The sequence below is a fragment of the Bidens hawaiensis genome, unplaced genomic scaffold (genome assembly GCF_021521415.1).
Source record: "Bidens hawaiensis isolate Kalapana, Puna unplaced genomic scaffold, B.hawaiensis_p1.1 tig00019456_1, whole genome shotgun sequence".
NCBI classification, from domain to species: domain Eukaryota; kingdom Viridiplantae; phylum Streptophyta; class Magnoliopsida; order Asterales; family Asteraceae; genus Bidens; species Bidens hawaiensis.
In genome coordinates, this window is record NW_027492958.1 from 88,263 (window position 1) to 160,351 (window position 72,089).

The 72,089-nt window shown below is 34.0% G+C and overlaps 2 protein-coding genes and 1 pseudogene across 2 annotated transcripts; all 3 read right to left on the reverse strand.

Annotated features, from left to right (window-relative positions):
- Positions 1–10,949: 10,949 nt before the first annotated feature.
- On the reverse strand, positions 10,950–12,063 carry LOC143558431 (F-box protein At5g18160-like; annotated as a pseudogene).
- Positions 12,064–19,530: 7,467 nt separating this feature from the next.
- Positions 19,531–23,197, reverse strand: LOC143558425 (putative protein phosphatase 2C 42). Its single transcript, XM_077047264.1, has 4 exons — positions 22,730–23,197; positions 21,189–21,559; positions 20,417–20,653; positions 19,531–19,769 (listed from the first exon to the last, which is right to left on the reverse strand). The coding sequence occupies exons 1-4, from the start codon at positions 23,061–23,063 to the stop codon at positions 19,557–19,559; spliced, it is 1,155 nt and encodes a 384-aa protein (XP_076903379.1). The 5' UTR covers positions 23,064–23,197; the 3' UTR covers positions 19,531–19,556.
- Positions 23,198–28,359: 5,162 nt separating this feature from the next.
- Positions 28,360–36,189, reverse strand: LOC143558426 (uncharacterized). Its single transcript, XM_077047265.1, has 14 exons — positions 36,004–36,189; positions 34,779–35,205; positions 34,417–34,598; positions 32,931–33,315; positions 31,563–32,202; positions 31,433–31,473; positions 30,937–31,106; positions 30,755–30,833; positions 30,584–30,682; positions 30,139–30,207; positions 29,985–30,034; positions 29,804–29,885; positions 29,442–29,536; positions 28,360–28,775 (listed from the first exon to the last, which is right to left on the reverse strand). Exons 2-14 carry the CDS (start codon positions 35,112–35,114, stop codon positions 28,628–28,630), a joined length of 2,376 nt encoding a protein of 791 aa, XP_076903380.1. The 5' UTR covers positions 35,115–35,205; positions 36,004–36,189; the 3' UTR covers positions 28,360–28,627.
- Between the last annotated feature and the right edge of the window lie 35,900 nt (positions 36,190–72,089).

The window sequence follows — 72,089 nt, forward strand, 5'->3', positions numbered from 1 at the left end:
TTGTAGAAGAGCTTGATAAGATGCAGGAAGAGCAAATAGTTACATTGTGCCTGCTGGAGAAGTACTTTCCGCCATCATTTTTTGATGTCATGGTTCACTTAAACGTGCACCTTGTAAGAGAGATAAAATTATGTGGGCCACCATGTTTTCGTTGGATGTATCCCTTTGAAAGGTGTATGAAGGTTATCAAAGGGCATGTGCGAAACAAAACTTATCCAGAAGGGTGCATTGCTGAGGAGAACATTGCGGAAGAAACAATCGAGTTTCTAAGCGAATACTAAAAAAACATCAAGAGTACTGTTGGTATTCCACATGATAAGCATGAAGATAATGGGGAGACAATTCCTGTCACAGGCGCTAAATCAATTGAAGTTTCTCCTGATCTCTTCAAGAGAGCACATTTCTATGTGCTGCATAATACGCCTGAAATAGCGTCGTATATCGAGTAAGTAATACTAACATATATACTCTAAATTATATATATATATATGGTGCAGTTACTGTATATAGAAAACTTAAACGCTCAGCAAACGCACCCATATATTAAATCAGAATATACCGTACGTTAAGGCATCAGCGTACAGTAACTGCACCCATATATATACATATATATATATATACTAGGTTAGCTACCCGTGTATAACACGGGTTTAACAAATTTAATTTTATAAGTTCAATTATTCGAAATATCAATAATAAAAACTCATGATAAGAAAATTTGGGTATTAAATATAAAAAGTAGAAACATGCATTACTGTTACATAATATAATTTGTTTTACTAATACATTGATCATAATAAGACAGGTAAACTATTATATTATCAAACATATATAATATATAATACAAATTATTCATGTCATGAGTTAAAATAAAGAAAAAATACGTGAACTTATAATTCAGTTTGTCTAGTTGAACAGAATGTGTATAGTATTTAGGTGATCTTAAAATTGAAATTGTGATTAATAATATGTAAATCGTTATTAATTATAAATATCTTGTGTTCGTGGATCTAAATTGGAATATATAATCCATCACATGTGGCCTAGTGATAAGAAGGTTTGGGTTTTTCAGTGAATACTCAAGTTCTAACTTTACTTGTGTTACTTTGGGTGGATATTGGCAATGAAGGATTTGAGGTAGGCCTTGCGATATTGTCTGTTTGGATCCCAAGCGTACTCGGGTTTTCGTCTCATTATGGGTTACGTTAGAGAGTTCTGCTCTTATGACGACACAACGACTGTCAAGTGGCATCTGGTGGTATAGTTTCCCTGGGGAATGCCAAACCAAACTCTGAAGTCATCATAGACCCGGTTAAGACAACATAGTTTGTGAGAAGTGGGGCAATGGGGCTCTTCAAATTAGAGAGCGCAATGACTTAAACACAAAAATGAAAGTCATCATTCAAAAAAATCCGAAAAATAATTATAGCATGTTTATATATTAATCCAAAATTTAAGGATTCTAAAGTTAAAATTTTTAATATATATTTGAATAACACTCCTTTATCATTCAAAATCCATAAATGTGTGTATGCATAAAAATTTTGTAAAGAAACATAATATAATATGAGCAAACAGTGAAAAATGATAATAAAAAAAGAAATTGTTTGTATACATTAAAAAACTTCTACTCTCTATATTTGGAATCAACCATTTGTTAATCCAAGTTGCATCGAACACATCCTTTGAGTGAATCTTCGTTTATTAAGTTGACGATAGAGCAAATGAGTCGTCAATGTTGAATACATCTTCAAAGTTATGTTTCATATCAACATTGATGCATTCTAACAGTAATGTATGCATAAATAAATAAGCTACATTGTATGTTTAAATTAGTTTACTGTAACTAAGGTGTAGAATGATAAGATACTAAAAATAGTCAACATGATGATTAAGTGATTTTCAGAAGTGGTGAAAGTCATAGTAAGGTATCCACCGGCTCACTATCTATCCTCTCTTTTTATTTTTATCTCCAAGTGTTGGAGATCATATAATGGTAATACCAATCTTTGCATGTATAAATTAGATATAATCAATTCTTGGTTCATGATCACCCAAATTAGTTGTAATAAATATGCATTTATTGATGTAAGAGTGATTTTAATCATTCATGTTGATAATAAAAATACTATGTGATAATTGTTCGCATAAAAGTATAGATCTAAATAGGTGAAGTTAGATACCATATCTTTAGCTATACATATTTTCACATTTAATTAGAAATTAGTTTAATTTACACTACCTGCTACTACCATATTCTATAACATATAATAATAATAATAATAATAATAATAAAGTTACACTACATGCTCCTACTAATTACATATGACAATTAACAACTATATTTAATATGTAACCAATCTTTAAATTTATAACTTATTTTAATTATTTTTACAGTTTATTTTATTAATACATCTATCAATAATCAACAATTATAATAATTGGTTTCAAATTTCGAATCCAAAATATACCATCTATAAATAGATGTTTTCTTACAGGGTTTGTAAAAGGAATGTGGTGGGAGGCGGGGATTTAAGAGGAATAATGGGCTAAAAAGACGACATGTGGCGTAAGTAAACCTTTATTTATTAATTAGTATAGATATATATTAATTCACAATATGTTATACTCCTACTTGCAGACAACACAAGACCTCTTCGAAAAACCAAATGCCTAGTAAACGACAAGCATTGCTGGAAAATGAGCATACTTTAAAGTTTGGTGACTGGTTACGCGACAAGGTAGATCAATTTATTAAGTCTTCTATAATTTTTAAAATTCTTTTATAGTTTCTGCAATGTAGGTGAAGAATCTAATCCTTGTAATGAAATTCAGGTTGAAAGAGAGCTAGTGGGCTCCCCAGGTTCTGTATCGGAAATCGTAAAGTGGATTGCACACGGAGCACACCGCAACGTTTACAAATACGACTCATACGACTTCAACGGTTTTGAATTTCGTACAAAATCTCATGATGGTAGAGTTTACCAGAACAGCGGGGTTGGTGTAGAGACGGATGACATGCACATCAAAAAAGACGTGGTGACCTATGCACAAAACTTTTATTTTGGGGTTTTGCAAGAGGTATGGGTCCTAGATTATCATACTAAAAGAATTCCGGTCTTCATGTGCCAATGGGTTGACCGTAAACATGTCAAACATGATATTCTTTGTTACGCGTCGGTCGACCTAAACAAATTTGGCCACAAGGATGATCCGTTCATATTGGCCTCGCAATCACGCCAGGTGTTTTATGTTCAAGATCAGCTGGATAGAAAAAATCATGTTGTCCTCATGACTCCACCCAAGAATTATAGGCATTCGTATGACGAGGTCAATGAGGAATTTAGTACGGTAACTTTCCTTCATGAGGGTAATGCATTGCCACTTGTACAACCAAATCAACTGCTTCGTAATGAGTCCCCGGATGATTACTGGAGGCCCGGGAAAAAGCATACAACTATTCGTAATGGAGATTGACACAGATGTCGGGGTTGTCGACCCAGCAGTTGTGTTCGTTCGGCTAGTTAGATGTAAATAATGTTTAAATTTAGTTGTGATACACGATATCACCATTCTTTACTTTGTACTTATTAATTCAAACTAAAGAAATATTGGTTGTTTTTAATACTATTACTACTTATACAGGCCGGTTTGTTGAATTTATTTCATCTTCTGGCTATTTTGGTCAATTGGTGTCAATTGGTGTCAAGTTCAAACATACATCATGTTACATCGATAAAAGTCACAATTGACTTGTAGTGTATCATAGTAAGATCAATAAAGTCATTACACTCATAACTGACTTGTGCTATATCAAAGTTACATTAATACAAAGAAAGCCCAAAAATGCATCATGTTGTCTAGGGTGTTCATGGTTCGGTTGGAAACAGCGAAACCGCCCAAACCGGACATCGGTGACAGTCATCATTTCTCGTCTGATGGTTTTGTTTCTTGCACAACCTCTATTTGGTTATGTTTCAACATACTTTTTAACAGCTGGTTTCCTGCAAAACATTATCAACTCATTTTATAAAAAAGACCATTATGCCCTTCTTTTCACTAACCTGCATACCAAAATTGTACCCTCCATAATCAGATCTTTGACCAAAGCATATGTGGGTCTTAGACTTTAAAGAAGCCTTTGAAAAAATAAAATTCAGTTTTGAAAAACCCCTTCCAAACTCAATGCCATCACCAGTAACCTTAGATTTGGTGATGGCATTGAGTTTTGGAAGGGATTTTATCAAAATTTAAGATCTTTGGGAAGTTTAAGATCTGTGGAAACCTTAGATTTTTTCTGCTTGGCCAAGTTTGGAATTCACATAACATATATATATTAAAGCCTAATAAATTTCAGCCACCAGTTTTATTGCAGACATTAAAGTCTGTTGTTTTATAGTTGGTTTATTGCAGTCATTAAATTTCAGCCACCAGTTATATATATCACACATTGGAAACGCTCCACGCTTTACAGTTAATAATAACATTTACAATAATAACATTCACATAATATAAGTGATTATGTATTAAAAAAAAGCAGTCATTAAATTTCAGCCACCAGTTATATATATCACGCTTTGGAAACGTTCCACGCTTTACAGTTAATAATAACATTTACAATAATAACATTCACATAATATAAGTGATTATGTATTAAAATAAATAAATATGATTAATCAATTCACATAACATATTAATACCAAAATATAATAACATTTACAATAATAACATTTACATTAATATAGAAAACCAAATTACATAAAACTAACTAGCTCCTAGCATCCGACTCCATATCAGAATCTACATCGACATCCATCGTAGACCTCCCTGTAGATTCTGTATCTGAATCTACATCCAGATTCTCTTCTGGAGTATGAGAGGGCATGATCCTCTCGTACATGCCATCCGAGGTATAGGTGGAATCCCTAAGCCTTTGGAGGCGAAGGTTCACCTGAATACGGAATGCCCCATAAACGGACACCGCCTTGAAGTGCTCCAAGTCGTTCAACTCGATGTACGCCACCTCGATTCCCAGCACTACCATATCAATGATGAAATAATCAGCAGTCGTGTACCCAAGCCACCTAACCATTCGGTTAAGTTGTTGGTACGTGAAGGTGTGAGGGTGGACATAGTCCACATACCTCACCCTTTGATTCCTCCGGACAGCGCCGGAAGAAAAGTGGAATCATATGGTGAAAAATGTGGGGTCGTAGTAGATGGGGGCATGAGCACCCGGTGCGCGTTCGACGCATGTTGAAGCCATTATCGGAAATTATAATCGGAAGAAAGGTGGATTGTGATTGTGATTGTGGATTGTGATTATGGATTGTGATTGTGATTTGTGGATTGTGATTGTGATTGTGACTGGTATTTAAACACCATCGGAACCCGGCGGTACATCTCCCTGACAATTTGAATTCGGCGGCACAAGAAACTGTAAAGGCAATGATGACGTCGCCACTCGTCAAATCAACGTGTGGCCATTAATTACGTTTTTGACACGCTTAAACATATTTTAGTGTGACCATTTATCACTTATAGCCACACATAATAAGTGTATCTGTGACAATAAAAAACTTAGAAAAAATAAAACTCACATACTCTTTGGTCACACAACCTCGTATAAGTGGCCATTAATTACATTTGGACACACTTAAAAATATTTAAGTGTGACCATTTCTCACTTATAGCCACACATAATAAGTGTATCTGTGACAATAAAAAACTTATAAAAAATAAAACTAAGATAATCTTTGGTCACACAACCTCGTATAAGTGGCCATTAATTACATTTGGACACACTTAAAAATATTTAAGTGTGACAATTTCTCACATATAGCCACACATAATAAGTGTGTCCGTGACAATAAAAAACTTAGGAAAAATAAAAGTAAATTACTCTTTGGTCACACAACCTCGTATAAGTGGCCATTAATTACATTTGGACACACTTAAAAATATTTAAGTGTGACAATTTATCACTTATAACCACACATAATAAGTGTATCCGTGACAATAAAAAACTTAGGAAAAATAAAAGTAAACTACTCTTTGGTCACACAACCTCGTATAAGTGGCCATATATTTTAAACGTTTTAGCCACATTACTAATAAATACAATGGTTGTTCGTCATATATCGCCACTTTATTAAAAATGGCTAAAAAATGTGACATTAGGTCACACAATGTAATATAAGTGGCTATATCTTTTACCTTTTAGACATATCTCTTATCAATACAGTAGCCATTTGTCACATTTGATCACATTATTAAAACATGTGGCTAGTTAAATGTCACAGTTTGTGGCTAATACATGTGTTTTTGGTCTCATGTATCAAAGATCAAACAAACTATGACTGTAGGTCACATTTCGCCACACGTTTTTATAATGTGGCTAGTTTTGTCACCGTTTTTTTCAAAGTGTGGCGAAAAGTACCTGAGTAGGTATAGAATGGTCACATGAAGAATAATATGTGTGGCCAAAACATTCTGGAAGGTTTTCAAACATGGTCAAAGACCTTTTAGCCACACATTTAAGCCGAATTGTGGCAAATCGCCTAGACCACATGTGTGGCCGAAGGTCGATATTCACGTAGTGTTTTATAAGATTTTCACATCAATAATTTGGTGAGAAAAATTTTTAATTTAATGAGATGTTATAACTCGTTTAAGGAATATATGGGTTAGGTAAGGCTCATACCCATGAATTTGGGTCAATGCATGAGAAGCCTCTATTTAAAAATCAAGCAAAATCTGGTAACTCCAAAAAAAGGGGAAAGACCACATCGCGACACATAGGATTTTTATGGTTTCGTTTATATATATTATAGATTATATTTTAATTTGTTACGCATGTAATACACGTCACTTCCGGAGTTCAACTCATCTCCGTTTAAATTATCCCTGAATTTACTACTACCAACAACGTACCGCTTTCTAATAATTCAGAACAGACGGGTTGATACATTTGAAGGTAAACATTCTCAGCTTCATTATCACAGTGGCGAGTACATTTGTGTGCTTTCATACACAAAAAAGAGTTATAATCAACCAAAACAACATGGGTAATACAAACACGACAAGCCAGAGAAAGATGAAGGGACTAATATGGAAGTTTAAATCTAAGCAAGCTTCCATACAAAAAAGAAAATTGAAAGCAACCAAAATAAATTAAAGTAATCGAAGCAACCCTCTAATACAAACCCGTGTAATACAACGTGCGTACAAAAGATTAAATTAAATTCAACCGATATAAATAATTAATAATAAAAATAAAACATGTAATAAACGCCCGTTTAATAAAAAGATTGACGGCTTCTCAAAAATTGTTCTAATGTAAATATAGACGCGATACTCAAACGACATTGATATCGTTTTTCAACTATTCTTCAATTAAAATAATTTAAACAAATAATGAAAATTAACCAAAATTATAAATTGAAATAAATATCTAGGTAAGAAGTTTAACTATATAAACACTAATAAAAATAATAATACACAAAGAAATTACTAGTATGCAACTCATTTAAACAAGTTCATTATGACGTGTAATCTCAAAACTTTCCTTTACAAAATTCTAAAACTTGATACAATCAACAACACATAATTTAGTTGCTATGATCATGTAAACTTTAATTTTAATACAAAACAATTTAAAGTTTATGTTAAACTTGAAACCTACACACATAAAATTCAATAAAAATTAAAAATTATCAACGAATAAAAAATAACAAAGATTAAGAACATCAACTATGGATAGCATGAAAAGCGCATCAACAAAACAATATAGCACCTCGACAACAGTTTGTTTTTTGGCGCCCCCACCCCTCTATTGAGCCACCAGCTTGCTTGATTTATAAAATGAAAAGCTCTAATTGATTTAGCCAGCTTTTGACATGTTTATGCTAGCAATTACACCATGGGCCATAACAAAATTCCATGCATCCTTTCTTCTTTTCTTAAACCCTAACCTATCTCAAACCCTGACCATCGCACACTGCCTCTCCTTCACTCCATTTTTTTTTTCAGAAGTCCAAATCAAGAAACTTAATCAAAGATTCATCTCCTCCTACTTCCCCATTATCATCTTCCTTTTACAAGTATTGTGTATTAATTCTCCAAATAAGACGGTTATTGCAATCCCAAAAAATGTAACGAAACCGCACATGACAACAAAAAACTACAAACATGTTAAAAAGTATTACGTACTACGTAATTCTTAGATGATAACAATTATAACAATACCATTAGCCCAAAAACTATACCTAAACTCTAACCTAACTATAAACCCATGTATGTCCAAAACAAGCACATACACATACTAAAAACCACAAACTATTCTTAAACTTCATCTATAAATAGAAACATAATTTATTGATTCTCGTAACCTTTGATTTGAATACAAAATCTCCACCTTAAAGTTTTTATTTATAATAAAACCTAAACACATTATAATTGAAAATTATATATTCACAATAATATAAAAATTCTAAATAAACCTGTATAACCCGCGGGCTAATATATATATATATATATATATATATATATATATATATATATATATATATATATATATATATTAACGAAAATATAAAAATCCTATGTGTCGCTATGTGGTCGTTCCCCCTTTTTTTGGAGTCACCAGATTTGCTTGATTTTTGAATGGAGGTTTCTCATGCATTTGACCAGAATTCACATGTATGGATCCCATCAAACCAAATATTTCTTAAATGGATGGGTTATAGCATCTCACTAAATTAAAAACTTTAACCAAATATTTGATATAAAAATCCTATAAAGTAGTGATATACTAAAAAGTAATATATTTGCCCTTTACTTATGTATTATATATAGTATATAGATATGAATATTATATTAACTATATTATGCTTTAAATGTAAACATATATTAGTAATTGTTGTTATAACAAGATATACAAGATATAATTGTTATACGTAAACTATGAAAACCAATATTGTATAAATTACTTGCAAATTCATACAATTTCATCATAGAATATTTTAATTTATAATTTAGCTTTTATGTTTTTTTATGTGTGTCAATTTATTTTTCTTTGTTCACTGTTGAATTTTGACACTACAATAGACATATAATTTAATTAATTAATATTTACATATACCGAACATTTGAATATATAAAGATTATTAATCTATCCATCTATAATATATATAAACGAAACTTTTAAAAGTTCTCTGGTTGCTCCCTAAATTCTCTCAAGTCATCAGATTGCATTATTTGAAAATTGAGGTTTCTCATGCATTTGACCTGAATTCATGGGTATGGGTCTCACCAAACCCAGATATTCCTTAAACGGATTGTAGCATCTCATTAAATTAAAAATTAATCTCACCAAATATTTGATATGAAAATCATATAAAATAGGGATATACTACAAAATAATATTTGATCTATTTAAAAAAAGATATATATTATTTATAATTAAAAAACAATTTTATAGTTAAAAAAAGTGGGTCATGGGTCTCACCAAACCCAAATAGCTTTTAAACCGGGTTATAACATCTTATTTATTTGTGAAACCCTTGTATCATAAGTATATTATTAACTTCTGTACAATAAATAAAATTAAAATCTAAAAAATATATAAATATTATAAACGAATAATGAAAAACAACCCCCGTAATATGGGGGATAAAAACTAGTATATATACTCCCTCCGTCCCAATTTAAATGTCCTAGTTTGACTTTTCAAGTCTTTCTTTTACAACTTTGACCGTAAATTTTTTGGTTTGTGTCATATAATTCTTGATGAAAATTATATGAATGGATTGAGTTTTAAATGTATTTTACATTAATATAATTTTCATCAAGTATTATATGACACGAACAAAAATATTTACGGTCAAAGTTGCAAAAAAAAGACTTGAAAAGTCAAAATAGGACATTTAAATTGGGACTGAGGGAGTTTATAATAGAACATAATACTAACATCAGCAGTTATCAATTTGGATATTTACCTATGCATGTAGATCTTAAGTTCTCAAATGATCTCCGTTCATGCGCTAACTTTGAAGTCAACCACGCCCACACCAATTATGCAAGCTTGAGTATAAGTAAGGGTGCAAACAAGCCGAGCCCGAGCCATGCACTGTTTGAGCTCAGCTTGTTAAGATTTTCTAAAGCCCGAACTTGTGTTTTTAGAATCGAGCTTGGCTTGTATGGACAACTTAGAGCTCGGGATCGGCTCGAAAAAAATCTTTAAACAGCCTAGGATCAGATTGAGCTCGCAATAGCTCGGCTCGATAAGCTCGAAAAAAAATCTTTATACTAGTACAATGATAAAAGAGAAGCATGTGATTTAAAAGTCTCTAGATAAAAGTTAATGTACAAAAATCCTACCATAAAAACCATCAAAAAGAAGTCCAAATAACCATATCAACTTACAAAACCAACCAAAATAACCATAAAAAGTAGCAAGACCAAGTTAATGTTTTTCAACCAAAACGAACATACAAATTTCCCGTATTCTCACACTTTCATAGCCAATATTCCACCAAAGTCCCGAGCCACTATAGTATTAAACCTGAAACAATAAATCAACAGTGCTAAATGCCATTAAAAATATGTGTCAAGAAAGGTGTCACTAAATACTTAAGTTTTAGTGACACAACATGCCACTAAAAGCGAGTGCCAGGCAATTATGTCATATGCAAAGTGCCATTAAAACCTAATTTTTAGTGGTACAAAAGCAAAATGTCATTACGTATGTGTGCCAAGTAAATGTGGCGTATACACGTAACGTGCCATTAAAACCTAAAATAGTGGCACAAAAGCTAAATGTCACTAAAAAAGTGTGAAGGGGAATGACTTTTTTTTGTTTGTAATTAGTAATAAAATTTTCTTCTAAAAACAATAAAATAGATAAGCACAAAAAACTGTAAATATGATTAACAAAAGAGCAAACAAAATCATATAAAAAATAGGATTGTACTTGATGACACATGATGAAATACGGCAGTCATCGAGTGAATCACAGAATTGGGGTGATTAAGCAGAAGCAGTGATTCTGAATAAGAGGTCATCCTGAAAAACGCAGCATATGATCTACCAATCCCAAGATCATTGATGTTTTTTGAGTAGGGATCATAAACTTTAAGTGTTGATGATACTTTATAGCTAGGTTCTTGGTATAATTGTTCCGTTATTGGCTCTCCCTTTTTTGTAAATCCAATTACTTTAGAAGCAAATGAACCATCTGACAGTCCATTAATACTAAAAGTGAATAGTTTTGTATACAAGGGATTTAGATCACCGTCTTTCTTCATCATCCAAACATCACACATCCGGGCATCATTTTCACGGCATCTAGCCACAACAAGCGACTCTTTAAGCTTAGAGACTGACACGCGCAATACTTGTCCAAATTCTTCACTTATCCAATCAAATGAAATAATCAGACCTTGAGGTGTGGAATTCACAGCAAGCCAATAAACAACCCCATCTATGACTAATGAATTACACATAAAATGAGTTATTTTATAAGGCATTGGTACACTTCTCCAAGCCCAGGAACTTAATGTAAAAACCTCAGCATGCCAATCCATAGAAGAAGAAGTTATACGCGTAATCTTGACAATCTTAGGGTCATTAGTTGTAGGACAAACCAACAACACTTTTCAAGGGCAATAGCATACCAACAGATTTCCTAAGAACAATCAGATTTTTGCTCTGAAAATGTCGATGAGAACCATACAAACACACCAATCCGTGAGAGGAATCGAGCATTAAGGCATGGGTAACTAGCTTAACGGTTGGAGGAACATAAGGGGAAAACTTGTGCTGCGGGAAACTATCATCATCAGCAATTGAAACAAATTGGTTCTCAGAATCTACTTTTTTCATTACCAGCAGATGACGCGGCTGCTGAGTCTGGTTGACGCTGTGATCAGTGATAAATTCAGAGCTATCGACCAGCGACTTCCATTGTTTCGAAACCGATCTGAACCGAATCAAAGATTTGACAGGAAGAAGACGTTTGATGATTTCAACTTGGATTTCGTAAGCAATGTAGTAGTCAGACATAATTTGGAGTCGGTTAGGGTTTACGAATGACTCCACGACTCCATAAGATTAAGATTGGTCGTTTTATAAAGGGTTTCTTTTTTTAACTGTTGGTGGGAATAAAGAAATACTTAGCCTTTAGATTAGAATGTTATCTTTTGATTTTTGAATATATAGGAAAAGGTGATTCTTTTTGTTTAAAAAAACAATCGAAGGAGTCTCATCAATGAGAGTTTCTTGGTCTAAATATTGACATTACGGTTTAACAAGCGTACATGCATGTTAGGCCCATGTTAATGATGTTAAAGTTGTGTTGGCACGGTTAAAGAGTGGCATACCGCTCCCTTCATGGGTTAATGGGCGTTAAACGCAACATGGGTTAAAATGTTAATAGGATTTAAAATCCTCAGAAAACAATATACATTCGATACCCATACATATGGACTAATCCTAACTAACCATAAGAGTGATTAGACTCAAACCACACACTTAAAAACAAATTATACAACATACATAATTATTATAACTTCTTCCATAAATTACGATTTGGACTACTTCCATCTTGAGTCTGGGTGTGATGGATCATCTTCATATGGGCCGTAGTAGTCCTCGATTGAGTCAAGACTCGACATTAGAGAACCAATATTGCAAGGTTCCAATTTTCATGTTCTTCATATTCTTCTTTAGTAAAGTTGACAATATGGGTATTGATGTATTCTAAATGAGTCTTTTTCCATAACTTTATAAGAGGGTTTTACAACATTGATCATGAGTATGTTTCTTGGACGATTCTTTAGCTTTTTATGATGAAGGGTTGCTGGAAGAGGCACTTGTGGCTCTGGGTGGAGATCTTCTTTGAGGTCTGCTTCTTTGTTAGACCATAGGCTTAGCGATGGTAAATATTGTGTAAATGGAGCTAAGGCCAAATGTTGTGGGTAAAAGATGGGTCTTGAAAATGGTGAAGTTGGTAATCTACATGGATCATCAGCCATAGTTGAGACCTTTGTTGGTTATGTTGTCTTTTAAGGTATGCTGGTTAAGCCTTGAGAAACTTCATTTCTTACTCCTTTTGTGAGAGATTCATCGATTTTTGCATTCATGGAGTGTTTATGACCATTTCAAGTAGCGCATTGTGAAGGTTTAGAATCTTTGTTTTAACTTCATATGTAATGTTTTCTATACCTTGAAGTCTACTGACCAACACTTCTTGGTTCTGCTGAAGTTGTCTCGTTGAGCTATAATGGTTGTGAGAACTATATCATGGGTAACAACATTTTCACGTTTCCAATTTAAAGTTGCTTTTGCTAAAGTGGTTTGGTTTGAGGGGCCACTTGGTGTCATGATGGAAGATTTTTGGATCTTCCATATGCGTTTGGGTTTCTGGTCAGGTTTCTCAAACGGGCTTAACAATGGGAATTCTGTTTAGTTTGTTGGGAGGCATGCTTGGTGGAGATGTTAGTTTGCAAGATTCTGGTTTTGAATTTGGATTCTGCGTCGAGCTACCATAAACAACATAGTAATGGGCTGTAAAATCCTCTACACACAACTACAATAATTAAAAAAACAATTTTATGTTAAATAAAGAGAGATAAAGGGGAGTTAAACAATTTTCATATGGTGAGGTGGAGTAAAATGGGGTAAAGTAGGTGTTGTGGTGCCTACGTGGAGTTTAGAAGCTTGAATGTATGCCCCATGGGCTTATAGTATCCATAATGGATAAGACTTTTTATGGATAAGTCTAGCTAGTAGATAAGTTTCCTTATTTCAATAGGATAAGGATAAGGATTTACTAGATAAGTTTCCTTACGTCTTAAGTTTTTGTTTGCCTATATAAGGATTGTATGGTTTAGTTGTAAAAAATATCAAGTGTGTCTTGTATTGAGTATAAGTTTGTCTTGTAACTCTCTTTTCTTGTTTTCAAATAATAAGAAAACGCTCGTGTGTTTGAGCAAATATTGTTCGATCGTGTATTGGGTCTTGGATTTGTTTACTGTTTCACTTGTTTAAAACGTAACATATGGTACTAATCGAAGAGAGTAGTTTAATTTGATTGTTAAGGAATTTAATTCATCTTATTATATATGCCTATGTATTTTAGAGTTTAATTTGTTGAGTTGGCTCACGTGTGTTTTTAATGGAATTGATAACATTAGCTTGGAACATGTTTAAATAAAAGTTTCAAGCACACCAAATGTTCGATAAAATGCCACAATGAGTAAACTATGAGATTTAAATAGAAAATATGAAATTTAATGTGTAGAGATATATATGTATGAATGGAGAACCAAAACAGGTACGATTCGTTTATTACAATGAATTTGTTTTAAAAGGCGAGTCTTACTAATTGCTATGATAGTGTTTTAAAAATAACAATATGTGTTACCATAAAAGTCAACAACCGATTGACTTATAAAGGTCATATATTTTTTATTTTCAGTTTGACGGTCGTTTTAACAAATTTGAAGTTCAACACTCTCTCATTCATTATACATCCATATGTAATCATTTCTTACTTACAAACCTTTGTTTCTTGGATGACTTGACTTGGAACACACCATCGTGATTCGTGGAGATTGAAAGTTATGATATGTAAGCCTTAGACCTGGCAAACTTGGTCGGTCTTGTGGGTTCCGATCATGGGTCAGATTGGGTTCGGGTCAATATGTGATATAGGCAAAGTAACTTCATGTCAAATGGATCATTTTAAAAGCGTCAATATGGGTTATGAGCAAAATGAGTCCATGTCATTTTAAAAAAGCGTCAATTTGGTCTGGGTTAAAACGAGTGGCTTTAAAAAATCATCAATTTGGTTTGGGTCAAAAAGGTCCACCTTAAAAAAAATCAGTTTGGTTCCAGTCAAAACGGGATCTTCAATTCTCATTTGTGTTCGTTGCTGGACAGGCACGACGATGGTAACTAGTTCTTACATCCCCCTTCTTTTATTAAGATATTGTTTTCAAAAATTATTTTGTTCACATACCATTACCATTTTTTACAGTGAATGATGTCTTGACTTTAAGGCAGCATAAGATATGAAAGCGAATGAGACTTGATTGGATTGGGTGACCATTAATTAAATCCCTGTTATTCCTTTCGAGCCTTTTCTTTTTCATTACAATCATGAAGTTCTAAGTAAACTGAATGTCTTGAATTTTTAGGAATTCGAAAACTGGATTCAGTGTCATCCTCTTAACTCCATTCATGGTATTGATTTTGTTGCACTTATTTATGTTTTGTAAAAGGGTATTTTGGTCATATGTGCAACAATGAATCACAAAGATATTGCAAGAACATGGGATGCATGTGCTTCTTTTATGTTAGAGTATGCTTAGGCAAGGCCTAAGACGTGGTGGTAGATACCTTCAAATCTAAATATGTTATATAGGGGAAGTACTTAATTTCTAATTAGTTTTAATTTTGTTATTTTTATTTGAAATGTAAATGCTACGCTTGCAACATGTATGATTAACTGAGCGCAAACTTTTAGTTAACTGTCAAGTTGAAGCTTGATTCGAAAGTTTGTGCAGATCTCATTAGCATGTATATATATTTTCTATAATGTAATGTTGATAATATTAATTCGAATTAAAATAGATATATGATAGTATATTGATACACACAACGATCAAGTACCACATGTGAAAATTTTAACACACTTTATTCTTTTCAAAGGTTATAGTATTTTGATTTAAAGGAACGATATATACTTTTAAGATGATTCCTAATCCATAACACTTTATGAATTGCATTCAATATGTAATTTTTGATCAATTCGACTATATACAATACATCTTTATATTTATTTTTCAAATTCTTTCTAACTGTTTCATATTGTGTAATTTCCATTATAGTTTTTAACTAATCCGTATTATATATGAGTATCTAACATAATCCTGTAACTTTCTTTTTGTCTCAAGTAATTTCTAATTTATTAAACTTCATAATACATCTTTATATTTTATCAAACCCGTGTATCACACGGGCTACTAACCTAGTATAATTATATAATGATAATTAGTTTGGGGCCCGTGTATTACACGGGTAATTGATGAAAATTTTAACTTTAACCATTAAGTGAAATACAATCAACAACATGATCATATATTGTTAATAAAATTAAAATTTACATTAAAATTACATATTTTACATAAGTAAAACCTTCTTTGTACACTACATTTGTGATTGTATTGGCCGGTATACATTTTTATTAAAAATCAAAATCTTTAATACATGTCTGTTTGTAACTCTTGATAAGGTAACATATAGCTCTGCTTATAACTCTTCAGTGTGACAAGTAAGGTTCTTCAAGTACATACCAACCCTCCATGAAACTAACAAAAAAATATTCATACACATAAAATATCATATCTTCTAATCATTTAATATTATGTCATTTGAGATCAATAACTCATGTTTATCCAAAAATCATGATTATCCCAAAAGTCAGATTACCTGAACTTTGATGAGATAATCATTCTTAGAATCTTAAGAATTTGAAATTGATTGATCAGGATAAAATTGCTATTAAACAGTGGAATGAGATTGAAACAAATTTTTTGGTTTGACGTTTTAAATATTTTTTGTTAACTAATTTGTCTTATAAGACATATTAAATTAAATATATTAAAAAGTATTAACCAAGCCATAAAATATATATTTTTAAAGAATTTCGGTCTGAGTTATGGAAGAAAATATTAAAAACTAAATATTGATCTTGTTATCGCTAAAACCATTTATACTACATAAAAAAGTCATATAAATAAATGACATATGGTTCATATAGTTAATCTTTATACATATGGATTATAATTATAAAGATATATATATATATAATGGGTATTCTTCATGTTTGCGATATTTATACAAAATGTTCAGAGAAAATTAAGAAAAATACATATTTTCCTGAGTTCAAATACATATGAGAAAATTTTAAATCCAAATTAAAAACCAATCTTATATAACAAAAAATATGTACTACGGCTCGAATCTTAGTTTAAAAACAATTTGTAGTTTCCATAAAAATCTGAATTCTTCGACAATGATGCACCTTTATTTTATTTACTCTGCAACTACCTGTGACTTTAAAATTCTATTCTAATGGCTTGCAACTTCAATTTTAATATTTTCTTATTTCACAAGTAATGTTAATGAATGAATGAGTTATGATATACATTTAATAAAAGTTGAAATCATATATTGAAATGACTTTAAAGCTCAGGACTATATATTGAAATTGGTTGAAAAAAAGTAAGGATGACTAAGATTGACTTGGAAAACAATCCAATTAATTTGGATTGGAGCCGTAAAAAAGAGGGTTCATGTAAAAACAAAAAAGTTTATCACCTCTGTTAGTCACGACAGCAAACATATATCACCTCTGCAAGCCACCATCATTCGCCGCCACACTGCACCGCCTCCGCCCCGTTCATCAACCAACACTCATTCGTTGAACTTCGATATCTCAACCAGTTATTCATTAAGTGAGGTATCGGTTTTATTAGATAGATTATTTTTATTAACTATTATTTGAAAGATTTATTGAACCGGGCTTTAATTAATAATTTTTTGATGATCACCATCGGAACCTAACAGAAGATGCACTTATGCTTCAGCAGTGTGCTGTTAGGCAGTTTGAGCAGACCGTATATCAATCAGATTCTTCTACACTCTCTGCCACGCAAAACAAACTTTGTTATCTCCACCAAATCAATCACCAGACACTCAATTAAGCTTTCATATATGTTGATTTTGTTTCTGATTTCTTTGTGGGTATGAGTTTGGATGTATATAATTAGGGGTTTTGATGTTTTGAACTCGAATTGAGGCACCATTTGACTTGAAATCACTCTATAATCTTTTGTTCCAAAGTCAAGAAAGTACAATACAATCAAAAACATTAATCAGGTTCAGAGGTGGCAAATGAGTTGAGTTGGGTCGAACGAGTCATGAGTTGAAATGAGTCATGGGTCAAAGTATGAGTCAAAATGAGTTTGGGTCTAAACGAGTCAATTAAAAAAAGGTTGTTTTGGTTTGGGTCAAAATAGGTTAGGGTCAAACCGGGTTTTGAGTTTTTTTTTTTGTTTTTTTTTTGTGAACGAGAATAACGGCGGAAACATTTTAGTTTTTTTAGATTTTTCAGTTTTTTACTTATATTTTAAGTTATGATTTTTTTAATTATTTTTTTTGAGGGGTTTTCTATTAAGATCAAAAACCCTAAAAAATATTCAAAAATAATAATAAAAAAATTATAACTCAAAATATAAATCATAAACAAAAAAACTAAAAACACTAAAATGTTTCATACGTTGTCCTAGTTCCCAAAAAAAACCATCTAGAATCGAACCGAAACCGAAAGAATCGACGAAAATGAAACAAAGAAACAAAAAGCTAAAACCAGACCACATCAATCGAAATCGAAAAATCAATCAAAACGAAACTAAAAGAATTCAAACCGAACAAAAACAAAACTGAAAAAACGAACAAAAACGAGTCCGGAATCGACCAGAAAGAAACCAAAACCCAACACGTCACGGGTGAAAACTCGTGTTGACTTGAAACCTGAACCGAACCCGTTTCGTGCCGAAACCTGTCTTGTAGGAAAACCCGTTCCGATCTGAAACATGTCACATTTCCTTAGGACACTAACCCACATCGACCCATTTCTTTGAACTTGTCGACCCATTTTGACCCGAAAATAAAATGATGGAATTTCAAATGACTCATTTTGACCCATTTATTTAAAACTTTTTACCCAAACCAAGTCATTTAACTTTTAAAACTCAAATTGACTCATTTGAAAGGGTTTGGGTTAAGATTGCTACCCCTAATCAGGTTACAACCTCATGGAGATGAAACATCTTTTGGTACACGATCACCGCCTAATGGAGACGCACGTCATTTCGCCCTTGAAATTGATTAAGGTGAATGACCCAGAGAGAGCCAGATAAAGAAAGAAATTGTGTAGGGAGAGAGAAACAAGAGAGGGTGCGAATGTAAGTTGCAAACTACAAGGGTGTAATTGTCATGTCATACGAATTCTAACACTCCAACGGACATTTGACCGAACATTGACAAAAAGAATATGGTAAGCGTGCAAAAAATCCACCACAGGTGCTTAAACTGCAAATGGCATTAACCTACGGGGGTGCCCACTACATTAACTCAGTTTTAATTTGTTCAAACAGCTAAAAGAAGTCGGTTCACCGATCCACCCAACCGGTTTGATTTGTTCTTCCCCGAAAACATATTAAGAATTTAGGTTCAAATTTGGTGACAAACCAACCAAATTTGACCATCAGACCATGAGCATCCTAACGGGAATAAAACAGGCAAATGCACAACTTTTAACACATCAAATACAAACTAACATAGAAAAACAAAATTGCCTTTGGTTACTCATAAAAATAAATACCCTCTCATAAACAAAATCAAACTCAATATCAACCATAAAAAACAGCCATAAAACGGTTCCCAAATAAAAGAATCCTTAAATATCAAAGTTACCATAACAGAAACTAGTGTTCTAACGCGCTTCGGAGGGAGACGTGAGGGCCGCTGACTGACCCTTTAGATATTAGATCATGGTTTAAGAATAGAACAACTACGCTTATATCATCGTGGAAATGTCGCCGAACACGTTTATCAATCTTACGAAGATCGGAATACCGCATCTCTCGTTTTTTAGCTGCTTCATGTAAAGCAGCCTTCACCAGCCTCTTGGCAATTCCCTACAAAGAAAAATAAATGCATTTTGGGTGTGACTTTCATCGTGTTTAACCCATTTCTTTTTTATATTTTGCCCATTTTGAACCATTAGAGATAAGGCTATAAACGAGCTGAGCTGAGCATAGCCGGGCCAGGGTGGGCCATGGCACGGCTTGTTTATCTTACCGAGCTGAAATGTTGAGCTCGAGTGCGGCTCATTTATTCAATTTTTATATTTTACAGATAATAACAAATATAAAAACAAAACATAATTTGTAACATACTGATATACACACATAAATATATTTTTGCGTCTGTGTTTGTTCAAATTTGGGCTTTATATTTAAATTTTAAATGAGTCAAACGAGAATATTTAATTGTTTTTTTTAATTGAAAATTGTCATATGCCTTTAAGTTACAATGTATGCAGACATATATTTATGTGTGTGCGAGTATGCATTTGGGCTATAATTTAAACGAGCCAACGAGCCAGCTAACGAGTGAGCCACAAGCCGATCCGACCTTGGCTCGGGCTTAGCTTGTTTACAAGCGAGCCGGTTTTGAGCAGAATGCGAGCTTTTTCAACAACTCTAATTAGAATATTTAAAACGAGCTCGTCTACAGAATATGTTATAAAACAAGTGTTCCCATAAACTAATAAGAAACCCACCGCGCGTGGACTGCTATGAACAATATCAACCGCCTCTTCATTACTCAAGTGTTCCCATAAACCATCAGAAGCAAATATAAGAAAAGAATCACCCGCTTGAATCGGATGCGAAATGATAGATGGACTAGCAGACAAAATCGGCATCACCATCGGCTCCGGGAGCCGAAATTTTGCTGCAATTGGTTCCTTGTTGTACCGCGCATGCTTCATATACGCATCCCCAATTGACTTAGAAACCTACAAATTGTAAAATAAATTAAGATAAAACACACACAAATCGGCTTATTTATTGCTCACCAGTGAGTGTGTTTTTCTTATCATTATTTTATAAACAAAACATGTTTATAAACAAACTGAATGAACGTTTAACTCTAACAGAACAAGCGATCGAACACAAAAAATTAAAAGAGCGGGCTTTCCTTGTTTGTGTTTGTTCGTGAAGAAAATGAAAATGTTCGCATTCATTGATGTTCATTCGTAAACAATATAAACGACCGGTTCACGAATGTAAATCAAACATAAACGAACAAGCATAAATGAGCTAAAACCAATTAAAAGTAATGTGAAGAACAATGTACTGGGCCTAAAAAGTTACTAAATCTAGACTAAGTTGTAGCGGGCCAAAAAAAATTTCAATGAATATATTAGCAAACTTAAACAAACGTAAATTTACGAACCTAAATTAACATAATTGAATTCTAAGGACCTAACATTCACAAACATAAATAAACGAATTTGAAATGTGCTCATTTTCATTCGTTAAGTATAATACCTGAATAATGCCTTTAACCCTCCAAACTCCATGTTTCATTACCACAATTTGAGGATCATGTGGATGCAAATCTCTAAGTTCGCGTCTAATATTATCAAGATTAGCATTATGTTCCTTTGATAACTGAATGGCACTTATGCCTCCACTGCTACCAACTTTCCTACCGAGCACGACACGAGAATCTCCAAGATTTGCAACAAAAAGCGTATGATGATAAACGACCCCGACCAAACAACAAGATCCGACGGTTGCAATGCTGGGTCGAGTGTTCCACATTTTGGATACAAGGGTCGTGAACCCGTTCTCGGTTTCAAGAAATGCCCTTTTGATCGTTTCCGGTGTCACAATACCATGATTTTCAGTTGTGTTTGCTGCATAAACACCAACCTTAAGATTAATCGAATAAAAATCATATCTTCTATTTAAATTCTTGGTTATCAGACAAATTTGGGCCATTTTGAATCTCGAAATTTTCAGTAACCGGACAAAACTGAACCGAATTGTAAATTCAATTTTCAGTTTTCGGTTCCACAAATCTTTGCTTAATTGGATAACCGGACCGAATAATAACAGATATAATCAAATAACCGAACTGTAAACTTATTATATTGGTTTAATCAGTCGAATCGGTTCAGTTAGAAACATTTCTAAATCGGAACAGTTCAGTTTTCAGTTAAGGCCAATTAAACTCAAAACTGAATTGAATAAACCAAATGGTAACCGAATTAAATCAGATAACCGAATAATCGGTTTAGTCGGTTAAATTTGACTCAGTTACATACATTTCTAATTTGGATCAGTTCGGTTTTCAGTTAGGCCAAAACAAATTCAAAACTGAATCTAATAAACCGAGAAAACCGATATCCAAAACGATGAACAACCCTAGGTCAAAGTCCCCCAAAGTGAATTTAGGCTAATTCATACAGCCTCCTTAATCACTCAAATGCTCAATCAAATATCAAATACACTATTTATACATTAAAAACCAAAAAATGTCATGAATGGGCTTACGGGTCAACCCAACCCTACCGGACCTAACTAAAACCGACCTGTTAACCACCCCACCCATCTTGCCACTTGTATTTTAATCTAATCACTGCAAATTCAACTATGTTTGGGTAAAACACATCATTATCAGATATTTTAATTAGTTTATTTAAACTCAAAGTAATTATAAAAAGATTAGTGAGAATTACACGTTTCGTTCTTTAAGGGGAAAATGGTTATTTTCCATAAGACTAACATCAAAAGTTAACTTTCTTTAGCGGAAAGGACAAAGCGTGATAACTATTCGAAACAAATGACACTCGGTGTAACTATCCAGCTTAAATGGCACGTTTCATAACGTGGTTAATACATAATGGACAAAATTTGTAATTTACTCAAAGTCAATTTCAAATAAACAGGTAAAAGTTTGTTGTAAATACTCAAGTATCAAACTTTACAAATTATGTTAAACAGTTAACTCAATAACCTAATAAATATAATCTAGCATTACACTTAACAAATGAGTACATAAATTAACTTGTTAAGCAACAAACCTTGAAAATGTCTGAACAAATGATCACAAACGTATCGTGCGACATCGGGCCCACCATGACCGTCATAAACTCCAACAAACGTCCCAAAGGGACCGGACTCAATCTGGCTCTGATCTTCAAGCACCTGGTTTGCTTGAACTACAGCCATTGAGTACTCCCCATACACATGTTTCCCAATATCATGATACCACAACAACCCATCCTTCCCAAAATCAGCATTGATCCCAACAACACCTTCCTTGTTATTGTTATTATTATTATTATTATTATTATTATTATTATTATCGTGCCCGAACCAACACAGCGAACAACAATTTATCAGTTTTTTGAACATCCCACATCTCTTGCACAAAACCCCCTAATCAAAACCGGATTAACCAACCTGAATTCCCTCTTTTCGACCCGCGATTCTCAAAAGATGAAATCTTTCAGCACAAATCCAACCTGGGTTCCTTTCAAGATATTGAATTTGTCAAAAAGATGGAATCTTTTAGCACAAATCCTCCCACATTTGTTATGTTTTCACAAATCCCAAATTGGGTATCTTTGAAAATCTTGATATTGTCAAAAAAAAGATCAAACCTTTGACACAGAATCTTGAAGCCTATGAATGCAAATCCACATCTAAATACACAATTTAACAAAAAGATCAAAACTTTTGGTCAATAGATTGAAGAATATAATAAATAAATCAAATAATAATAATAATAATAATAATAATAATAATAAAAGATAAGTTGTGGGTTATTGAAGAATATATACTTACAATGATTTTTATTTATTGAGATAGATAATTGGGTATGAAATAGAAGTGAATCTGAAGAAGAAGAAGAGAGAGAAGTGCATGTGTTGTGTTGAATTGATTAAAATCCGAAGGTGGCGTAGGAAGAAGCAATTTGTTTGTTTGTTTGTTTTATTTTCTTGGCTCTTGTTATTTTCAATGCCTCTCGTTTTTTTTTCCTGTTTACGCGTTCAAAAGTACTAAATTATTCATTATTGTAGTATAAATCGGATCAACATGCTTTCTTTAATTTAATTAATTAAATATTATAACTAAATTAAATTAAATATATATTTTTAAATATGACTGAATGACTAAAACTTTTAATAATCATATACATAACATGACAATAAGATTTATAACTTTTACTTTCATTGTCAAGAGCAATCTCAGTCTAACAAAGAAATAACTTTGTTTGTTGATGGCCTGACGCTGAGCAATATGCTGACTTTTATACAGATTAAAATGTCGTAAGATTGGCTTGAAACACAGTACGTGAAAGTTAGGGTACACGAAGTTACATATTCATTGAACAAGTATTGTTTTTTTAACGAAAGTGAAATTTAGCAGTGATGTTGGTCATATTGACGATATGAATTATTATCGATAATAGATTCTAGTTTAGATTATTGTTTAAATCTAATTTGTTCTTTATTTTTTATGGAACTAGTACGGTATTATATACGAAATAAGTTAAAGAAGTGTAAAAAAACATATCACGTAAACATAAAGTGGTTTCCGAACAATGTCATGATGTTTTCGTGTGGTGTCTATTGCTGCAAGAAATGAACACGGTAAATCATCGGGTTGGCTAAAGATTTATGTTCAACTTCAACACGGGTCTTTTGAAACCGAAAAATTGAAACTTCGGTTTTGGTTCAATTGATTACCATAACTAAGGCATTCGCAATCGCAACAACACCACTGCACCCAAGCACATGAGTGGGGGTAACTACACCAAATGCTAGCCACATCAACCTTCTCCCCGCACCCCGTCATCGTTGCTCGTTTTTGACGTGTTGCAAAGCTTCATCCCGTGCATTTATTGCTTCACCCATGATTTTATCGCCAACTCACCATCCCGTTGTGTGTGAAGTGAACATTAACCATTACACAATAATATTAAATTTTGACACCTAATCCAACTAGTCTACCTTTCTCCTTCTCCTTCTCCTTCAACCTAATTGAGTTAGTATATAATAAATATATCATTGCTGTTTTGTAAGCATTTAAGTGACTTGGTCTCAATCCCATTAGCAAAGTGGAGACTTTAGTAGGATAAACAACTCAAATATTTAAATGATATTGACCACTATATTGGCGTGGGAGTTTTATTGTGTAAGATGAAAAAGACATATTTATTCATTTTATTAAAGTTTCCACGTCAAATATATAAATGATATTGAGCACTAGTTACCATATCTTTTATTATCACTTGTTTAGTATAGTTGATTAGTTGTTTGTAATAGAATTGGTTAAATATGCTTGTATAAAATGAAGAGAGCAAGATCTAACCAATTATGTTACAAACAATATGAAATTAATTAATGTAATACTAATTTATTCAAAAAAAATTACAAAAAATTAGATCAGTTGTTTAGTGGTTTATTGGTGTGCGTATTAAGTGTTCATTGATTGAGTTTAGTTAAAATGATCCCAACAGTTATATGGCTTACATAGAGATGTTCATAACGGTTTGGGACTAGGAACCGGAACCGGTTCCTAACCGGTTCCTATATTCAAAACCCCCTTTTAAACCGGTTCCAGGCTCGAACCGGTTAGGGAACCGAACCGGTTCTCCCACCCTCGGACCCCTAACCTATCTAACCTGTTCTTACTGGTTCCTAAACCGGTTCCTACACTGTAACCGGTTCCAACCGGTTACAGTGTAAAAAATTTTTTTTTTTCGTTTTTTGTTTGCGATTTGGATTCTAAACTACGATTCGTATTTGTATAGCATGAAAAATAAACAAAACAATTAACATAAAATTCATTTTATTTACTTTAAGAAGTTCAAAAAAAAAAGGTTACATGTTTTAAAATCTTCAAAAACAAACTAACAAAACATTAAACTTATAAATATAAAGTTGTGACATATTATTTCTAGAAAAGCCTTCTTGTTCGTCGTAATTATTGAGCGGCGACTTCTTCCTCGGAATTACTTGTAGAAATGCCTTCTTGTTCGTCGTGCACTCGAACATCAAGTGGTGTTTCATCTTCGAGAGTGGTTACGTGTTGAATACGATCGATTGAGTCCAAGTGATCCTTTAAGCAAATGCACATCTCCACCGACTCCGAATTTAGTCTTGTTCTTCTCACCGATATTACCTTGCCACTAAGAGAAAAAGCGGATTCCGAATCTACCGTAGAAGCTTGGACGGTTAGTAAATCACGGGCCATGGTGGCAAGAATCGGAAACTCGGTTTCCTTTACCTTCCACCAAGCCAAAACATCAAAAGTGTCATATTCCTCTTCGGATAAACCGGTAGAGTAATCATTTGCACTATACCTTCCTAGTTCGCTTGAAGGGGTGTTACCCCTTTGTTTTTTAGCCGTTACGTTGCGAACGGTGTTCATAAGGCTAATCATGGGATCTCGTACTCTAGTAGCACTTGAACTTGATGAAGACCCCCCCGGCATAGGCATGTGTATGTTTGACCCATATTTATTTAAATAAAAGTCATACATAAATTTAAAATTCAAGTTAAAAGAATTTTTTGCCTCTGTTGAAAAGTTTGGGTCAATTTCATGCATATCCAAGGCTGAAAAAATTTCGTCTATCACACATTCAACCCCCGTAACATTTAACATTGGGTTTAAAGCGACAGCGCAAGTAAAAACCGGTGGCAATTCAAGAAAGTATTTTTTTAATTTAAACTTCATTGGTAATATGATGTTTGAAAACATTGGACTTTTATTTTCAAATTCTTTAAGATTGTTAACCATTAAAAATAACTCCGAAAGAACCAAGGGACTTGTCGGATAATACGTTCCCGATAGTTTCGTAGTTGATGTTTTAAAAACTTCAAGAAAAGTCGATAAGTCATTGATAATTTCCCATTTCTCATTTGAAAAGGGGATTGCCAAATCATTCTCGGCAAGACTAGAATAAAACATTTGTAAAGTTTCTCTTTGTTCCAAAGCACTTTGAAACATTGTGCAAGTGGAATTCCATCGATGAGGTACATCCCAATTAGCTCCCAAAGCTTTTCTTCTCGTATCTTTACAAAATTTTCTATAATCCATTTGTCTTTTTTTACTTTTCTTAAAAACTTCATGTAGCATTATTCTAAAATCGTTTATAACCGATGTAACCTCATCCGAAGCAAGTCCGTCTTGCACGATTAAATTAATGATATGTGCAACACACCTTGAGTGAAAAAATACACCATTGCAAATCGACGTATATTTTAATTTTAATTTATCAACCGCCGATGTATTATTCGACGCGTTATCAAATGCCATTGAAAATATTTTATTTTCTAGTTTATAAGTTTTTATAACATAATCTAAAATTTCAAACAAATTATCTCCTGTATGTGGATACTCAAAGAGTTCGAAAGCAATGGTGTGTTTCATCATTTCCCACGATGACGGGTCTACCCAATGAGCGGTGACACAAAGATAAGATTCGGGTAGACCATGTGGAGCCGACCAAACATCACTAGTTAAGTTTATTCCCGTATTTATATTTTCAAAATATGCAATTAGTACCTCTTTGGCCTTCTTCCACAATTTTAAACAATAACGTTTAAGAGTATGACGACTTACGTGAGTGTATTGTGGTTGAAGCGTATCTCGAATCATGGCAGTTAAGCGAGAGTTGTCGAAGTGGCTAAACGGCAAAGCTTCTTGAATCACAAACTTCGCCATACGATCTTGAACTCAATCAATTTGGTATGTAAATATTCCGCCTTCACTATCCATTTGCGTTTGTTGCGAATCGACGTTCTTTTTCAACGCCTTGCAATACGGTTTTTCGATGTGTTTCTTCAAATTTGAATTCGAAAGTGGGTTTAAATAAACCCCACAAAACTTGCACCGAGCCTTCAATGAATGGTCACTCAATTCAACCAAATCCCAATTGCACCAAATCTCTTGATTACGATTATGAGGTACAATACGAACGAAACTTGGTTCGGCGTTGGAACCTTGACCAACCGATGATTGTGAGGCAGCCTTAACAACAAATATGAATATAGAAGAAGAGAAAACAAGAGATTAGAGAACTCAAAACGTTGTAATAGCGTTTTTTTGTATTTTTTTGCATTCGGGTTTGCGTTTTGAGTGTTGTGATGAACCCATGACACCAAATACCTATTTATACTAGTAGTGGGGTGCTTGGGGGAGCCAAAAACGGCTATTTTTGACCCCAACGGTCAAAAAACGGCCAAAAAAAAACGATTTCCAACGGCTTAATCGATCCAACGGCTAGAACCGGTTAGGAACCGGTTCCGGTTCGGTTCCGGTTCCTACCCGCCCCACTCAGAAACGCAAGAACCGGTCACGGATCATCGGGTTGAATCAGATAGGGTCCGGTTCCTACCAAAAACGGGTAGGAACCGGTTCGGTTCCGGTTCGGGTCCACCGGTTCGGTTCCAGGAACCGGTTTTTTTGATCAACTCTAGGCTTACACATGTATAGATACAACGCAAAATAAAGAGATATAGATAAGAAACATAATATTTCGAAAAACAAATTAAACCATTGACACTAAAATGATTCAGATTTGTTTGTTTTAATATAGGTGCTAAAAAGACTTTTTTAAGTTTTTGATAAACAAGTGTGTAAAAAGGCAAATGAAGAACTCCAAATCTACATAGATATTCCCTTGCTTTTACAATAATCCTAAGAGGAGATGATGATGATGATAATTCATGTACTCTATACAAAACAATCGCCAAGTGTTCCTAATGGACCACAAAACAATGGCGCCTGGTGTTCAACTGACCACGATGTTTCAACAACAAGCGTGCACACGACCGACCAACTGCCAAATCAGCATATAAAAACCAACCAACTCGACTACAGACATGGCACCACGACTGACTCACGACACTCAAAATACTTTGCATCACAAAAAAAGGGTCAAAGTGATTTACACTCGAGTGATTCTTTTATGGTTCCCTTGGGCCGTTGTTTTCTTTGGCGGCGGTGGTGGTGGCAGAGGCGGTACGCAATGCCTGAAGTTGAACGGTGAACTTCCTCTGCAGATCTTTAAGTTTGTCTAGTATTTCTTGAAACGTCGGTCGCAATTGTGGATCACTAAAAAACAAAACGCCTTTAATAAGATTGTCTCATCTTTTATAAAACGTATAATGCAGATTTATCGTATATATAAATAGAGGCGTAAACAAGCCAAGCCATTTGTAAGCTACTCGGGACCAACTCACTAAAAGCTGGAATCGAGCCAAGCTTAAACGAGCCCGAGCATAAAAATAAGCTTGTTTAACAAACGAGCCCGAGCTTCATTTATCGAGCTTGAGCTGGCCAACAAGCGTAAAGGAGCCTATTATTTATAATTTATATCATCTTTATTTAATACATTTAATAAATATTTATCAAACAGTTATTATATATATAATAACAATAAAAATAAATATTATGTTATATATAAAAAAATTTAACTATAACCTACATATTTTATAATCTGTATAGAAGCTAATTAATATATAAAAAAATTTAACTATAACCTACATATTTTATAATCTGTATAGAAGCTAATTAATATATAACAAACAAGCCAAGCTCAAGATTAAAAAAAACTCACAACCCGAGTTTTAACTAAGAAATAAAGTGCGAAAATGAGCCGAGCTCGAGCTTTCGTAAGTAAAACGAGCCGGGCTCAACCTTACGCGAGCTTGGGTTCTGCTTGTTTACACCCCTTATAATATACCTAAAAAAATAAATAGTTAAAGATAAAATACGAACCTGCACCAACAGCTTTCGATAAGAGAAGCCCATTGTGGGTCCACGTCTTTGGGAATATCTAACCGTTGATTCATGAATCCTACGGCTCCTATCACCTGTAAACACAAGCACATTTTGAATTTGAAGGTCAAAAAAGATTAATTTTTAAATCTTTGATTCGGAAAAAAAAAATAAAATAATAACAATAATAAATCCTTGACATAATAAAACTCCAACATAATATAACATTGACATAATTTGTAATAAAATCTACACATATGATATTTCAATGTCTCGGTTTCTTCCATATTCTCATATGTTTCGGTTATAGAAAACGCTAAGTTTGACCTTAAAAACTCCAGATAAAAAATATCGTACGGTACCTGCATCGAGTTAAGACTATCCCAAGGAATCTTCTCTGTGGTGAGTTCCCATAATACCACACCGAAGCTGTATATATCAGACCTGCATATTTCAAACAAATATTATTATAAAATTTAAAACTTTATAAGCATTTAAATTCTATTATAAGAAAACTGATCAGTTTACACGGATAAAACTTACTTTTGATCAGCTTGTTCATTTCGAAGAACTTCAGGGGCCATCCATTGGGGCTAAAAGTCGAAAATGAAAATAAATGTTTATTAAAGAAACTCGTTCTAATGTCTAAACTACCCTCGACTAATGGAAGCTTGAGGAAGGGTATATAAGTAATTACCGTTCCTTTCCCCGTCTTTGTTGTAAGGTAGGTTTCATGCTTTATACGAGAGAGACCAAAATCCCCAACCTATTCAATTGGTAAAAAAGAAAAAATAATAAAAATATATAATAGAAGTTAATTATACAAATGACCCTCGTGGTTTAGCCAAAGTCACATATTTAGGTACTAAGTTCTAAAAATTGCAACTTGGCTTTCATGATTGCGATTTGTAACGAGTTTGGGATTAATGACTTACTTCCGTTAGCTTTTCTGTTAAAAGTGAGTAAATAGACTAAACTACCCTTTATTAACTAAATGGACCATTTACGCAATTAACTAATATATACTTTACATTGGGTAAATTGACTTAAATTCCCTTTAACAACTAAATTACTAAAACTTGTATTTGTCATTTGTCAATATCAAGAAAACAACACGAGATATTAAATAATATGAAACAAACCTTTACATTCCAATTCTTATCGACAAGAAGATTTGAAGATTTCAAATCCCGGTGAATGATGGGTGGGTGACAATGATGAAGATAATTCATGCCTCGTGCCTGTAGGGTCCACCAAGTATTAAAGTATGGGCATATAAAACAAACAGACGACAACTTTGTATAGTTACTTACTATATCCACGGCCATATGTATACGCCGCCTCCAGTCTAATCTAGTTGTATTTCTTTGAAGTAACCGGAACAAACTGCCACTGCATAAAATAATATACACATCAATGCATGTATATATACACAACATATGTATGCGTGCGTGTGTGTGAGGGGGGGTGTAGATAAAGTAAACGGGGAACCAACCGAGGAAGGAACTCTGTGACAATGCAAAGGCGTTGAGGTGACATAACAGCGCCCATGAAGAGTAGAATGTTGGGATGCCGAAGCCTTTTCATCAGAGATACCTCCTGTCTAAATGATAATATGACATCATCTGAATATTCTTGCCTTGAGAAAACCTTCACAGCAACATCCTGCTTACACAAGCATATGTTAGATAGATATATTTGTAGTTAGAGAAACTAGCAGGGAAAAGATTTCATATGTTGACTTAGCATTAAACATCGAGATAATACGAGGTATAGGTAGCCTAATAAAATAACGATTAACTAGCAGAGAAAAGGTTTCAATTTGTCCCAAAATATTCATCCACTTCTAGAAAAAGAATATGTATGTATAATTAACTTTCTCATGTTACCCGTAACTAAAGTTGTTATCATTAAACAAAAAGAAGGTATTTAACAATTGGTCAAAGGGTAAAACTGTGATTCTGATAATAAGGGAGAGATGAAGAACATACCGATCCATACCACAGTGCATGGTACACCGTCCCACATGAACCTATCAAAACATTAAATTAATTAAAAAAACATCGATAGTGTGAAATTACCGTCAAATGACAAAAATACCCTTCAAACAAAATGTCATACCTTGTCCAATCTGTTCTCCAATCACTAAATCTTCCCACAAAATTTCATAATCCAAGTTATCAACTTCCATATCCGCTTTATTAATGGCACTACTGTTTGTACTGCCACAACTGCTAGCACTACTGGTACTATTAACATTAAAAGACGACCACGACCCCGGAGCCTCATTCCTATTATTGTTATTATTATTATTATTCTCCCACTGTTGACTTTCCACTTTCGACGAGCCCGACTGTTGACTCGACGCCTCGTGTTCTTGCTCATTATGCAACCAATTAAACCCGAACCGACCCATTTTCGAATCTCCCTCTCGTTCGTTTCCTTTCCATGGCCATGTAATTCCCTTTTTGCCCATCCATGCCTCGGCTTTTGAAGATAGAATCTTGTGGATACCAAGTTTGTTTTCACTTTCATCACCGGAATCTGTTGAGGGCTTTCCGCTAATTTGGTCTTTGAATGGTGAGTGAGAAAGATTATCACCTCTTGGGGTGCTGGCTCCGCTTGAATATCCATCGTCTTTATGGTCAGGGGCGTTTATGTCATTTTCGGAATAATGACCGTCTGCACCCCCGCCATCTTGATCCGTGAAGTTTTCCCCGGGTTTTATTTTCGATTTGACCTTGTTGCTGACTTTTGAAGCCTGTTGTGGTGTTTTCAATAATCAAGATTCATTGTTACATAATATAATCCAACAGTTTTTTTTTTGGGTTGTGTTCTATCTCAAAGGGTAAAATGGGTCAAATAAAAAATAGCTTTAAGGAGAACGGGTCAAAGTGGTCGAAAGTCAATCAAAACAAAAATGGAGAAAAAGCTGTATTTGCGTCAATAGCAGCAGCGTGCATGAAACCGGCAAAACTTATTGGTAACTGAAATGACCGAACACAAACAAAACCAACGGTTTGGTTCTATATTTCACAACAACCGATATTCGGTTCGGTTTTGATTTTACAAGTAATTAAAAAAACCGAACCAAACTGAATTTATGAATTTTCATTTTTTTTTTCGAATGTTAAGTCATTAATAAGAAGTTGATAAACAGTATAACCCACTTTTACGGTTTACCCAATTGTAAATAAACAATTAACTATTAATCAACAAAATGGTAAAACCACAAAAAAACCAGAACCGAAACGAACCCAAACCAAACAGAAAAAGAACAGTTTTCAACACTCAAAAAGCGAATATTCGGTTTTGGGTTCATTTTGTGCCCCAAATGATACATGCACACCCCTATGTGTCAATGTTAATCAAGCCCGGTTTGGACCCGTACATGTTAATCGAACCCTGTTTTGACCCGTACTAAAAAAAATCCCTTTTCAACCTGATCCCACCATACCCCTATCTATATTAATATCTTAAAACACTCACCAAACTTGAAATTTTTGAGACGATTGCAGTTTGTAAAGGTTGTTGAGGATCAAGCCCGAGTTTAGCCGAAGCAATCCGCCTCGGTGCACTAATATGACCCACGGGCTTCATATCTCGATACGGGCGGGTGTCACTTGATACACTTATAACCCCAATTAATGTCCCGTCTTCATCACGAAATGGCGTATTTGTGGCAATAATAACAAACTTTTCCCCTCTTTTGTTCCTAATTGGAAACAGACCCGACCAGCCTCCCCCTTTTATTGTTTTGTGTATGATATCATCAGCTAAGTGATAATCTTCCGGTTCTACAAAAAGCTCGTTGGGTGTTTTTCCGAGAGCTTCTGCAGCTGTGTAACCGTAAAGATCTTCGGCTGTACGGTTCCTACAAAATTCCAATTGGTGCACAATGTTAAAATATAATTCCTGTTTCTGACTCATTTACTTATGAATGCGTCGATTTGTAGGCTTGTAAATGAACCGAACGAACATGCACGAACAGGGTTTTCTTGTTCGTGTTCGTTCGCTAAGAAAATGAGTGTGTCCTTTTATGTTCGTTCTTGAACTGTTCGTGAACAACATAAACGAACAGTTCACGAACATGAACAAAAGAACATAACTGAACTAAAACCAATTAAAAGTAAATGTGAACCATGGGTTGTGCCTAAAATATTATTAAAACTAGACTATTTTTAATGGGAAAGACGTACATAAATGAACGAATGAACTTGAACATAAATGAACAAAAACTTTTGTTCATGTTCATTCGTTTACAAGCAAATTTAAAATAAATGTAAAGAAACGAACATAAATAAAGACAAACAAACAAATTCAAATAAACAAACTTCCTGTCAAACGATTCACTGAATGTTTGGTTCATTTACATGTATATTCGGGTCAAACGAACTTGTTGCTTATTCGGGGTATGTTTTGTCTCTAACGGGTCGAATGAGTAAAATTATAAAGATCAGCTTAAAGGGTCAAACGTTGCCCACAGTTGTATTTTCACTGCATAAACCCTCCTCGATCATTTTATTAAAGCTTTAAAACAATTATACTGGTACTTAAAAATTAAAAATTTTGTAATCGTATATGAGAAACCAATTATTTATTAAAAAAATTATATAAAAAGTGTTTCTAAAATCTAAACCCAACAACTTGCAATTTAAACCCGTATTGACTATTGACCCGTTAACCAACTAGCCCAACTTGTCCATTTTTAACACATCTACACCTAATCTTTTTTAATAACCCCAAATTAATCAAGAATCCATATTGACATAATTTAATTATATGAATTAAGAGAAAATGTTGAACTATTAAATGATGTGTTTTTAATTTTTTTTTCATTTCCTGCAACTAGTTTTGTGTTTCTTTGTGAATTGTGATTATGGAACCTAACATTGCCTACTCTTTAATAATTACAATAATAATCAAAATCAAGAAAAATGAAGAATAGATATGATAGGAAAATGTTTTAACTCACCAATAAATTATGTGCCCGTTGAGATCAAATATATGAACAGCCTGGCCTATCGACTGCAATATATTCAAATACTGTGTTTCCGATAGCTTCACAAGCGAGGGCCCACAAACTCCACCACTCTCCCCTCCAGTGGCACCACCATCACCACGCTCCTCAGTGACACCACCACCACCACCACGCTCCTCAGTGGCACCACCATCACCATGTTCCTCAGTGGCACCACCACCACCGCGTTCCTCAGTGGCACCACCACCACCACGTTCCTCGGTGGCGGCACCACTACTCACGACACAACCATCATGTCTATTATTATTAATATTATAATTATAATTATTGTTATTATTACTACTACTATAACTAACATCAATACTGCGGGTCTCTCTCCTCAATGGCGAAGAATGCCGACAAGATGCTGAACCCATTTTGAAGGCCGCCACAGGCCCGCCCTCAAAAAACCCACTGGCCCCACCAATGGTTCTCCGGCGAGGTCGGTGGGGGGATACCGAACTTGACCTTTGGCGGTCATATCTTTGGTTGTCATCTGAAATCTTTAGCATTGACATTTCTTGTTTGAGGTAAGCATGGCTTTCTTCTAAATCATGAATTTTCTTTAATAGCTCCTCGGTTGGTGGTATTTCATTCTTGTTATTGTTGTTACTGTTGCTGTTATTGTTGGCGTTGTCGTTGCCGTTGTCCATATTGCGCACACTTTCACACAAATACACACCGTGTGGTTCAAGAATCAAGAAACTGGTTCTTAAAGCTCCAAGATTTCATTTTTAAGGAACCCTGAATCAAAAAGATAACAAAAGAATTCAAATTTCTTGTCTTTATTAGCATACTGATGAAATCAAATTGATAATCTTACTATTTTATACAAAAAAGCAAAACCCTCATCAAAAACCGGTTCTTGGAGCTCCAAGTTGACATTTTGGAGGATCCATAAATTAAAAGAATAACAAAAGAATTCAAATTTCTTCTTTATTCACATACAGATCAAAATCAAACTAAAGATCTTATATTTTTTGTACAAACAACTAAACAAGTAAACCCTAATCAAGAAACTTGAAAAATCATTTTGATTTGTACTAAAGATTAACAGGCAAACATCATATATACAAAAGCACATTGATCAATTAACCGGTTTAAAGAACTATAATTTTGCAAAAATTAAAATTAAAAGAATTAAGGTTAATACATGTTTGATTGCAGCAACTAAAAGAAGGAAACACACAAATACACACAGTGTGGTTTAAGAATCAAGAAACTGGTTCTGGGTACTCCAGTTTTCATCTTTAAGGAACCCTAAATCATAAAGATAACAAAAGAATTCAAATTTCTTTTCTTTATTCACATACTTGATCAAATCAAATAATAATCTTGCAAATAAGCAAAACCCAACATCAAGAAACTTGAGAAAGCAATTTGATTTGTATAAAAGATTAACAAACTTGAAAACCATCTCACTGACTTTAACTTTGACAAGACTAAGATTTAAAAAAATAATAATAATAATAATAATAAACATGTCTGATTGCAGCAACTAAAAGAGGCAAAACACACACATAGACAAAATGAAGCCAGTACCTGTGAATATGTTGAAATGGTAGGAGGTCTGTAGTTGTTGTTGAGTGATGCATAAGCTGATTGTTGATTTTCTTCTTCTTCTTCACATAAACACCACTTGAGCTTTCAAAGATGCAAATGGGATTTGGGTATGGAGATATTATTATTATTATGAAGAAAAAATAAAGATGTGTAGATGGATGAATCAATTAATTGAATCTCTCTCTTACTCCTTCTCTTTCTTTATTTCTTTCTCACACATACACACAAACACACACATTAAACCCTAAATTAATTGAGTGTTTATGTGGTGAAGTTTGTATTTGAAATGAAAGAATCAAAGGAAAGAAAAGATGTTGTCTATATCTTGAAAGGTCAATACTTCAAGAACAACCCTTCTCTCTCTCTCTCACCTCCATAAACCATTTTTTGTTTTTTTTAATCTTCATTTACTTTCATTTCCAGCCTTCTTTTCTCTTTTTTCAAGTATGGAAAATTTAGCCCTTGTGTTTTAAAGGATATATATATTAGACCTTGATTTTATTCAATTTTTTAAATAAATGTTAGTTTTATACCCTACTAAAAATCATAATATCAAATGCAGGACTATAAACAGTGCTGAAGCTTGGGCGAGTTCGTCGGGAGGGGCCGGACTCAAAATGTATTATAAAAATCATAAACTATGGGGGCCGGCATCAAATTTTCGGTATAAAACGGGTAAATTTACACTACGTATACAAATTTTCGGACGGAAAAATGGTTGATTTACACTACTGCGCAAAAAAACAGGGGGGCAGGGCCTGATGGCCGGTTAATTTGTATATGTTCTAGTTCGTTTATTATTTAGTTTTAACTGTTTATTCTAAAACTTTCGATACATACGTGTATTACTGGATTTCAGGTCACAGATGTTAAAGTGCTCAATATGGACCTGCTGTAGCATGGAATGAAGACCCGGGATGTGCAGCACGCGAAACGAGAAGTTTAATGATAATTGCTGGTGAGGAGACCCATCGCGATACGCGATGGGCTCCCTTGAAGACCCATAGCGTATCGCTATGGGGGTAAAAATAACTTTGAATTTCTGGTCCATCGCGATACGCGATGGACCATTGAAGACCCCATCGCGTATCGCGATGGGTGGTGCAGACGGGTTTTTTTGTTTATAACTTCTTTTTCATCAACAAGAAACCCTAACTCCGTTTTTACGAACCAAAGGCGATTTCCAGCAGTCTTATAAGCGATTTCCACTATCCTAGTTCGTGTCAAGACCTCCCGCATGATCCCTATCATCCGTATCGAAGATTTGATGATGTCTAGGCTCGGCTAATCTCCTAGAATCGCACCCGGGATGTATAGTTTGTATTCTTTACAGTTTTTCTCATGTGACTATGAATATTATTGTATTATTATTGATGATTGATATATGATTATTGATGTTTGGTATTTCTGTGTGTTCGGTCGGTTTAGGTTTACGTTGGTCTGAACGATCTGTTACCAGTTGCTAGATAATTAGTCATATAACTGTTTGGTTAGATTGAGTACGATAAAACGTACAATTACCCTTAACTGAGTCACGCTGGCAAGGACTGTTTGATAACCAGTGCCGTGTGTAAAGTAATTGTTGGCGTCTAAGGTTTTGTCTGATTGATCAGTTTTCAGTTAATCGTTAATAATCAATCTGTTAGGTTACATGAGATACTGTTGGTTGCTTACTTGAATTCCCGGGTGTGATTTGCTTTGTTAACTGTTTACAACTCGTTTATTTGTTCGTTGCTTAATTCTCTACTTTTACTAAATTTGCTTGTGTGATCAGCACTAAAAACCAGTTACTTCATAATAGTAAATCTGTTACACGAATTCATTGACCACATACTCCTTGTGATACGATACCCTACTTGCTCTAACTATTTAGAATAATTAGGTTTTTGATTGACTCAAACGACGATCATCAAAATGGCGTCGATGCCGGGGAGTTAGTGCGCTTAGTGTTTTTCGTGTTATTTGATTTTTGTGTTTATTTTTAATTTTAATTTTAGTTTTAATTTTGTTTTCAAATTTTAGTTTAAATTTTATTTATCTGTATTTTACGCGGGTTGTGTTAGTTGTGCAGATTACAGGTTTATGCACACCCGCCATTCGGGCCGACAGTCTCCGTTAATTTACGAGCCCGAAATCGAGAGGTTAGCTTGGCAGAACCGAGTACAAAACAGAAATTCTGAGATAGAAGACCAAAACCAGAACCATAACCAAAATGGAAACCAGAACCAGAACAACAACCAAAACCAAGATCCACTCCCACAGAATAACCAGTTTCACCCAAATAACATACCTCCACCACTCAATTTCAATAACCAAAACGAGCAAAATAACCAAAACGCCCAAAATAACTCAGCTCGTGCATCCAGAACCCGAAATCAAACCCGAAACCGAAACCTTAACAGAAACTTAAACCTCAACATTGACCAAGCAGGACCATCAATTCCGAACAATAACCCCAACCGTAGAGTTCGGATAATTATTGACGATGTTCGATCGAGTGTTCCGACTGAATATGAGGATGAGGGGGAAGATAATAATAGAAACAATGGTTTTCGGGCAGCTGATGATGAGGTAGATCGATGGGTTAGAAGAAATCGGGCGGCTGAGCCCGAGAACGAGGTTGGTGAACCAGAGATTGAGGGTGATAATAATTATCAAGATGAGGTGGAGGAGCCTGGTAATCGAAGACGGGCTGAAGCAGACAACAGAAACGGGAGAGGTCGAGAAAGGATAAATCAGGTAGAACGACCCGAAAGAGTTCGTGGTATTCCAGTTAACCGGGGCGGTATGGGAAACCCCGGGGGGGGCAGAGGAGAAATTACATAGCCCCGGCTCATGGTGTTAACAGTCGGTTCAGACCGGCTATCTCAGACGAAGCATCCCCGTTGGTCCCACAGGAACGGGTGCAGGGACAACAAACTTTTAAGTCTCGGCCATCTTACATTAACATCGTTCCTCATTTCAACGGGTTAGCTTCAGAAGACCCGTATTCGCACTTGACCGATTTCTCGGCTATTTGTGGGTCTATTGGTGATGGTACATTCGATCAGGATGAAGTTCGGTTGCGATTATTCCAGTTTTCTCTAATAGATAAAGCAAAACTCTGGTTTAATTCACTGCCGATGCACAGTATCAGAAATTGGGCCGAGATGAAGCAGGTGTTTCTAAACGAGTTTTATTCACAGTCGAAGACTACCGAGGCCCGTTCTGACATTTGTCACTTTTCACAGTTACCTGGTGAGTTATTTCACGAAGCCTTTACCCGATATAAAGACATGATCAGGAAATGCCCACATCACCAGATCGAACTGTGGGAACTGGTTAAGTGCTTTGTTGATGGTTTGACATACGAGGACCGAAAGCATCTTAAGACCTCGTGTAATGGTCTGTTGCTGAATCAGCCTGAGGAGGATGATTGGGATTTTTTGGAATTTATGTGTGAAGATTCCAAAGCAGAGGCAGCAGCGGAAAGACGAAGACGTGGTAATTCCTCCAAGTCAGTTAAGTCAGTCATGAGTGAATCTGAAAGAATTACTGAGTTAGAACGCGAATTGGCTGAGTTGAAAAAGGGTAAGAAAAGAGAGGTTAGGAAAGTTGGTGTTAAATTCCCGATTTGTGAAGATTGTGGTGAAATCGGGCATAAAGCAGAAAATTGTTCCGATTATTATGATGATGTGGAGGATGACACCGAGGAAGTTAATTATATTTACGGGGATTCCAAAGGCCAAGGGTTCAACTCGAACACATATCACCCGGGCATGAGGAACCACCCGAATTTTCGCTACGGGAACGCGACCTCTCAGTTGAACCCGAACTTTCAAGGATCGAGCCAGAACAGATCGCAGGGTAATTACCGCTAGAGCGGTTATCAGCAGGGCTCGAGTAATCAGAATCTGGGGTATAACAGAGACAGTAACCGGGGTGACATTTTTTTTGGGTAATCAGGATCAGCATAAAAGGTCCTCGGGTAATTCGGACGACTCAGTACACTCGAAATTGGATGCGTTATTGAAAGTTATGACTGATCAAAAGGCTGAAATGAAGCAACAGTTCGAGTTACGGGATAAATCATCGGAGGCAATGATGAAGCAAATTGGTCAGCTCGCTTCAGACATGGCGAAATTACAAAAGAATGCGGGCCAACTTCCGAGCGACACCACAATCAACCCGAATCATCACAGTTCTAGTTCGAAAAAGCACGTCAGCCAGGTAAGTATTTTACGTAATTGTAAGAAATATGATAATAAGGTTGGGGGTCCACCACCATTGGTTGATGGGGTTGTGGAAGAAGTTGATGAAACCCTCGTCAGTGATGACGAGCCGAAACCGATTGAATTAAATAAATCTATCAAAAGTGAAACTAAAAATAATAAATCGGTTCCGAAGGATGACACCAACAACTCTAAGGATAAGGAAAAAGTGAAAAATGTTCCATATCCCGATGCTTTGTTGGCGCCATCAAAGGCGAAGATGGCATCAAAACGAGGCCCGCAACAAGAAGAAATGTGGGAAACGTTTAAACAAGTCAAAATTAACATCCCTCTTTTAGATGCCATTAAACAAATTCCCGCCTATGCCAAGTACTTGAAAGAGCTGTGCACACAAAAAAAGAGTCATAAGATTCCTAAACAAATTGATTTTACCGATAATGTGAGTACAATTCTTTTGGGTTCGCTTCCACCGAAGCTACAAGATCCGGGAACGCCCATTATACCCATTCAAATGGGTGATTTTAAAATGACTCAGACGCTTTTAGATCTTGGAGCTAGCATCAGTATTCTCCCGGGCATTTTATACGATCAGTATGACTTTTGCCCGCTTCGTGCGGCTGCCACCACGGTTGTCTTGGCTGACCAGACACCGAAACTTCCTCGAGAAATACTGATTGATGTTATTGTTAAGGTGGAAGACTTTTATTTTCCAGTTGACTTTTTGGTCCTCGATTATGTTCCGGGTGAACGGACCAAACAGCCTACGGTTATCCTCGGTAGACCATTTTTAGCTACCGCGAATGCCAACATTAATTGTAGAAATGGTACTGTTGACATGGAATTCGGTAACCGTAAGCTGAGAATTAATGATTTCACACGTGGAAATAATTCTCCGGTCGATGACGAGTGCTTCATGGCTGATGTCATTGACGAGTGCATCCCGCTATACGACTCTGTCGTCAGCTCGGATAGCACAGCGGAGACGTGTTTTATGTTTGACAGGTTACAGGTGGAAACAGACAGGTTGCTGGAAGAAGAAGAAAAACAAATGGACATCACAGCTGTGAGAGGAGACCGTCCACCATGGTCAGTTCAGGTGGAACCGCTTCCCGAGAAGATTGATACCGGGTTGAAACCGTCAATGCTGGAAGCACCGAAAGTCGAGCTGAAAGAGCTCCCAAAGCATTTAAAATATGTTTTTCTTGGTAAGAATAATACAGCTTGTTATTATAGCTTCTAATTTATCTGTTGAACAGGATAATGCTTTGATAGAGGTGCTGGTTGCGAATAAAGAAGCAATCGGGTGTACGATAGCGGATTTGAAGGGAATCAGTCCCTCAATCATGATGCACAAAATCTTAACAGATCCAGCTGTCAAACCTGCGCACGATGCTCAACGGAGGTTGAACCCGAACATGAGGGAAGTGGTGAAGAAGGAAGTGCTAAACTAGTTAGATTCTGGCATTATTTTTGCCATATCAGACAGCACGAGGGTGAGCCCGACACAGACAGTACCGAAAAAGGCGGGCATCCAAGTCGTCAAGGACTACTCAGGTAACGAGGTCGCCACCCGGCCGGTAACCAGGTGGCGCATTTGTACTGATTATCGTAAAATGAACGCGACAACATCAAAAGATCACTTTCCGCTTCCGTTTATCGATCAAATTGTTGAAAAACTATCTGGTCAAAAGTTTTATTATTTTCTAGATGGGTATTCCAGGTATAACCAGGTAACTATTCATCCTGAAGATCAGGAAAAGACCACATTTACGTGACCGTATGGCACATTCGCTTTTAGGCGAATGCCATTCGGGTTATGTAACGCCCCCGCCACCTTTCAGAGGTGCATGATGAGTATCTTTTCACATATGGTGGGGGAGTCTTTGGAAATTTTCATGGATGATTTCTCGATTTTCGGCACATCTTTCGAGTCATGTTTAAACCAACTCGAAAGAGTTTTGAAAAGATGTGTCGAAACGAATTTGGTTCTTAGTTGGGAAAAGAGTCATTTCATGGTCCAAGAGGGAATTGTATTGGGCCATGTTGTTTCGAGTCGGGGGATCGAAGTGGACCGGGCTAAGGTCCAAGTCATTTCCACTTTACCTCATCCCACCAATGTCAAAGGCATTAGATCATTTCTGGGGCATGCCGGGTTTTATAGACGGTTTATTAAGGGTTTTAGTGACATTACCAAACCCTTATGTAATTTATTGCTTAAGGATGCCCCGTTTAACTTTAATGACAAATGTGCTAAGTCCTTTGACATTTTGAAATTGAAATTAGTTGAAGCCCCGATCTTACAATCACCTGATTGGAGTTTACCTTTTGAAATAATGTGTGATGCAAGTGATTATGCAGTCGGGGCTGTTTTGGGTCAACGGGTTGACAAGAAACCCATTGCTATATACTATGCAAGTATATAGCAATGGGTTGGAGTTAGTGGACCTGCAAATTTCGGTGGTGTGATTGAAAACAAACTATGGGTTGGAGTTAGTGGACCTGCAAATTTCGGTTACAAATAATTGATGTTGGGGAAAATTCGATTACAAACAATTTATGTTGGTACATGTACTATAATAAGGCGTAACACGTATCAACAACAGGTAATTTCACGCCCACGTCGCGAAGCGCGGGTAAACCCCTAGTTAACATATGAACACGAATGTTAAAAAAAACACCAACGCAAGCTTGGTAGCCGGACCAAACCATTGACACCAACCATTGTCAGTTAGCAAATTAGATTAAACATTGTTTGTGTTCATTCGTGTATCATTCGTTTGCGTTCGTGAACCATTCACGAACAAGTTCATTTTCTTAATAAACAAATACGAACAAGAAATTTTGTTCAGTTTGGTATTCGTGAACCGTTCATTTGTCTGATAAAAGCTTAGCGGACAAGCATAAACAAGACATTGTTTGGTTCGCTTCGATGAGTTTGCAACCCTAATCAAATATATACCTTAGTTATTTGTATATTTCAATAAATATTAGTTATTTATATCCAACCAAAATCATAATATTGATATAATGATAAACATGCATATTTCTCTTGTATATTTTATTTAATATTTAATTAGTTTTTGTTCGTTTTTAGTTAAGATTTGTATACTACTAACATTATTGTGTTTTGTAGGTTCCGGAAGTTGATCGTGGTCGAAAAGGGCGAAAAACGAGTCAAAATAGCCAAAACGAAAAGCCAGAACGCATCAGGAAAGGAACCGGCTAGAGAACTGGTCAGATCGACCACCAGGATAAAGCACGCCGCGTCGCTCGGCCAGGCTCTTACCCCTGGTCGTGCGGCGCCTAGAGAGGGAAATACCAGTTTGTTTGCCGTTTTTGTTCAAGTTTTGAGCCATGTTTCACTACATAAACATCCCTAACCTTAACTGAACAATACCCTATAGCCACCATACGAATTTGGAGATTACTTGAGCTATTATTCGAGATTCTTGGCGGTTTTGAAGGCAAGAGAGCATCCGGTGAAAAGCTACACATTCAAGAGTGAAGCTTACAGATTATATCACCTTTGATTTTCCGTTCTTCATTATTTTCACCATGTTTTCTTATATTATTATTTTGTTTGATTTTGATTACATGATGCTAGGCTAAACTTGTTAAACTACCTAGGTCATGATGAACCTTTGAATGCTTGAATTTTGATTGGGATTCTTTTAATTATGGATTTTATGTCTTAAGTAAATTGTTGAGTTTGATTTAATTGATGCATATGATTACTTGGTTTTATTTGCTTAGATTTATTGTTTCACATCACCCTTGTTGATTTTTTCATATGATAGGGTTTTGTTAGGTCATTTACCGTGTGTTCTTGACTAGTTTGAGATTGAATTTGAATAAGATCATAGAAACAATAAAACTAATCAAATAAATAAAAGTGAGCTGCTAGCCTAGAAAGCTGTAAGGTGCTAGGTTATTGATAGATCTTTGTTGATTATGATTGCTAGATTTAGTTCTTCATAAGAAGTTCGTCTAGGCTTGAATTGTCAACTTAGTCTATTAAGTCAATTGAGCTTGCTTAGCTACCTTTGATTTTCGCGTTGTAGGGTAGGATTTGTTGGAAGTAATTTCCAACTTACTAGGCCCGTTACGTGTAGGTGACCGGTTGGACTTATTGGGCCTATGGGATTCATTATTATGTAATGGGTTTATGTGGTTACATTTAGGGTTTATCATATTTGGTAATGTCTTGGCTAGCAAGTTACGTTAGTTTATATAAACCGAGTTATGGTTATGCATTATAGATGGTAAACAAGATCTAACCGAGTTAGGGTTCATCAAGAGTCAAACCAAGTTATGGTTTGATAATTTGTAATCAGTTTCTTGAGTAAGATTTTCTTATTAGAGTTATTTGTTTATATCGTGTTTGATTACTTTATGTATTTGTTCTAACGGACTGGAGCAAAGGGGTTGGACAAGCGGGTTTAATTCAGCGTTTGTTTTATAAGGGTTGAACGAGTTATGTTCTGATATAAGAGTTTGATTTGTTGGATCGGACCGGGTGCTCACTAAGAAGATCAAGAAGACTAATGTCCGCTCGACTAGATGACCGGAATCGTAGCCAAATGAGTGGTTATGAGATTTCATACGATCGAGTGAATGGTCGAGGACATGGTCACAGAAGTAGTCGAGTTCGGGAGAGCCGAAAGAACACAGTCATGGATCCAGGAGAGTTCCAGGGAGATCAAGGCAAAGATGGTTGTTAAAACCGAGAAGGTCAAGTTAATGGGTCAAATCAAACAGGGCAAAAGAGACATGCTCGGAGTTGAAGAACCACTTATTTCGAGTCGGAAATTAGGGGGTGATTGTTGGAAGTAATTTCCAACTTACTAGGCCCGTCACGTGTAGGTGACTGGTTGGACCTATTAGGCCTATGGGATTCATTATTATGTAATGGGTTTATGTGGTTACATTTAGGGTTTATTATATTTGGTAATGTCTTGGCTAGCAAGTTACGCTAGTTTATATAAACCGAGTTGTGGTTATGCATTATAGATGGTGGACACGATGTAACCGAGTTAGGGTTCATCAAGAGTCAAACCGAGTTAGGGTTTGATAATTTGTAATCAGTTTTTTGAGTTAGATTTTCTGATTAATTAATAAACAAGAGTTATTTGTTTATATCGTGTTTGATTATTGATCCGGGACTTGAGGATTTCACTATAAAGGTACTTAAACATAAATAATTAAATAACCGTTAAGAAGTAAAATATATAAAACTGGCTTGTCTTAAAACTTGTTAGAAACCCATAGGTGCCTTCTTAAGAAGGGTCAGGGGTCCTGTTTGGGTTTTATTTCTGGGGTTTATCTTACGATCTCAGTTCCATAACATAATCCCAGTTAATTGATAGCCATAACTTAAGGGATTCTAGCCTAGGTAGTTACTTTATCATCTGAATTAATCCAAAGTAATTTATTGGTTTATTAATCTTTTAATTAAATTAGGGTTTCAATTAGTTTATTAATTAAATATTAATTAGGGTTTATAAGTAATCATTGTGTTATATTATTTAATTAATTAGGGTTAAGTTAGTTTAATATTAATTAGTTTACCCCCCCCCCCAATAATATTAATAAATAGTCGTGTCAGTAAGTCGAGTTTAATTAGCTAGTTACGTAATGTAAAGAGTCTTTTGGGTTCGATATCCGGACTTACTTAGCTTTACTAGAGTCGACCGATACACTTGCCGGTTAATAGTTTAGGAGTTTAGAGTATTACTTAGTGTCTAGATTAACATATTTTAATTAATAAATTGTTTAACTAATTTTAACATATCAAATATTATAAATAAAGTCACAATCGTTGTTTTCTTTAACTTGGTACATTCAAATTTTTTTTAATGCGTGTAACTTTTATATACTATGTTAAAAGAAATTAACAATATAAAATCAAGCATTTTATCTTTTTAACTTAAAAATGTTGTTAACTTGTTATAAGTTTAACAATTGCTTTAAAAGACAAAAAGTTGTAGTGTTGTTTGTATTAAATATTAATTTTGTGGAGATATCAAATTACTCAATCAAATGTATTTATTTTTGAATATTAAACCAATTGTTATGTTGATTTGGAAAAACAGTTTTATATAACAGTTAAAGATATTTATATAAAGATGATGGTTAGAAAATGTACGATATATAGTTTACTATTTTATAAGACAAAATATTTTACAATTTCACATTAAATTAATTTGTAATGATCAATTAAATGATGGTTAGAAAATAAGTGATAAAGGAATACGCACGGTATATAGTTTTGTATTTCATAAGACAAAATTTAGTGTTGAATTAATTTGTAATGATCAATTACTTAAATTAAATAATAAGTGACAGACCAAACAACCTTTGTTCTAGAGGTTTCCTCGTCGTAATTATAATCTCACGTTATTTTTTAAATAGTCGTTTGAGCATTCGTCAAATGGGCATTTACGGGTTCAAATGTCAAATCATACCCTACTTTTCAAATGGACATTTGACGAATTCTCATATTTCGAACAGCCTTTCAAGAATCCTCAAATTTCAAATGGTCATTGAGGATTCATCAAATAACCATTTGAAACAGGGATGACGTATTTTAGTTTGGGGCGGCATAGGATAGCAAAACTCATGTTCTAATGGTAGTGCGGTACCAAGGTATTGGATGAATGTAACATTACCCAAGTGACAATGGTTTAAAGCACATTGTATAACAAAATATTTAGATTTAAGAGCATGATTAAAAAATGTATGAGTTTTTTTAAAAGGAATTATTAAATTATTTAAAAATAAATAAGTTGTTAATAACTCAGATAATAATTTATACGTGTGTACTAGTACATTGACCCCACGTGTTGTGGCGGGGAAGCGATAATGTAACCGAGTATTCCTACGACGTTCAAAAACACCTAAGAAATAAACATGACGTGCAATATTTTTATGAAATATAAAACTTTGATAACAGAGGGCTCATGCGAGCATCATAGCCCTTGATGCTTAGGCACATATCATCGCATTAAAATTGCAACCAACCAAAACTAACAATACTTCCCCATGCTGCACAATATACATGCTAAGGATCAGCTGCAACACAATTAAGCACAAACCAACAAATTTTCACAATATAGGGTTCCAATGAGCATCACAACCCTCGATGCTCACCCACGCGTCAACACATCAAAACATTAAGAAAAATAACAAAGACTAGCTCATGAATATCAAAGTCTAACAACAAAGGACTTAGACCGGCTTCCATATCAACAACAGTCGCCCTAGTAAAACCACCGTCAACACCCACACCACACCACCGTCTCCAAGGGTCTAGAAATCGAACTCGGCAACAATGCAGGGATGAATCAAAGAATGTACAAACATAAAACTACCAAAGGAAGTATAAAAATTGTACAAAAAATTGAGCAACATCCACATATCGAATAACCACATAGTAATGAACATACAACCATAAGGCTTAGATATGTAGCAACGAAATTTCTTCTTGTCCAATTCTGTCGTTGGCTGCAATCAGAATTGCATAATACTACCATCTGAATTGTCACACCAAGATGCAAATAGGATCTACGAAGACAGATTATGCTCACCCTGCATTTCATCATCACCGCCTCGTATAGAACCAGTTAGAACCCGACAACAACACAGACAAATTAGCCACTGCCATTAACAATCACCATCCTTAGCGAACCACCGCCAACACAACACCACCACCACCAAGGGTCCATAAATCAAATTGTAAGGCCCCGGTCCCGGTGCCCTACATTTCATGTCGGATTTAGTCATAAACACAGTTCTAAATATCATAGTTAATTAAAATAGTTGCGGAATATAAAAACTTCAACCATATATATTACATAACAATCAAATCTTGTCTTAAATAAACATCATTTGTCTTTTAAAATAAAACATAAGTCTTTAAAAAAACATAACATTTTTCCCTAAGATGCCAGTGTCTTCAATTCCATGTCATGTGTCCACGTCAAGCAAACTGCCTCAACCAACTCACATGCATGCATACTAAAAGTCAGCTACGCTGAGTGAGTTCTAGTTAATTAGGCAACATACAATACATTCATACATACCTACTTTCGTTCATACTTTATACTTTCTTTCTTTCATAATCATACCCTACTTTCCTCGAGTATTATTAGGGCACAGTTCCCTCTTGCCTCGAATACTATTAGGGTTTGGTTCCCTCTTGCCTCGAGTATTATTAGGACTCGGTTCCCTCTCACCTCGAATACTATTAGGGTTCGGTTCCCTCTTGACTCGAGTATTATTAGGGCCCGGTTCCCTTTTCTACAATACAAACATACCCTACCTTTTCTTACCTTTATAAGCGTAACCATCATTTATAACTTCAGTAGTAACATTAACATACATGTACTATTCATACATACTTTCTTTTACATACTTATTCCATGCTTTCAACATGTTATTCCCACTTGACAGTACGTGCAATATCTGAAGATCGTTCACGTACCGTAAAGCATTCATTCATATCATAATTATAACTATCACATCAATCATCATAACATACACTTACCACTTAAGGTAAGTGTGTTAACATTCACATTGAGTATGCACACAACCCCAAAAACATAACAAGGAATGGGGCTAGAAACTCACATGTCTCATGTTTCTTTCTGAGTTAATAGTGATTCCTTTCCTTAACTGGGCCCGGCTAACTGTATATCAATTATATGTATCAATTAACTACCCTACACATTATTTATGTTTCAGCAGAAATGGTTAAGTCTGGTTCATTCCAATCGAGTGCCCCTTTTTCCATTTGAATGCCTTTGTATTCGAATACCCTTGTATTCGAATACCTTTTTATATTCGAATACCCTTTGTATTCAAATACTCTTTGTATTCGAATACCCTTGTATTCGATTAGACATGTATTCGAATAGGCTTGTGTTAGAATGGAAGGAACTTGTATTCAGATGGTTCACTCTATTCGATTACCCTTGTATTCGAATGACCTTTATATCCGAATGGTCCACCTATTTGAATGACTTTTGTATTCGAATACCCCTGTATTCGAATGGCCCTTGTATTTGAATAACTCTTGTGTTCGAATGTCAGCCACTTGTATTCGAACGCTAGCTTTGCATTCGAATTCACCCACTGTTGGGGTATTTATACCTGTGTTATCATTTTTACCACATGTTTTAGCATCCACTCTCATATTCTAGTGTTATGTCATCTTTTAAACATTTTCATTTCCATTTTCGACTAAGATCTAATCGTTTATCCATAAAGCATGAACCTTTATTGGTTTTAAACGTATTTAAGCTAGATCTAGGGTTTCTAAGTGAACCACATCTACTAACAGGTTTAATAAGTCCATTTTTAACGTCAAGCTTATATCTTTATGGTATAACTACACCCGATTTGCCTTAGTACTAAGTCCTAGGGCAAACCGTTCTTAAAAACACAACATTTATACATAAAACGTACCTTTTTGGCGCGCATTAGGTTACGATTTAACCTCTCATATAGTTTATCGATCTATCAAAAAATCTAAGCTCGGTTTTTAGGCTTGAATATCGGTCGGATGTATTGGGAGTGTTTGTGTGTGTTTTTGAGTGTTAGGAGGCTAGGAAATAAGAATGAGGGTTTTAGGAAGGTTTAAGAAGTATTTATACTCCCTTAAGCCCATGGACCTAAGGCCTATCACTATCCCTTATTCCATCATTTTATTAACCAAGTCCACACTCTATTATTTTATTTAACATAATTAAATGTTAACACACTTTTAAATAAACACATTTCCTTTTATTTAATATTACTAAAAGTAAGATGTTACACAAACCCACCAACGCTGATGGTCCCCCACCCATCTCTCTTTCTATCTCTTTTCTATGTTGTTTTAAACCCAAAGACAAAAAACATGAAGAAACCCTAATACACAAGATGTTGGTAATTCTAAGATATATAATTTGAATAGGCACCATGCCCATTGCTATTGTTACAATTTCAAGCATCCAATGATACTGATACAATGTTGTCATCTATATGACTATATTTGAATTTATGAAAATAAATATATAATCTAAAAAGTTGTTCTAGACTGTTCGCAATAGTTTTCCACGAGAACATTGTAATGAAGTTCTATAAAGACAGAAGATGAAATCTTATGTGTAAAGAATATATATTTGATAGTTTTGCAAAGAACCTGGTGATTTTCAACACTAGCTTACCGGTGTTGTAAACGACAGTTACCCCGCTGTAAACGACTGTTTATAATGAAAAGACGGTGTATGATTCTTGAAAGTGATGTATGTTTTAGGGATAAGATCAGTTTGTACCGGTCCCCGGTATCGAATTTGATACCGAAATATAATAAAACTGGATACCAAATATCATACTAAATTGCAAAAGTTTTACATAACTTAATTTGAAAATATATAAAAAATATATGTAACATCCATGACATGATAATTTTAATATATATTTGTGTTAAAATTAAATAGCGAAAAAATATACACGTCACAATATCATTAAACTCAATTATTTGAAACTGAAATGTGAAAGTATAAATGTATACAATATAATTGAGATTAGGCAGTGTCTTTGTAAATTATAGCAACATTATCTATTGAATTAAGGTGTCAAAGTCAGTCATCATCATTCATGTTTTCTTCAATCTTCATACGCTTATATTCCTTTTTAGGCTAAACATATTTTGCATACTTTTTTGGGTGGTAGGCGACTTGCATTATATTCTCAATCACTCTTATGGATCTTATTTTATTTAACCTATATTCTTTTCAATAAAATGACAAGCATTATGATTAGGGATGAGTAGAAAACCAAATTAACCGAACCAAAACCGAATTAACCGAAAAAACCGCACCGAAAATAACCGAACCGAAGCATTCACCGCCGGTTAATTGAAAACCGAATTTTTGGTTTCAATTCGGTTATCCATTTTTAAAAAACCGAAAAAAAACGAACCGAACCGATTTATGGTGATAAAGATTATCAAGATGATGAGGAATGGACTAAACTTTGAAGATAAATAAAATGATGAATGAAGATTAGGACTAAACTTATAATGTTTTTTAATTAAGAACATTGTTGAATGTTAAACACTATTTAGCAACTTTATATTCGTATAGGTCCACGTAACACGTGACTATTTTTTATTTTGGAATTCAAAATATATCTAGTACTCTTGTACGTTCTTGGACAAGCTTAAATTCATTTTTTTAATTTTTTTTGCAATGTCGGGACAGAATTGAAAAAAATAACTGAAAATAACCGGAACACCGAAAACCGAACGGTTTGTATATTCAAAAAACCGATTACTTCAGTTTCGGTTTAGGTTTCGCCTAATAACCGAACCCAACTGAACCGTGCTCAGCCCTATCCATAATAATATAATATTGACGGTGATTAAAAGTTATTTCATCATGAAACACGTCTATTACTTTATTTGGTATTTACCGAAAAAAGTTGATTTATCTAAGAATTTACCTGGTGATACAAGCATAAGATTATCATAACGTCTTTTATCTTTTTTTTTTCGAACCGTGACTTTCACAGTTAAGTTATCTTACTGCGCGAACACGTCGCGACCCGCCATCCCACTCAGGCCAACTATGTTGACATGATCGGGATCCACGCTGGCATCCGAGTTTGCCTTGGCGTTCCCGGTAAAACCCAGTTGGCTCACCCCGCCCGAAGGCACGACAAGTTTTAATGCTCTGGTAAAATTCGGTCAGAATCAGGATTCGAACCCGAGACATCCATGTCTTCTATCTACTAGCTACAATTAAAAGGTAATTTTTTTTTAATTTGTAAGAAATTCCGATAGATTCTGTTGACCTAGGATTATTAAACTCCTTGAACCTAGAATCTCATGTTCGACCCTTTATTTATCTTAATTTTAAATATATATAAACGAAAGTTTTCTAAATTCTTTTAAGCCATCAGATTGTTTTATCCTTAAAAGAAGATTTCTCATGCATTTGACCCAAATTCATGGGTATTAGTCTCACCAAACCCAGATAGCTCTTAAACGGGTTATAACATCTCATTATATTAAAGATTAATCTTATCAAATATTTGATATGAAAATCCTATAAAATAGGGATATACTAAAAAATTCATATCCATTTAAAAAAAAGATATTATTTATAATTAAGAAACAATTTTATAATAAATAAATAAATAAGCGGGTCATGGGTCTCACTAAATCCAGATGGCTTTTAAAACGGTATAACATCTTATTTATTTATGAAACTCTTTTATCATAAATCCCAAGTATATTATTAACTTACTTACGATAAATAAAATTAAAATTCATAAAAATATATATAAAAGTTATAAACGAATAATATAAAACAACATATGAGGATGTAAATAAATTACAATACATGTTGCGTGAGCTCTCTGGTTGCTTCTTATATTCTCTCAAGCCACAGATTGTTCAATTTGTAAATGAAGACTTTTCATATATTTGACTCGAATTTACCAGTATAGGTCTCATCGAACCCAGATAACCTTAAACGGGTTTATAACATCTCATTATATTAAAATTTTATCTTACCAGATATTTGATATGAAAATCCTATAAAATAGAGATATACTAAAAATTAATATCTAATTTTTTTAAGAAAAATATATTATTTATATTAAGAAACAATTTTGTAGGAAAAAGAAAAAAAAAGCGGGTCATGGGTCTCACCAAACTCATAGCTTTTAAGCGAGTTATAAAATCTCATTTATTTGTGAATTCCTTTCATCATCAAAACCCTAACTAAATTATTAAGTTTCTTACTATAAATAAAACTAAAATCTAAAACAATATAAATATAAATATTAGACACGAAAAATAAACACAGCCCCTGTAATACGGGGGAATAACAACTAGTTATCTATAATACTAGTAAAAATATTATATCAATCATTTGCTTAGTAATTTATTTAATTTCATATATTGTCTAGTATCTGATAATAAACCTATAACTTGGCTTATAACTTGGGTTACTGAATTTTAATAATCCAATTTTGACATATTGATCAAGATTAATCTCAACTTATTAAATGTTTATAGAGAGTCTTAATTTCAAACATATTTTTCTCTAACAATCATATACCAATAATAAAATGGAAATGCGGGAATGTCTTGAAATTCTACCCCTCTCCTATTGGTGGAAAAGGGTAGTGGTGTAAAGATATCTTGCACTTGTCTCTTTATTTCCTTACGTTTATTGTGGTGTATTCATTGTGAACTAGTAATTTGCCTGACGCATTGCGTCGGAACAACTAGAATATGTTTGCGTACGTGTCTTGTTGAGGTGCACTGATTAATTCGTTAAGATACCGAAACTAAATTAACAATTTACATGTAAACACATGAAGTAGTAGCAACATTCGTATAACTTATAATTAAAGAAATAACATATTAAAAAGGTCGTAACAGTAATGACACTGATTTTCCTGCACACATTGTGCGGAGAATTCGGTCGGTAAAACCCACCTAAGCTTTCCCGGGTCCCGGGTGTTGTGGTGATGAGTTGGTTAAACTGTATCGTTGGTAAAACCTGAGCATTTTTTGTTTCGGTCGTTGCGACGGGGAGTCGACACGAATTCAGTTGATTTCAGTTACGTTCGTTACGGAGGGCATTGCGGTGGTGAGTTGATAAAACTTAAGATTTGTCTATTCCGGGTGTTACACCAGTAAGTCGAAGCAATTCGAACGGTTTCGGTTACGTTTTACGATACCGTAAAAAAAGAACAAAATCATATTATGCAATATGATACACGTATACATGGCATCGATCATTTTTGCCAACGACCATACACGACATGGGTTTTTCACATAATGCCAACGTTTTTTAGAACCCCGAAACACCTCTCGATATCCTTTCTCGCGGACTCTTGTTTCTTCTTAAAATATTCTCATTTTTCTTTGATCGAGTCTTGAAACGTTTTGAAGATGATCAAGTACTCTGGATATATCCCATCTCCCAAATAGTATCCGTGACGATAGAAGGTATCGTTGGTAAAAAACGGTAATTCGGTATGCTACGACTGATGTAATACTCTAGCACGGGTGATGCACCGAGAACGTTTATGTTGTTGTTGGACCCGACTGAGCCGAAGTAGGCTGACCAAATCCAGAGGTCGTGTGAACAAATGGCTTGAGGACTAATCGTTGGCACTCCATAGTCGCCACGAGTGTATTGACCTCGCCATGCGGTTGGACAGTTGGTCCACTCCCAATGCATGCAATCTATACTCCCGATCATGCCTAGAAAAAAATGTTTGCTTCCGTGTACATCGTATATGCGAGTCAGGTCGTTTGAAGTTGGAATCTTCAGATAACGACGAGAGTATAATTGTATTATTCTTATACAAATAAATTATTAAAAATTATTTATATTAAAAACAATAATTAATACAAACAATTTAAATTTTAACGATGCAAAAATTCTCCAACGCATCTCTCGTCGTTTTATTAGCCATCTTTAAATACTCGTCGTTGATGTCGGTCGTGTTGCCGTATGCGAGGATGCGTAGAGCCAAAGTACACTTTTGGATGGCGGAGAATCCTAAATATCCTCTTGCTTCGGGTTTCTGTTGAAAATACTCATACTCCCGCTCCATATCTCCAACGATGCGCAAGAATAAACGCTTAGACATCCGAAAACGACGTCGAAAAATAACGTTGTTAAACGTATGTATGTCGTTGAAGTAGTCCTTCAGCAAACGATCGTTCGCTTGCTTACGATCCCGAAGGATATATGTAACATTCGTCCTTTTCGGTTTATGTTTGTATTTGTTTTTGTATCAAAAACCGACCCATTTGTAAACCGAATCTTTCGAAAATATAAAATCATGGACTTTGATGTTTCATAATCATCTCACACTTGTTGGTTTCGAAAACACTTTTTAAACGGCCTTTAAAACGCTTAAAACGCCCCAAAAACTACTCGAAACGACCCGAAACAACCCACGGACCAAACAAGACCAGCCCCCTGGAGGCGCCGCGCCGCGCGGACCCAAGGGGGAGAGCCGGTCGTGCGCCACCAAGGGCCAGCTGCACCCATGTTCCGGATTTTGTTAGTTTGTTTGTATTGTTTGACTAGTTTAACCTTTTTAATTACATGAAAGTCTTGAGATAAAACATAGAAAACATCTTTGACTCCTTCCCTATATAAACAACCCCATCCCCTTCATTTCTTCTTGCTCATTTCACCTTCTTTCTCTCCCAAACAAAGTTCATATCTCTAACCTTCAAGGTTCTTAATAATCAAGCAACAACCTTCTTTAATTATTGTTTTGTTACTTATTAATTCATGTATTGTGGTACAACATATATATAATATGCACCCCTTGTTTCCTTCGGCTTTCATCTTCTTCGGGAGGTGATATGCTGCAAGGCAAGGCTTCAAGGAGAACTCTTTGTAGTTCTTGATTGTACTATTTTTCCTTTAATGCTTTACTAGTCTTGTTTATATTGTAAGTAGTTTAGTTTTAATTCATGTTTAAAGAGTTTCATAGTCTTGGGTATGAATTCACTAGTCTCGGTTTTATCCCGAGATTAGACCCGAATCAAGACCGAACCAAGACCGAACTCTTGTTTACTAGCTTTTGTTTTAAATAGTTTTGTTTATTAGTTTTGTTTAAAATAGTTGAAGAAACATGTTTATGAAATATTTGAACCTTGTAACTTCTAAAACCATTTTGATAGTTCTATGGTGTTTGGGTATGTGGCAACCATCCTCGGTATCATTCCGAGTCAAGGACCGAACCAAAACCGAACTAAACCGAGTTCACTTGCTTAAGACACACAAGTGTGTTTTTGGTCATCGAAACTCATCTTTTCTTCAAAAATGTATTTCAAACTAATTTTAAGTATTTTATCAACTTGCTTGGTGTGTCGGAATCCTACTTGATCTTATAACAAGCTTGGACCGGTGAAACCAAATACTCACTTAACGAACGTTAAGGTTCTTCACAATAGAACTATATACTTGGTTAAGTCTTTTGATTTTATTGAGTTATCTCAAAACATTTTGGAAAGTTAACTTTGAGTTTAATTAATTATCTAGACCCAAATTAACAAGTCTGAACACTCGATTAAAACCTTGTTTTGGTATTCATACACCCAAGGGTCTTGCATTAGTGCATTATAACCCACATAAGTTACTTAACATAGGTTGAGTAATAATTATGAATGAAATATCAAGACCCGGTTTCGAGTAAACTTACTTTTTAGAACATGTCTTTAATTTCCCAACTATGTATATTTTTAAACCATGAACTTCATTTATTTACTTTACTTGTCATATTTTACTTTAAACCCTTCCAAGACTACCTACTAACTTAAGACCCATTTAATCTAGGTCTTGCTCGTTAAAGCCGATCTCCGATTATTTACGAATCAATCTTTCAAGTTATTTAGTTAACGTGAGTACATTTCATCCGCCGTTTTCACTTTTATCTTTTGGGGGTAACATGCATACTTATTCAACAAAAATGATTTATATTGTACTCATTTCTCAAACCACAAACTTTAGGGTGTATGATGCTAGAATACTTGCTCTATTGTGTTATATGTCTCATATGCTTTACTTGCACGAGTGTTTATTTTTATGTTGTTGTTGAGCCTCATTAAGTATGATCATACGCTCCCCTAACTACTTAGCCTTGTGCTAGTAGAATAGGGTCTCAGTATCCGAGTATGTCGGTTGTTACCGAGTAGAAAAGATCCTCATTTACATATGTTTTATATGCCACGATTGATGCTTTTATTTATAGTCTCATATACGTTTGTGGATTTCGCTCTTATTATATATACTCAAAACTATGAAATTGCTCACCAACATACGTGTTAACAAATGTTATTTTATGCATTGTTACAGGTTTGATTATTACTTGAGTTGGAGTTCGAAAACGTCATTCTATTTGATACCGTTAGGTTATTAGAAGAATGAACAATATCTATCTTTTATATTTTGGTGTTTATTTGTATGAACAATATGTGTTACTTTGATGTTTGAATGAAATTAATGAGTTGATTAAATATTGTCACTTTAATAGTGTCTTGTATTCTTGGGCAATCCGTTTCACCCCGGCATGTTCCGCCGCCTTTGGTCGGAGTGTTACAATACTTGACCGTCTACGTGGTGGCGAATAGCAAGTAGAGCCGGACACCATGTTATTGGTGACGGCCCGAACTGCGTTAGTGACCTCTAAATGCTCTTCCGCCACTCGTCGATTAATCTGATGAATTCTTTGACTCACCTTCATTACTTATTCCCAAATCTCGGCAGAATTCGTGGAATCCGGGAACCCATTTTGTTTGAAGAAGTATGAAATGATGAAAATAATTGGTATTTTATGTTTGAGTTTGTGTATGGTATATATGGTTTAATTAGTTTGATATTTATATTAAGTTTTTAATTTAATTTTTTTATTTGACCGTTATCCAACGGTAAAGAAGAATCTTATATTAATTTTTTTCAATCAATCCGACGATAAGAAACCCCCGCCCCTTTTCGCCCACATATCACCGGGGAGGAGGAGTTCCCCCTTCTTCTCGCCCCAACACAAGCCCCATTACGGATAACCTAATATAAATCAACGGTCTCACAATCATTAAAATAAACGGTTGGTCCTATCCATCTTGAATCTAAAATAATTATTAATAAAATAAGAATTAAAATAATTAACAAATTTTATAACATTAACTATACTTCTAACCATACACCATTATAAAGAATTAAGTGTTGTTTTCTTTTTTTTTTAATTTAGTATGGAGTGGTGATAGCCATTATTTTTATATTAAAAGTTAAAAAAATATATTTTTGGTATTTTACCTTACTATTCAATGCATTATGAGAGCATTCTCATCTCATCCTCTATAATTATGTGTGAGGAGTTTGCAAATTATAGGGTAAAGTTGTGAGTGATTGTGAGTGTAAATTATAGGGTGGAGAAAGCAATATAGTTTTTTTTTGTAAATTTGGGGAAACATTTGGGGAACATTGTTTGCCCCTATTTATTTTTTAATATTTGTTAGATTGGTTGTGAGTAGAGGAAAGAAAAAACTGTAACGATAAATATATAAAAAAATATTATTTAATTAAACAAGAGAGAGAAATATAGTGTTTTTTAGTGTAATTTAATGTGATTATGTTGATATTTTAGGGAAGTATTATTGAAGTGTTTTTTTTATTAAATATAAATAAATGTGAAGTGAGCAAAATCAACAATACTACCAATCAGGCAGAAGAAGGTTAACAAAGTAATTTATGGTTGAGCTAATGGTACCCTTTCATTATTTGTGATATCCATTACCCTCTTACTTGAATTGTCATTTTTATTTAACAAATTTATGTTACATATTACTCTACTCTAATATTTTTTGTTATTTCATATTTTTTCTTTAAAATATTAAATAAAAAACAATAAAGTTTCTCTTCACTTTTTTTTTTTGAGGTTTTTCTCTCTTTTTAATATAAGATGCATTATAAAATGTATTAAAAAATAATAATATAATGTTTTTAAAAAGACGATAAATAGTTTTGCATAATTTTAACTTATCATTTGGCTGAACGAAAAACCATTTGAATATTTTGTCTTAGGTTCGAGTGTAAGAGATTAATGTCACATGAGAAAAGAACAACCTTGTTGTCGTTGATCAAGCCGTATGTTATTTAATCTTTATTATTTATTAAAAACAATACGATTTTTTGAAAGGTAAATTATTTCTAAAAATTATAGGTGCATAATTTTGTCATTATGTGTCGGAGTGTGTCAGGTGATGTTGCTTCGTATAGTATAGCCCATATACGAGTCATATAGTGCTATATGATTCGTATAACACCTATTTCACTCATATAGGAAGTTTTTACTTGAATTACTTTAAAATTACAAAATATTGTATATAACAGCCGAGTTGGTTATAAAATAAATACACGTAATTTAAAAGTACATATATTGCTCCATACTAATTAAACAACCTACAAACAACATAAGTGTTTCGAGGTACCGACTTTATCTCGATACATGCCTCTTGAAACAATGGTACCCAAGAAACACTCATGTTGCTCGTAAGTTGTTTAGTTAGTATGGAGTAAAATGTACTTTAAATTAAATGTTTTTATTTTATAACCATGTTGGTTGTTACTTCTTATATTTTGTAATTTTGTTAGTAAGATAATAAAAAAATCTATCTATACGAGTTAGGAAGCTTATACGGCTCGTATAAGGGCTATGCGAACCATATAAACTGGATCATCATGTTATCTTCATATATTTATCAGATAGTGATGTCCATATGACTCGTATAATCCCAATATAAGCTGTATAGGACTTTAAAGACACCATAGGATGGTCATATTAACTTTTGAAGTGTTTTTTTTATTGTTATATTGCTTAAACTTTATTTGAATATGATGTGTTGATGTGACTCATGTAGTGCTTTTTTTATGCGGGTGGATTATGCTGCAATCTTTGAAGACAAAACCTCATGGAAGAAAGAATATTGGATCATGGTTATTCTTGTTTTAGTATCATTGCGGATCGAGGATTTCAAACAAAAGTTATTAAATATCATTTACAAAATATTATCGTGTTTTCAGTTTATCTACCTCTTTATTGTAATTAAATCCTTTTATTTAATATTAATTTGAGGCCCGTGTATTATACGGGTAACTAACGAAAATTTTAAAAACATTAACAATTAAGTGATATACAATTAGCAAAATGATCATATATTTTTAATACAATTAAAACTTACATTAAAATTACAGAAATTACAAATAAAATTACACAAATATGTTACAGATAAATAAAACATTCCTTGTACACTACATTTGTGATTTGTGATTGTATTGGTCGGTATACATTGTTCATCAAAAATCAAAATATTTAATCCATGTCTACTTGTAACTCTTGATAAGATAACACATATGTCTGCTTATAACTCTTCTATGTGACAAATGAGGTTTTCAAGTACATATCAACCCTAGATAAATGATAATGTATCCATGAAACAAATAACAAAAATATTCATACACACACAATATCATACATTCTAATCAATTAATATGATGTTATTAAAGATCATCTGCTCATGTTTATCCAAAAAATATTATTCTCCCAAAAACCAGATTACATGAACCTTGATGATATAATCATTATTAAATTTTTTAGAATTTGAAATTGATTGATCATTATAAATTTGTTGTCACTAATATTTTGTGTACGACAAATTTTTAATTGATTTATATTTCAAAATTAAAAATTGTATAATCATGCAACATATAAAACCGAAAATTAAAATATAAGAAAATGATTTGTACAATTCATATGAATGTAATTGTCAGAAAAATGATAAACACATACTAACCGTAAAACCATGCTCAAATAACAATGAGTTAGCAGAAGATTTAAAGTTGCATAAAGTGAATGTAGTGATTCTTATTTAAGATAGTTGAAAGTCTTGGATGAGGATTGTTTAAATTTTGAATACTAATATCGTGTTATTAGTTAATATTATGGGGAGTTGTTGGAATATATAATAATCGATATATACATTTTAACAACTTATAAAAAAAAAGAAGAAGCAAAAATTTCGAATTTTATGGAAGCATGGTAAATAACTTTTAACCGGATTAACTATTTTTCTAAATTAATACGTAAATGGAATATCCTTGAAATGTAATGAGGAGCATGGTTAATTTACAAATAATAAAAAATAAAAATAAAAAGTATTTATATTAAGTTACATTATAATTAAAGTGCGAATCTTAATGAATTTTTATAACATATTTAATAATAAGTGTTATGACTTTAATTTTTTTAATCTTTTTTTTGTGTATAGCTTTATTATTTTGAATATAAATCATAATAAACACTTTAATTACGTATTAACCAACATGTAACACTAACCTAACCTCAATTCGTTGTATTTTTAAAAACATATATTTTAATATAATATTGAAATTATGTAAATAACTGATGAAAATGATATTCTATCTTTCAATATCCTAAATGATTTTTGGAAATCGATAATTTTGGAATGATATTGAAACAAATTTCTTGGTTTATTATTTTGAATGCTTTTCATTAAGTAATTTGTCTTTTAAGACATATTAAATTAAATATATTTAAATGTATAAGAAAGTATAAATCAAGTCATAAAATATATGTTTTTGAAGCATTCTGGTATGAGTTATGGGAAAAAATAGTGAAAATTAAATATTAATATTTTTTGCAAAAACCCTTTATACTGTTATACATATGTTTATAATTATAATATTCAACTTCAAAGATTTAATACTAAACATCAAAATATATATAATAGATATTCTCAATGTTTACGGTATTTATACAAAAGGTTTGAAGAAAATTAAGAAAATACACATTTTCCTTATTCAAATGCATATGAGAAAATTTTAAATCCAAATTTGAAAACAATCTTATATAAAAAATGAATTTCTGTATATTCTTACTAGGTTACTTACCCGTGTAGCACACGAGTTAGAATAAATATTTTTTTAAATAATAATATAATATGAAATACAAAAAAAAATATATCACATATATAAAGATATATTATACGATAAAAAAATTATACATTACGCAATTTGGAAATAAAAAGTTGTTAGAAAATTCATAAATCATAGATTATTTCTTTGTTATTTTCTATATCAAAACTTAGTTGTAAATGGTTACTTTTTTTTAAACCAACTCGTGAACCAAAACTCATTCAAATCTTAAACTGTTTTGGCATGAACAATGTTTGATACTTTAACCGGTTAAAGAAACCCACCCGTTTAATATAGGTTACTTATAAAAATCTAAATAATAACTAATGCACTATATTTATATTAAACAAATTAACATATTTATGATGACATTAATTTTTTTAAATTATGATGGAATTATGAAAAACTGAAATAAAATATTAAAAAGAGAAATTTACTTAATATGAGAGAGATGAGAGAAATTTTTTGTAAGGATCAACATAGTGATTACATGTGGCATTTAGAAAACTTTATTTATTAAATAGTATAGATTTTACCATTAATGTAATGAATGAATCGGTTATGATTTACATTTAATAAAAATATTTAATTCATATATTTAAATGACTTAAAAGATAAGGACCATATATAGAAATGAGTTGACAAAAGGTAAGAAGGACTATGAGAGTGACAAATGGCAAAAATGATAGTCTTTTATTAAAGTAGATAGATATGAACAAAAGTATTATCTTGCAAATGTAACTATTTTTACTAGTGCTATATGTTGTTGCATCGCAAGTTCATCTCGATTGTCAAAGGTTTTGTCATTAGACTTTCCTCTTTGAGGGTCTCATGTTTGAATTCAACAAATTTATATCGCTAGAAGGGGGTGTTGCTACAACAAAGATAAGACCAATGATAGTAAATGGACTGGTTAGGCTAAAAGGCTTCAAGGGTTCAGGTTAGCCTAACGCAGGTCGTAGTGTCCCTCTACATTTGCAAAACGTAGAAGGAGGTTCACTAGTTTGTTGTTTGTTGTTATAGCTCACCGAAGTTCAAGAACCGTGATGTTTAGAATCAGTTTTAGGATGATGTTCTTGGTGAAGCTATGGAGTTGTTGAAGTAAGAAAGAAATAAGCTAAGAACATATTTCTCAAGGAAGAAGAGAAGATTAGGGAGATGGTGTTATCTGCCCAGATCTTGGTGTGTTCTTGTTTATGGCTAAGTTCTTCTTATATATAAGAAGAGACTGAGCCTTTTGTCTAGTGTACAAACTAATTGACCTCCAGTTCGCTTAGAGGGTTGACCTTTGTGGACGGGAAGCTTTGGACCGTTGGTCCATGATTAAAATAATAATACTTTATCTGAGCATGTCCCTTGCTCATAGGGAACAGTGATTTGATCAGTGAGTTGACATCGTACTATAGCACGTGGGTACTGTTCACGTACTTGTTTACATAAATTTGGGCGGGAAACGAAGCCTTTAACCTTTTAACCCTTTTAGCGTTAATGTGTTTCAGCCATTTTATAATCTCCTTGGGCTACCCCCGTCATCAGCCCCCCCAAGTCAGAGGTGTTTGAGAGGTAAGCTCAAGGGCTTCTGACTTTTGCACACATTTTGTTTATTGTTTAAAGGCTTCAAGGCTTGCAGGCTTCGAGGCTTTGTTCAGTTTTGGTTGTTTTTATTGCCCATAGAACATTTTCATGGGAATCCCTGTGATTTCCTTGTTTAGCCTTAATTGGTTTATTATGGATGCTATTAGTTATGGCCTTGAAATGGCCTTGTTTATGAACTATGATGTTCTATGCATTTATGTTTTGGTTGCTTGTCTTGTTAGTTTGATGTGGTTTTAGCTAACTTTCCTTAAGAAGTTTTAGTGCTGCAGTCACTTTAGCTTCAAGGCTTCATTAGGTAAAAAGCACATGTTGGCTATCCTTTGTATCACTACTTAGTGTATGTTTTTGTTTCGTAAACTTTTTCAAAGCTTAAGGAACTAATTGATGTAGGCTGTTTAGACCCGTCTATGAGACAAGTTTTTAGTTGAAAAAATTTTCTAAGTCTCATGGAGTTGTATTGATATAGGAACTCACCCCTTATATAGGTCCATTTAACCCTTGAACCTATTGAGCGATGTGGCCTGGGAGCTCATCCCCTTACATGGCCCTTGCCATGGAGTTTCTTGCTAGGTTCTCAACCTGATTATAGGATAGTAAAGACAAGTTATGACAAAAACTTTATCATTTATTTCAAGAGGTTGTTGTTCACAAAAAGTAGAATTATACATCTCTTGTAGTACATTTCAAGACTTTGACTAGGCATGGAACCTTTTAAGCGTTTTGCCGTTCCAGTGTCTTGGGAGCTTATTGCCAACTAGGAGCTCGTTTTCTTTGTTCCTTGAAATCAACGGCCTCTTCGCCTCGGATATGTGCTTCAGCTCGTTCGAGAGCTTCTTCAAGGGTTTTAGGTAGGCACTTGTTGAAGTCCCTTGTGAGGTACTTGGAGGTGATGGCGCTCATGAAGCCTGCCACCCTCATTTTTCGTCAGCCCCCACATATTGTAACCCTTCTTTTTTGTACCTTTCGATAAAGTCTCGAAGGCTTTCATCATATTTCTGTTTTATCCGGAAAATTATCGTGGCATCCTTGACATACCTCCTTTGTTGTGAAAAGTGGGCCAAGAATCATTTGCTCAGATCATCGAAGCTTCGAACGTTTTGAGCAGGAAGGTCATTGAACCATATCCTAGCTGATCCGACAAGTGTTTGCATGAACATTAAACAACATTCAGCATGAGACCACTTTTCAATTCTGGCAGCACCGGTAAATACCTGGAGGTGGTCTTCGGGATCCTCGGTCCCATCATATGTTTTTATATGTGGTGGCATCTTGATTTTTGTTTGAGAGTCATAATTGGCGATTTGTTAAGAGAAGCACGACAGGTTACCAGGCTTATAGGGTTTAGCAATGTCTTCGTCTACCATCGTGGCAGGATTATGACTCGTTGTTCCTTGGTGAGTACCCAGCGCTTGGTTGATGAGCTGGGTCCAAGGGAAGTGTGCCATCATTTGAGGCATGAGGTTGAAGCCTTGAAGGCTTTCAGGGGTTGCTGCTGCTTGGCTTGTTCCCATGGGAGTGCTCATCGTTGCATTCCGAGCCAAGGGTAGGACCGACATGGCCTGTTCCCACGTGATGGTTGTAGGAGGGGGGACATTTGAAGCTGGTGACTGCCATATTTGGTCGAGAGTGGTCTCGTGTCCAAGGGGTTGTGAAGTATACAAAGGGAAAGCCGTTGGGCTTGGTCTTGCATAGGTATAAGGAGATGGGTTAAAAGGTTGGCAGGTTACACTTGGACCAGCTTCTAAATGAGAAGCAGGAGGCCGTGAGCTGGTTAGAGGGGAAGGTGGACGTCCGAGTGACAGTGAGGGTTCTGGGTCGTCATACTCCAGCCTTAACCTTATCCCCTTCTCTCTTTCTTGGCTCACGTGTTGGTTAAGGAGATGTCTTAGTTGCAAGAAATGCCGTGACACTCCTTCCATCGTCAAGTCAACACACTCCGGGGTGTTCGTGACTCCTGCATGAGGAGAAGGAACTCCGGATCGTGAAGGGGTTGGAGTTCAAAAAGGTGAAAACTCGAGGAACAAAGGTTCCGTCGAAGTACCTCCCGGGGTGGAAAAAATAGAGGTTGTTGCCGGAGTTTCTTGGCCGGCACTTGGCGTTGGTGTTCTTGACACTTGGTCGACTTCATCGAGAGATTCACCTTCTGTCATGAAGATTCTGATGAGAATGGAGCTACACTACTGGTCTTTATGATAAAGTAAGCAGCGTAGCCCCACGGTGGGCGTCAACTTGTTGCTACAACAAAGATAAGACCAATGATAGTGAATGGACTGGTTAGGCTAAAAGGCTTCAAGGGTTCAGGTTAGCCTAACGCAGGTCGTGGTGTCCCTCTACGTTTGCAAAACGTAGAAGGAGGTTCACTAGTTTGTTGTTTGTTTTTATAGCTTACCGAAGATCAAGAACCGTGATGTTTGGAATCAGTTTTAGGATGATGTTCTTGGTGAAGCTATGGAGTTGTTGAAGTAAGAAAGAAATAAGCTAAGAACATATTTCTCAAGGAAGAAGAGAAGATTAGGGAGATGGTGTTATCTGCCCAGATCTTGGTGTGTTCTTGTTTATGGCTAAGTTCTTCTTATATAGAAGAAGAGACTGAGCCTTTTGTCTAGTGTACAAACTAATTGACCTCCAGTTCGCTTAGAGGGTTGACATTTGTGGGCGGGAAGCTTTGGACCGTTGGTCCATGATTAAAATAATAATACTTTATCTGAGCATGTCCCTTGCTCAGAGGGAACTGTAGCACGTGGTTACTGTTCACGTACTTGTTTACATAAATTTGGGCGAGAAACGAAGCCTTTAACCTTTTAACCCTTTAACCCTTTTAGCGTTAATGTGTTTCAGTCATTTTATAATCTTCTTGGGCTACCCCCGTCATCAGGGGGAGAACATCACTATTTTATAATCAAACTTGGGTAAGGAGATGTTAATTAGTAATTATCTGACCCTTTGTAAGAGACATTGTTATCGTACTGTAGCACGTGGGTACTGTTCACGTACTTGTTTACATAAATTTGGGCGAGAAACAAAGCCTTTAACCTTTTAACCCTTTAACCCTTTTAGCGTTAATGTGTTTCAGTCATTTTATAATCTTCTTGGGCTACCCCCGTCATCAGGGGGAGAACATCACTATTTTATAATCAAACTTGGGTAAGGAGATGTTAATTAGTAATTATCTGACCCTTTGTAAGAGACATTGTTGCCCCCAAGCTAATGACATTTAAGGAAAAAATGTTATATGTTGTTGTTTCATGTCTTTGAAATATCCTTCGTCTACAATAGAGCGCCTTTTGCCTGAGTTGATGATTATAACCTTTTAAGCTCATGAAACATTTTGAACTAAAGAAGTTTTGATGTGTAGAAATAAAATAAATTAAAAATAGTTTCTAGGTATGTATCAAAATGTCATATTTTTATGTTAAATGAACAAAAACAATGTAGCTTTGGGAGTTTTGAAATATAAGACACCACATTCATTGCTCCTCTTATTTTTTACATTATTACAATTAGATAGTTGCTTGACTTATAAGAGTCTAATTATAAAACACAAAGTATCGAAATAGTTTATGTGATTCAACTAATAATACTAGAAATATCTTTAAGTTGTATAGAAAATAATAAAAGAAAATTAAGTAAATTAGTTAAGAGTTTTGTCAAGTTGATAAATGGATCCTGGACATGAATTTTGACTTTAAAAGGTCAGCAACCAACAATATTCAACTACATTTTTCTATCTTGATGATGCATCAGCATCACCCACATATTCTTAATATTTTAAATTATCTTAATGGTACAGCATCCTTGGGCCAGCCTTAAATAAGTTGAATTATGGGTGCATACCCTTTGACTTCCATAATTATATATCATAGATGGTGGGGCTTAAAAACAACATATATTCAATGTTAATATGTAGTTATAATTATATATTGAACCGTAGTTTTATCCACTGTATTACGGGATTACGGGATTGTTATATATTATTTACTTTTAATATATATATATATATATATGAAAAGATCCAATACACTAATGCTTAACGTATATTAATGTACGCGAATCCTGTTTTTCACGAATCGATTAATGAAATCATATCCTAACATCTCGGAATCGTCAATACATATCCAATTAATCATTGGTTAACCGAAAAAAACAGTTTTGGATCGTTAATCGATCTTTTTTTTACTTTTTCATGAAGATCGTTTTTTGAGCGTTTTAGGTTTTTGGCCGAGTGTTTAAGTTTTTGTGAACGTTTTAGGTTTTTGCCTTTGAGCGTCTCGCGTACCTCTTGTACGTTAAGGCATATATATATATTGGATGTTAATTTTATTTTTTGTAAGGAAGTTAATAATATACTTAGAGTTTTATGATAAAAGGGTTTCACAAACAATGAGAAGTATAACCCGTTTTAAAAGCTATATAGGTTTGGTGAGACCCATGACCCGCTTAATTTTTTACTATAAAATTGTTTCTTAATTATAAATAATATCTTTTTTTTTTAAAATCAGATATTAATTTTTAGTAATCACTATTTTATAGATTTTCATATCAAATATTTGGTGAGATTTATTTTTTTAATTTAATGAGATATTATAACCCGTTTAAGGACTATCCGGGTTTGGTGAGACCCATACCTTTGAATTCGGGTCAAATGCATGAGAAGTCTTCATTTACAAGTAATGTTATCTGGTGGTTTGAGAGAATGTATAAATCAACCAAAGTTATTTTTTTTTTGAGGTCAAATATATTAAAACGAAAAACAAGAACCTCCTAATTAGTAGTTAGGAGCTCAGGAATATCTTAAAAAGACTGAAATCAAATTTAAACTAAAAAATATACTCAAACCCGAATTAAGCAAGGGATGAATTATCGATGAATACCATGGAAACATTGTAACTAGAAATCATAGAATGACCTTCCGGGTCCAAAACAAATGATCCAGAAATTTGATCATTTGATCCGGACTTACGGGATATATAATCAGTAAATAGGAATATACAATAGACCCTCATTAAATATCTATGGTATAACTATTTACTATAAAAAGGTATATGACGTAATATTAATAAGTCTATCTTAGCATGTGTGCTTAAAAGACTTAGACCAAGATACAATGCACCCAGTCGATCAAAATGAACGACCAAACTCAATATTAAGGTTACTATCTTCTAGAAGTATTAAAATACTATATAAAAAAAACAAGAAATATGTAACCAAGAGTAGCCCTCCACTTGTTTATTAGAATTCTCAACATTCTCGGACTCATGCATATATAGTTTGAACAATGTTGTTGGTTTTTTTTTCTCTAATGACACGTGGATGATAGTAAAGGTTTTAGATCTTAGGGTCTCAAATTTGAAACATGATTAAATTATTTTTTTTCTAGTGGTAGATTTCCTCATTGATAATATTATTTTTGTGAGTTGGATATAGAACACCAACATCAATATGGATGGTTGACATATTGTCTAAAAAAGACTCATCCAAATATTATTAGTGGTTCCATAGCGCTATTAAAAAAAGTTAAACAATAAACTTGTTCTATTAATTCAATAACTTTTTTATACATTGGATTATAAGGATAAAAAAAATTCAGTACATCACAATTTAAATAATAAATGTTTTATAGGTAAACAAATTAAATAGGTTTTGATTTTTTATTTTATTTTATTATATTAGAAACAGTTTTGTACCACCCAAAAATAGGTGTGATGTTGTAAGATTATCCTCGGGTGAGTGTGTGTCTCAAATACCATTTATGTTTCAAGAACAATAGAACTAACATTATCTCTATTTCTTTTGTGTTTGAAAAAGGAATCAACATTATCATCTTTGTCTATTATTTCGAGTGTACCTCATAATGCTAACATGCTTACATCGGGTACACATTCTTTTCAAAATTGCTTTTGTTACTTTTTATCAACAAGAATCAACTTACCAGCATCCTTAGCCAATAAGCATTTAATTTCACATCATTACAAGGAGGGATGGATCTAGGTAAATGGTAAAAAATGGATATGCTATAAAGTTTTCGGTACTTGTTTTATTTGTACTATATAACAAACTAGGATAATACTCGTGTTACACACGTATGGAAAACATATAAACAATCATATAAATATAGACATTCATAAAATTTCATAACTCACATTTTAAACTAAGACAAACATTTAACATAAGTTTGTACCGAAATATTAAACATTCAGATTGTGTACAAAAAAACTTAATACTTACACAAACTTAATATACACCTAAAAACATAAAAAAAAAAAAACAACGAAGACATAAACATGTTGTAACCATATTAGCTCATCATTAACTTCTTCAACATTCCACCGAAAGAAAGTCATTTTGCTTCAAAATCTGAAAAACAAAATAAACCAGCATATAATATTTTATAATAAGGAACTTATTTTGAATATAAAAAAAATGATCTAGAATCGTTTATAAAAAAGATACGGGTTTTATTTTAGGCATGCATCTTGAAATTTAGACATAATTATAAAATTTATAAATTGGTCAAATAAAAAAATGTAAAGTTTCATGAGATTGGAAAGTATAAAAATCTTTTAATTTTTGTAAAGAATTGGTCAAATAATGTTTGCTGAGATTGTGATACGACTACAGTTAGATTATACGATTATTAATGGACAAATTAGAATTACAATATTTCTTAATATAATTTGGAATGAAGTTCACAGATATATACATGATTTGTATATGAACAAACACATATAATTATGCAAAAACTGTAATAAATAATTGTACAAGTTATCATAAATGAATTTATATTTAACTTTTGTTTTATAGACAATAAATTTGTAGTTACATATATAAAATATAAGGTTATGATTCAATTTTATGAATAAAAAAATCAAAACAATTCAGTTGTATTGTACTAATTGAACTAAATAATTTTGACATAATTACAAAATATAAAAAAAATTGGTTATTTAGTCAATTTCAAAAAATTATGTAAATGTTTCTGATTTTTGAAATATTATAATAGGGGGTTTATTTAAGACATTAATTTTGGCATTTAGGTATAATTAAAAAATGGTCAAATATAAGAAAATGAAAAGTTTGTTGAGAATGAATATTATAGAAAACTTTAAATGTTTATATTTAATTTGTAAAATTATGTATTTAACCAGGTTTAAATATGTTATGAGTATTAACCACAAATTAAGTAGTTATAGTGACTATTTATAATTTGAAATTTAAATATAAATCTAAAATGATTAATTCCAAATTTCTTATTTAAGAAACAATTTATTCTATTTTTAATAACATTAAATAAGTATGTTAATTTGAATTTCAAAAAGAAGATTGAAATTATTAATTGAGGGGTTTATTTTTGGGATTACTCCATAGAGTAGTAACCAACTTTGAAAGTTGTTCCAATCAAGTTACTGATAAAAACTTTTGTTCAAATCAGGTCATTGAACTTTTATTTTTGTTCCAATCCTAGATATTTTACTTGGATAGGATTTAATATAGGTTTTTTTTTTAATTTTTCAATGTTTTACTATGCATAATAACTTTTAAAAGTTACAAAAATTAGTAAAAATGAGAAATATAATTTTAAAATTCTGAAAATTTGCAAAAAAAAGTTCAAAAAATTGCAATTAGTTGCAAAAATTGAAAAGAAAATGCAAAAATGTTCAAAAATTTTTTATAAAAAAATTGCAATAAATTACAATCATTTTAGTTGTATTGTTAATAGGTGGCAAATGGGTTGGGTTAGGTCGAAACGGGTCATGGGTCGGAACGGGTTAGGGTCGAAACGGGTCACTTAAAAAAGGTTTGTTTTGGTTCGGGTCGGAACGGGATAGGGTCAACAGGTTCGGGTTAGAACGGGTCAAGGTCGGAACGTGTCAAAATGGGTTTCGGGTCAGCTTTTTTTACCAACGAATCAACGTGTTTTCAACACGTTACAGCTCGTTTTAATAGCAAAAGCTCGTTTAAGTGATATTTCAGTTCGTTTCAGCACCTAACAGCTCGTTTAAGCGATTTTTCATTTCGTTTCAGCACCTAACAGCTCGTTTTAGCGACTTTTCAGTTTGTTTCAGCACTTAACAGCTCATTTAAGCGACTTTTCAGTTTGTTTCAGCACCTAATAGGTCGTTTAAGCGATTTTTCAGTTCTTTCAGCACCTAACAGCTTGTTAAAGCGATTTTTCAGTTCGTTTCAGCACTAAGCTCGTTTAAGCGATTTTTCAGTTCGTTCAGCACCTAACAGCTCATTTATGCGCTTTTTTTAGATCGTTTCAGCACCTAACAGCTCTTTTAAGCAATTTTTCAGTTCGTTTCTGCACCTAACAGCTCGTTTAAAGCGATTTTGCAGTTCGTTTCAGCACCTAACAGCGCGTTTAAGTGATTTTTCAGTTCGTTTCAGCAGTTAACAGCCCCTTTAAGCGACTTTTGAGTTCGTTTCAGCACCTAACAGCTCGTTTAAGCAATTTTTCAGTTCATTTCAGCACCTAACAGCTCGTTTAAGCGATTTTTCAGTTCGTTTCAGCACCCAACAACTCGTTTAAGCGATTTTTCATTTCGTTTAAGCACGTTTTGACCAAAATGGGTTGTTTTGGTTCGGGTCGAAACGGGTTAGGGTCAACAGGTTCGGGTCAGAACGGGTCCGGGTTGGAATCAGTCCAGGTAGGAAAGGTTAAAACGGGCTTCAGGTCGGGTTTTTTTTTGAACGAGGACAACAGACTAAAAGTTTTAGTTTTTTTTACTTTTTTTGT

Bases quoted from the DNA above. Each gene is read 5' to 3' on its own strand.
- LOC143558425 (XM_077047264.1), bottom strand. From the start codon at position 23,063: ATGTTCAAAAAACTGATAAATTGTTGTTCGCTGTGTTGGTTCGGGCAC. The intron at 20,654-21,188 runs GTATTATACTTA...TACAATTTGTAG, and splicing joins GGGTTAAAGGCATTATTCAG to GTTTCTAAGTCAATTGGGGA. The intron at 19,770-20,416 runs GTGGGTTTCTTA...TTTTCTTTGTAG, and splicing joins TTCATAGCAGTCCACGCGCG to GGAATTGCCAAGAGGCTGGT.
- LOC143558426 (XM_077047265.1), bottom strand. From the start codon at position 35,114: ATGGACAACGGCAACGACAACGCCAACAATAACAGCAACAGTAACAAC. The intron at 30,834-30,936 runs GTTGGTTCCCCG...TATTTTATGCAG, and splicing joins GTCACAGAGTTCCTTCCTCG to TGGCAGTTTGTTCCGGTTAC. The intron at 30,208-30,583 runs GTTTGTTTCATA...CCAATTGAATAG, and splicing joins ATAAGAATTGGAATGTAAAG to GTTGGGGATTTTGGTCTCTC.